This window comes from Hordeum vulgare, chromosome 2H, assembly GCF_904849725.1.
Source record: "Hordeum vulgare subsp. vulgare chromosome 2H, MorexV3_pseudomolecules_assembly, whole genome shotgun sequence".
Lineage (NCBI taxonomy): Eukaryota > Viridiplantae > Streptophyta > Magnoliopsida > Poales > Poaceae > Hordeum > Hordeum vulgare.
The window spans coordinates 296,536,134-296,608,222 of NC_058519.1; positions in this window are offsets into that span (position 1 = coordinate 296,536,134).

The following is a 72,089-nucleotide window of genomic DNA, read 5'->3' on the forward strand; positions in this document are numbered from 1 at the left end:
ATGATGCGAGTCAGAAAGCTCGTGCACACACCCTAAATGCAGGTTTCGTCGGCTCATAAGGTCGCGACAGGATGAGGCGAGTCAGAAAGCTCAACCACACCCCCTAAATGCAGGTTTCGTCGGCTCATAAGGTCGCGACAGGATGAGGCGAGTCAGAAAGCTCGACCACACACCCTAAATGCAGGTTTCGTCGGCTCATAAGGTCGCGACAGGATGAGGCGAGTCAGAAAGCTCGAGCACACACCCTAAATGCAGGTTTCGTCGGCTCATAAGGTCGCGACAGGATGAGGCGAGTCAGAAAGCTCGTGCACACACCCTAAATGCAGGTTTCGTCGGCTCATAAGGTCGCGACAGGATGAGGCGAGTCAGAAAGCTCGACCACACACCCTAAATGCAGGTTTCGTCGGCTCATAAGGTCACGACAGGATGAGGCGAGTCAGAAAGCTCGACCACACACCCTAAATGCAGGTTTCGTCGGCTCATAAGGTCGCAACAGGATGAGGCGAGCGAGAAAGCTCGTGCACACACCCTAAATGCAGGTTTCGTCGGCTCATAAGGTCGCGACAGGATGAGGCGAGTCAGAAAGCTCGACCACACACCCTAAATGCAGGTTTTTTCGGCTCATAAGGTCGCGACAGGATGAGGCGAGTCAGAAAGCTCGAGCACACACCCTAAATGATGACTCTGTCGACTCATAAGGTCGCAACAGGATGACACAATTGCTCTTTAATGAAGAAGCCCCCAAGCCAGGGAGTATTTGTAACTTTATTACTTCATAATGAAACTGAAAAACTTACAAAATGTAGAGCTTAAGAGCTCAAGTGTAATAAGGCCGCAGGTGGGCAATATTCCAGGGGCGAGTTGACTCAGCCTCCGTGGTTGGCCGGTTAGGCCGGAGATCCACCAAATAATAAGAGCCATTGCGGAGGTTCTTGCTGACGACGAACGGCCCTTCCCAAGGTGGTGACAACTTGTGCATGCCTGCACGATCTTGTATCAACTGAAGAACTAAGTCGCCTTCCTGAAAGGTCCGACTTTTAACCCGGCGGTTGTGATAACGCCGCAGATCCTGCTGGTAGATGGCTGAACGGGCCACAGCCAGGTCACGCGCCTCCTCCAAGGCGTCCAAAGAGTTTTGACACACCAGCTCATTGTCTTGTTCCACATACGCGGCGACTCTCAATGAGTCATGTCTTATGTCAGTAGGGAGAACAGCCTCTGCTCCGTAGACCAGAAAGAAAGGGGTGAAACCCGTGGATCGGTTCGGGGTGGTCCGAATACTCCACAACACTGAAGGTAGTTCTTCAACCCAACACCCTAGGGTTTTTTCCAGGGGAACCATGAGTCGGGGTTTAATCCCTCGCAACACCTCCTGATTCGCCTGCTCTGCCTGCCCATTAGATTGTGGGTGAGCGACTGCAGAAACGTCAAGTCGGATATGTTCTCGACGACAAAACTCCTGCATCGCCCCTTGGGGCAAGTTAGTACCATTATCAGTAAGGATACCGTGCGGATATCCAAACCGGAAAATCAACTTCTTCAAGAATTTGACCGCTGTTTCCGCATCGCAAGCTCCAACAGGTTCCGCCTCAACCCACTTGGTGAACTTGTCAACTGCCACCAGCAGATGTGTCTTCTTGTTAGAGGACATTTTAAAGGGGCCGACCATGTCTAGCCCCCAGACCGCAAAAGGCCAAGTGATGGGGATCATTCTTAATTCTTGAGCCGGCACATGAGCCTGCCGCCCATAACGCTGGCACCCTTTGCACCGACGAACTATATCTTCTGCATCTGCATGAGCTGTCAGCCAAAAGAAACCATGACGGAAAGCCTTTGATACCAAAGAACGTGACCCGGCGTGATGCCCACAGTCTCTGGAACGAATGTCATTTAAGATTATGCATCCTTCTTCGGAGGAAACACATCGCTGAAAAACTCCAGAGGCGCTCCTCTTATATAACTCGCCATTGATGATGACCATGGATTTGCTGCGCCGAATGATTTGACGAGCCAAAACTTCATCTGCCGGTAACTCGCCCCGAGCCAGATAAGCCAGATAAGGAAGAACCCAATCCGGTGTGACATGGAGAGCCGCCACAAGCTGAGACTCAGGATCTGGTATTGCTAATTCCTCCTCCGATGGTAGAGTCACTGATGGTTTATGTAAGATATCTAGAAAAACATTAGGAGGAACCGGTTTTCTCTGGGAGCCAAGTCGTGAAAGAGCGTCAGCTGCCTCGTTGAGGCGCCGATCAATATGATCCACCTGATAACCATGAAAATGACCCACCACATCAGACACAGCTCGCTTGTAAGCCGCCATCATGGGGTCACGAGAATCCCAGGTACCCGAAACCTGCTCTGCCACCAAATCAAAGTCGCCAAAGCATCTGACTCGTTTTAGATTCATCTCCTTAGCGAGTCGCAAACCGTGAAGCAGAGCTTCGTATTCCGCCGCATTGTTAGTGCACGGAAACCTGAGTCGGAGAACGTAACAGAACTTATCTCCTTGAGGGGATACCAACACCACTCCAACCCCCGAGCCCTCCAGCTGCCTAGACCCATCAAAATAAATGGTCCAGTAAGTGAGATCAGGCCGCTCTTCCGGAGTCTGTAACTCCGTCCAGTCGTTGACGAAATCAACTAAGGCCTGGGACTTAATGGCTGTGCGGGGAGTATACTGTATGTGATGGGGCCCAAGTTCTATTGCCCACTTGGCGATTCGTCCTATTGCCTCCCGATTCTGGATGATGTCCCCAAGGGGGGGCAGAGCTAACCATTGTGATAGGGTGTTCTTGGAAATAATGCTTAAGTTTTCGACTCGCCATAAACACCCCATATACCAATTTCTGCCAATGTGGGTACCGCTGCTTGGAAAGAGTTAGCACCTCGCTGATAAAATATACCGGACGTTGCACTGGGTATTCCTTCCCTTCCTCCTTTCTCTCAACAACAACCGCCACACTTACTGCTTTGGAATTTGCCACGAAATACAGAAGCATGGGCTCCTTTTCAGTTGGGGCAGCCAGGACCAGTGGGTTAACCAAATGGCGTTTCAAGGCTTCGAGCGCCTCGTCCGCCTCATTTGTCCAAACAAACCGATCGGATTTCCTCAATAACTGATAAAGAGGGATCGCCTTCTCCCCCAGGTGACTCACAAAACGATAGGGCCGCAATGCGACCCGCCAGTCGTTGAACTTGATTAACGTTCGCCGGCTTTCCAAGGGATGTAACCGCTTCGATCTTGTCCGGGTTAGCTTCAATGCCGCGCTCCGATACCAGGAAACCCAGTAACTTCCCTGCAGGTACACCAAAAACACACTTGGTGGGATTTAGCTTCATCTGATATACCCGTAGATTACCGAACGTTTCTTTGAGATCCTCCAGTAGCGTCTCCCCCTGGCGGGTCTTGATCACAATATCGTCGCCCCCGCACTCTTGAGTCCAAAGGGCATGGACACATAACAAAAGGCCCCGAAGGGGGTTATAAAGGCTGTCTTCTCTTGATCCTCCACGGCCATCTTGATTTGATGATATCCTGAATAGGCGTCCAGAAAGCACAATCGTTCGCATCCCGTAACCGAGTCAATGATTTGGTCGATGCGGGGAAGAGCGAAGGGATCTTTTGGACAAGCTTTGTTGAGGTCTGTGTAGTCGATACACATACGAAAAGTACCATTCTTCTTGAGTACCAAAACCGGGTTAGCCAGCCATTTGGGGGTGAAAAACTTCCACGATGAACCCGGCGGCTAAAAGGCGGGCGACTTCTTCCCCAATCGCCTTGCGTCGCTCCTCGTTAAATCAGCGAAGGTACTGCTGGATGGGTTTGCACTTTGGGTCAACATTAAGATGGTGCTCAACGAATTCTCTCGGCACACCAGGCATGTCAGAAGGTTTCCATGCAAAGATGTCCTGATTCTCACGGATGAATTCAATGAACGCGCTTTCTTATTTGGGGTCCAGACCCGTCCCAATGGTGAACTACTTGGATGAATCGCCAGGCACGAAATCAATTGTCTTAGTGTCATCCGTTGGTTTGAACTTGAGGGGCGACTCAGAATATGTAGTCGGTTTCTTCAAGGGTGACATATCCGTCGGGTCAACGTTGGCCCGATGGTGTTCGAGCTCTTCCGCAGCACAGGCGACTTCCGCATAGGCCGCGTCCCCTTCTTCACATTCCTTTGCAATCCTTCTATCTCCATCAACCATGATGGTTCCTTTGGGACCAGGCGTTTTGAGCTTGAGATAGACATAGCACGGGCGAGCCATGAAGCGGGCGTAAGCCGGCCGCCCAAACAGCGCATGGTAGGGGCTTTTCAATTTGACCACCTCGAAGATCAGTGACTCCGACCTATAATTCTGCGCAGTTCCAAATGCCACTGTGAGCCTGACCCGGCCTATGGGATAAGCCGACTTGCCTAGGACAATTCCATGGAAAACCGTGGTTGAAGGCATTAGATCTTTTTCCAATAGGTTCATCCTTTGGAAAGTGTCAAAGTATAGGATATTGATGCTGCTGCCACCATCCATTAGCACTTTTGATAGGGTGTAACCCCCGACTTGGGGAGCCACGACCAACGCCAGATCGCCCGGGTTATCAACTTTTGGCGGGTGATCCTCCCTGCTCCACGTTATGGTTTGCTCAGACCAATGGAGGTATCTGGGAAGCGCTGGTTCAGATACAGTGTACGCCCGGTGACTCACCTTCTTATCACGCCTGCAAGCATTAGTGGTGAAAACATGATACTGCCCATTACTTAACTGTTTGGGGTTGCTACGGAAGCCCCCATTATCGTCCTGACCCTGCGGAGCCCCCTGTGGGGGTGGCTACTGGAAAACTCCTGGCGGGTTATACCGCCGCTGGTGGTGCACCGGGTATTGGCTGCCACCTGGCTGTGGGCCTCCCTGAGCCCCCTATTCGGGAAAGCCGCCGAAAGGGTTCTGTCTTTGGTTGGGTGCGGCGAATTGCTCCTGATGCTGGTCCGGGTCATCATTTTGGCTCTTCTTGATCGCCTCCGCCCGAAACTCTCGCATCACGAAGCAGTTTTCCCAAGAGTGAGTCGTCGGACCGTCTGCCGTGGCATGGTGCGGGCAAGGGCCTTTGAGTAGCTCTTCGTAGTTACGCGGCCTCTTCCCGCTGAACCCCCGATTCTTCTTCTTGTCGTTGTTGGCGTTGGTGTTGGCGACTAAGTCCGAGGACTCCTCCTGCGGTATCCGCTTGCCATTGGTCCCTTGATTGTGACGGTTACGCCCCTGGAACCGGGTATGATTTTTGGATGACTCGCCCTTCTTAGGCGAGTTAGCCTTACCATCCTCGTCAGGATCTTTGGTACCATCGGCCTCAGCGTATCTAGTGAGGGTGTCCATCAGTTCTCCCATGTCTTGGACCTTTCGCTTGAGTCGCCCCAATTTTTGCACCAAGGGTTCGTAATGGCAATTATGCTCGAGGATGAGCAAAGCTTGAGCCGCCGTAATACCATATGATGAATGGATAATTTCTGCAACCCGCCGTGACCAATGGTGGGCCGACTCATCCGGGCGCTGAACACAGTGTTGTAGATCGACGATCGTCATCGGACGTTTGCAAGTTCATCGGAAGTTTTTGATGAAACGTTCTTTCAACTCGGCCCAGGCCTGGATGGAATTGGGAGGTAAGTTTTTCAACCAAGTGCGTGCCGACCCCTCGAGCATCATCGTGAAGTATCTGGCGCAAACCGCCTCGTTCACGTCGAGCATGTCCATGGCGATTTCATAACTTTCGATCCATGATGCCGGCTCGAGGTCCGGGGTATAATTAGGCACTTTCCTTGGCCCTTTGAAATCCTTGGGCATCTTTTCATTACGAAGGGCGGGGGACAAGCATGGTACCCCAACTCGCCCTCCGCCCCCGACGAGGGGGGCCGGGGCGTCTTGGGTGTTTGGGAGATCCCGGCCCGGCGGGTTCCGTTCAGGCGGGTTGTCCTATGGGACATGTCGCGGCCCGCTGTTTACGACGGGCTGGTCCTCTGGCCGGCTCCTGGTGTAACTTGCCTAGGGGGTGGAATGCAATCTCTCGAGGCTATGTGAGAACTGGGCGTTTTGAACCACCGCCGTCTTCAACATCTCGATGGCGTTCCTTGCTTCTATCTCGGCAGGGGTGTTGCCGTGAATCAGAAGAGACTCTAGATGGCGAGTTGCGGGAAGCACGTTATCCACCGGGTTGGAAAAGTGGCCTTGAGGCGTCCGGAATCGGGGAATGTGATCCTCAACCGGCTGAGCCGGCGGGTTAGGCGGGCGGCCCGGTCCTCCCCCGGGGCGGCTCCCGCCCCAGGGGTTCGTGGAGTGTCGAACAGGCGGGTCGGGTTGAGATCATGGGGCAGGCGACCCTGGTGTCTCCGCTGATGGACGGCGTCGGAAGCGCGCTGCTGTCTCTCGAGCCGCCAGTTGTCAGTGTTTAAACACATCCTTTCGGCCGTAATTTGAGCTTGCCGAGTCTCGATCCTGGCGGACTCCATCTCGGCGTCCCGATGAGCCTTTGCCACTGCCTCTCTGAATTTCGCCAGCTCCGTGTTTATCTCCTCTTGGTTCTCTGGTGTGAGGGGAGTCGCCATTAGACTTGTGATCTCCGCCGCTAAATCCACTAGGACTGCGGCCGGGCTCCTGGACGTCTCGCCGGTTCCATCGCCTCCAGTAGGGTTTTGTGTGGGCTGAGTCACCCCAGCCATGTAGATGGCGATCTGGCGGCGAGTTCGGTCAAGGATTTCTGGGTCCATGGCCAGCGACAAGCTCCCAAGACAATCCCCATGCAGAGAGCGGATTGAATCTGAGTCACCCATGGATGATTCGTCATCAGAGTTGACCGGTGTAGTTTCCTGAGTCGCCGAGCGTTCTGGCTCCTCCGATCCCTGCGTGAACCCCACAAAGACCGGGCGAGTCAGATTTGGCGTTATGACTTGGCGGACGTACCTGGCCGGCTCGACGATGTCGGTGGAGATGTCCGGCTCAGGCGCGGATGATCCGATCATGCCGATGAAGATGTTGATCTTGCCGAAGGGGACCCTGTAACCAGATTTAATCAAATCCGCTTCAGGTCCCCATTGCTGGTTGTCGATGTAGGTTATCCCGCGGCGGCTCCGAGTCATGAGCCCTGTCGCGTAACTCCCAAACCCTGGTAGGGCTCCCTTTGAGAACTCAACTCCACCGTGCGTAGGCCCCACGGTGGGCGCCAACTGTCGTGGTTTTTTCACGGCAGATGTCCTCGTGAAAGGACTTTGTACTGGAGCCATCGCACCTTGGTGGCGACTCAAAGGGGTTAAGCGGGAGAGACACGGCGATTTACCCATGTTCGGCCCCTCGTGAGGAGGTAAAGGCCTACGTCCCGCTTTGGTTTGTATTGATGTGGTTTCGATTACAAGGAGGGCGTAACTCGCCAGACCTAGCACTCGATGATTCTAACCTGCCCTTTCCTCCCCTGGGACTCGCCTTTATATACAGGTCGAACCCCTAGGGTTTACAAGGATACTTTCCTTCCTGTAAGTCGTGACCCCTATGGTCTCTAAGTCGCCATCTTCCGAAGCTTGGAGACCTCCCAGGAATCATAAACCGTCACCCGACCTTGATCCGGCCAGGACAAGGCCCAAATAACTGTTTGGGTGAATCGCCTAATTGGTAACCCGGCCCAACTAGGGCGGGTCATTCACAGGTAATATCCGCAACAGATATGGTAATATTAGAGTCATGTTACTAGGGTGTTGTGAATCTAGAAATACTTGTGTTGAAGTTAGTGATTCCCGTAACATGCACGTATGGTGAACTGCTATGTTAGGAAGTCGGAGCACAATTGATTTATTGATTGTCATCCTTTGTGTGGCGGTCGGGATCGCGCCATGGTTAACACCTACCAACCCTTCCCCTAGGAGTATGCGTTTAGCACTTTGTTTCGATTACTAATAAAACTTTCGCAATAAGTATATGAGTTCTTCATGAACAATTTGAGTCCATGGCATAGATGCACTTTCACCTTCCACCGTTGCTAGCCTCTCTAGTGCCGCGCAACTTTCGCCGGTGCACAAAACCACCATATACCTTCCGCAAAACAGCCACCATACCTACCTATCATGGCCTTTTCATAGCCATTCCGAGATATATTGCCATGCAAATCCCACCGTTCCGTCTCATGACTTGTGCCGTCACTTTCATATTGCCATTGCATGATCGTAAGATAGCTAGCGAGATGTTTCAACATCATACGCTAAGCTAGATCGTTGCACATCCCGGTACACTGCTGGAGGCATTTCCTATAGATTCATCATTGCTCTAAGTATTGAGTTGTGAGTAAATAAAAGTGTGATGATCATCATTATTAGAGCATTGTCCCATGTGAGGAAATAAAAAAAAGAGGCCAAAGATGCCCACATAAAAAAATGAAAAGAGGCCAAAGTGCCCAATTAAAAAAAGAGAGAAAAAGAGAGATGGGACAATGCTACTATCTTTTTCCACACTTGTGCTTCAAAATAGCACCATGTTCTTCATGATTGAGAGTCTCTTATTTTGTTACCACCATATACTAGTGGGAATCTTCATTATATAACTTGGCTTGTATATTCCAATGATGGGCTTCCTCAAAATTGCTCTAGGTCTTCGTGAGCAAGCAAGTTGTATGCACACCCACTAGTTCTCCTTTTTAGCTTTCACACACTTATAGCTCTAAGTGCATCCGTTGCATGGTAATCCCTACTCATTCACATTGATATCTATTGATGGGCATCTCCATAGCCCTTTGATACGCCGAGTCGATGTGACCATCTCCTCCTTTTTGCCTCACAACCTCCACCACCCTCTATTCCACCTAAAGTGCTATATCCATGGCACACGCTCATGTATTGCGTGAGAGTTGAAAAGGTTTGAGGAAGTAAGAGTGTGAAAACAATTACTTGGCCAATACCGGGGTTGTGCATGATTTAAATTCGTTGTGTGGGGATGATGGAGCATAGACAGACTATATGATTTTGTAGGGATAAGTTTCTTTGGCCTTGTTATTTCAAAAGTTCATGATTACCTTGCTAGTTTGCTTGAAGTATTATTGTTTTCATTTCAATGGCAAACTATTTTTCTGAATCTTACGGATCTGAACATTCATGTCACATGAAAAGAAGTTACAACGAAAAAATATGTTAGGTAGCATTCCACATCAAAAATCCAGTCTTTATCACTTCCCTACTCGAGGACGAGCAGGAGTTAAGCTCGGGGATCCTTGATACGTCTCCAACATATCGATAATTTTTGATGGTTCCATGCTATTATCTTGTCAACTTTGGATGTTTTATATGCATTTTATATCTTTTTTGGGACTAACTTATTAACTCAGTGCCAAGTGCCAGTTCCTATTTTTTTCTGTGTTTTTGACCTTCTTTAGAGGAGAATATCAAATGGAGTCCAAACGGAATAAAACGTCCGAAAAGATTTTTTCCGGAACAGAAGATACGCAGGGAGCTTGAGAACCAAGGCAAAGGGTCCTGGGGGAGGCCACAAGCCCCCTAGACGCGCCCTGGGGGGGGTGGCACCTAGCAGGCTTGTGGGCCCCCTGTGTCTCCTTTGCCCTACCTCTTCCGCCTATAAATTCCCTAAAAATATGAAACAACGGGAGAGAGCCACGAAAATACTTTTCCGCCGCCGCAAGCTTCTATCTCCGCAAGATCCCATCTGGGGACCGTTCAGGTGTCCTGCCGGAGGGGGTATTCGAATACGGAGGGTTTCTTCATCAACACCATTGCCTCTCCGATGATGCGGGAGTAGTTCACCATAGACCTTCGGGTCCATAGCTAGTAGCTAGATGGCTTCTTCTCTCTCTTGGATCTTCAATACAAAGTTCTCCATGATCTTCATGGAGATCTATCCGATGTAATCCTCTTTTGCGGTGTGTTTGTCGAGATCCGATGAATTGTGGATTTATGATCAGATTATCTATGAATGTTATTTGAGTTTCCTCTGATCTCTTATATGCATGATTTCGTATCCTTGTAATTCTCTTCGAGTTGTGGGTTTCCTTTGGCCAACTTGATCTATAATTCTTGCAATGGGAGAAGTGCTTGGTTTTGGGTTCATACCGTGCGGTGATCTCACCCAGTGACAGAAGGGGTAGCGAGGCACGCATTGTGTTGTTGCCATCAAGGGTAAAAAGATGGGGTTTATATGTATTGCATGAATTTATCCCTCTACATCATGTCAGCTTAAGGCGTTACTCTGTTTGTTATGAACTCAATACACTAGATACATGCTGGATAGCGGTCGATGTGTGGATTAATAGTAGTAGATGCAGAAATTATCGGCCTACTTGTCTCAGACGTGATGCCTATATGTATGATCATTGCCTTAGATATCGTAATGACTTTGCGCGGCTCTATCAATTGCTCGACAGTAATTTGTTCACCCACCGTAATATTTGCTATCATGAGAGAAGCCTCTCCTACTGGAATCCAGAAATTTGCCGTCAGCCAGTTCTTTACCGTCTGCTGGCTGACGGCAAAGAACCTCTTTGCCATCAGTTGACACAATACAGACGGCAAAGAACTGACACATGGCAAAAATACGGCCCTTTGCCGTCTGCCATACGGCCCTTTGCCGTTGGGGGGCGGACGGCAAAGGGGCAGCCCTATAACGGCCGTTACCCCCCTCGCTCACTGTCTCTCTCTCTCTCACCCCGACCACTCTCTCTCTCCACGGCGGCGACCCCCTCCCCGCGAGATCCCCTCCCCGCGGCGAGCCCACCCCCCCCCCCCCCGGCGACCCCCTCCCCGTGGGATCCCCTCCCCGTGGGATCCCCTCCCCGAGAGGGCACCTCCCCTGCGGCGCGCCCCCTGCCGCCGCCCCCTGCCGCCGCCGCCCCCTGCCGCACGCCCGCGCCACCTGCATTGCGCCCCTGCCGTCGCCGCCCCCTGCCGCCGCCGCCCCCTGCTGCGCGCCACCTGCATTGCGCCCCCTGCCGTCGCCGCCCCCTGCCGCCGACGCCCCCTGCGGCGAGCCCCCAGCCGCGCGCCCCCTGCCGCCGCCGCCCCCTGCCGCCGCCCCCTGCCGGTGAGTTTTTCCTGTTTTTATTTTTAATAAAGTTAATTACTTTAGTTAGTTTATTAGGTTAGTTTTTTTATTATATATAGGGTAATTTAGTTAGTTTATTTGGTTAGATTATTATGCTAATTAGGTTAGTTAGTTAGGTTAGAAGAAAAAAAGCAGAAGGAAAAAAAGCAGGAGAAGAAGAAGAAGAAGAAGAAGAAGAAGAAGAAGAGGAGGAGGAGGAGGAGAAAGAAGAAGAAGAAGAAGAAGAAGAAGAAGAAGAAGAAGAGGAGAGGAGGAGGAGGAGAAAGAGGAGGAGAAAGAAGAAGAAGAAGAAGAAGAAGAAGAAGAAGAAGAAAAAGAATAGAAGGAGAAAAAGAGGAGGGGGAGTAGGAGGAGAAAAAAGAAGAAGAAGAAGAAGAAGAAGAAGAAGAAGAAAAAGAGGAGAGAGGAGAAGAAGAAAGAAGAGGAAAAGGGAACCCCGGCACCCCGAAACTGACCCTCGACCCCCGACCCCTGACGCCCGACGCCACTGACCCCCGACCATCGACCTCCGACGCCACTGACCCCCGACCCCCGACCCCCGACGCCACTGACCCCCGACGCCACTAACCCTCGACCCCCGACGCCACTGCCCCCGACCCAGACCCTCGGCCCACGAATCCCGACCCCCGACGCTCGACGCCACCAACCCCCGACCCCCGACGCCACTAACACCCGACGTCACTGACCCTGGACCCCCGACGCCACTGACCCTGGACCCCCGACGCCACTGACCCCCCACAACCGACGCCACTAACTCGCCGACCCCCGATGCCACCGACCCTCGACGGCACTGACTCCCGACGCCACTAAGCCCCGACCCCCGACACCTCTTCTGCCTTCTTTTGAACGAGAAGGTGCTTTTCGGCCTTCCAGAGGCCCACGGGGTCATAGTTTTGTAAATTATGAGTTAGGTCACATATTTTCCGATCATGTTAATTATAAAAACATCGTATTTGTGTTGATCGGGTGAATTTCAATGTGCAGTTGTTCGACGACCTCCACGTGCGTTGGACGAGCTCCGCCCTTGCGTTTGTTGGTGAGCACAAATGACTTCTCCTCCTACCCCCTTAATTTGCTCTGTCCCGGTCTTCGTGCCGATGAAACTTGCTAGCTATAGGTTTCTTCAATCATGAGTATGCGTGACCAGTATGCGTCTCCCGTTCGAAAGGGCGACATCTATAAATATGCATTTCTTTGCATATTTATAACCGCCATCCTTTCGAATTGTCCAACATTATCCATGGACAGCCCGAGTATGTGTAGATTGGGTTTGTTTTCCCGTATGCTGTGCTCCGGATCCGATGAGGAATTTTGTCAGTGCCTCCCCTGTTGTTCTCCGGGTACACATCCTCTCTGCGTATTGCCGAGATGTGTATCAGGAGAACAGTGGGGAGGTGCTGCCGAAATTCTGCGTCGCATCTGGAGCAGAGCATGGGAAAACGAACCCAGTCTACACATACTCGGGTGGGATTAGGACCTATCTTTACCTATTAACGTGTAGGTTGCATGGACGTAATAAAACTGACAAACTTGATTAGCGTATGAATATAGATGATGAATTATGTATTTATTTCTTGTGCCCCCATAGGTAGCTAGGCAAGATGAGTGATCGTGCTTGGATGTACACTGGTCACCCTAGTCAGAAAGACATGACCCATGAATGGTTAACAAAAACCAGGGGGTTTGTGAGAGCCGCATTTGCAAATGGCCAGCAAAAAACATGGTGCCCCTGTCCCAACTGCGGCAACTGGAAAAAGCAGACAGAGTTTGAAATGGGTAAACACTTGCAGAAGTGGGGTTTTACGCCTAATTATACGGTGTGGACTTTTCATGGTGAGTCTGACCAACGTGCCAGAGCTGAGGTGATTCGTCGTCGCACCGACGAGCATGGTACCGGGATTGAAGACATGGTGCAAGACTTTGGTGATGCTCGGGATTCGGACGATGAGATGGAGGAATCTGCAAAGGCCTTCTATGAAATGCTGGAGTCTTCAAAACGTCCTCTCCACGAGCAGACTGAGCTTTGTCAGCTGGATGCCATCGCGCAAGTAATGGCTCTGAAGGCTCAGTTCAACCTAGGCAGAGAATGCTACGACGCGATGATGATGATATTTGGACGCTTTCTACCCAAAGGCAATGTACTGCCTGCAAACCTGTACCAGTCAGAGAAAATCCTCCGTGTACTTAAGATGCCCTATGAGAAGATACATGCCTGTGAGAATGGATGTGCCTTATTTAGGCTTGAGTATGCGGCCTTGAACTATTGCCCCATTTGCAATTCTTCCAGGTATATTGTGGTAGACAACGGCATGGGTGAGAAGAATCAAACCAAAATCCCCATTAGTGTTCTTCGATATCTGCCAATCGTACCAATACTTCAACGCCTTTTCATGGTCGAAGAGACGGCCAAACAGATGACATGGCACAAATTGGGCTAAAGAACCGAACTAGATGCGGATGGGAACAAGATGCTGGTACACACTTCAGATGGTTTTGCGTGGAGGCACTTCGATGCATTACATAAGGATAAATCGGAAGATCCAAGGCAACCTAGAGTTGCCATAGGACGGATGGGTTCAATGTGTATGGTATGACGGCAGCACAATACAGTTGTTGGCCTGTATTTGTCATTCCACTAAATTTGCCACCCGGAGAGATTATGAAAAGAAAGAACATTTTCCTGACGTTGATAATTCCAGGGCCCAACTATCCGGGGAAGAATATGAATGTGTACATGCAGCCGCTTAAGGATGAGTTGCAAGAAGCCTGGGATAATGGGATCAAGACCTACGACGCGGCTACAAAAACAAATTTCAAAATGCATGTGTGGTACATGTACTCGACGCATGATTATCCGGCGTTTGCGCTATTCGCTGGCTGGTGTGTGCATGGAAGGTTCCCGTGCACCACATGCAAGGCAGCTCTTCAGTTCCGTTGGCTGCAGGCTGGTCGCAAGTATTCTTGCTTCGACATGCATAGACAATTCCTGGATCCTGACCATAAGTTCAGAAAAGACAAGAAGAATTTCATCAAAGGTAGAGTTGTCAAAAACACTGCACCAGCTGCGTTGACAGGCCAACAGACCCTTGATCCAGTTAAACGCTCTCGAGCCCGATCCTTTGCGTCCAGGATACTTCAAAGGGTATAATACGGAACACGCCTGGACTCACAAGTCATGCTTATGGGATCTCCCTTACTTCAAAGACCTCCTTTGCCCACACAACATTGACGTGATGCACACTGAAAAGAATAGTGCGGAGGCCATTTTTGGTACATTGTTCGGCATAGAGGGGAAGTCAAAAGATAATCCTAAGGCTAGAATCGACCTGGAGGCTATATGTGATAGACCGTTGCAAAACTTGCGACAACGGAAAGGAAAGAAAAGCATAGCGAAGCCAAAGGCATGGTTCAATCTTGAAAGGCCAGCTATGAGGGAAATGCTATTGTGGGTGAAAATGCGGTTGATGTTCCCCGATGGGTATGCTGCGAATCTAAAGAGGGGAGCGAGTCTTGAGAAATTGAAAATATTTGGGCTCAAGAGTCATGATTGGCACATATGGATTGAGCGGGTAATGCCGGTGATGTTGCGTGGCTTTATCCCTGAGGATGAATGGCTAGTACTGGTAGAGCTGAGCTATTTCTTCCGTTCTCTTTGTGCGAAAGAACTATCGCCTGGCGTGCTAGATGAAATGGAAGAGTTGGCGCCGGAGTTGGTCTGCAAATTAGAAAAGATCTTTCCACCGGGCTTCTTTAATCCAATGCAACATTTGATTTTGCATCTCCCGACCGAGGCAAGAATGGGGGGGCCCGTTCAAAATCGATGGTGCTACTCAACTGAGAGGATGCAGAAGACGCTTCGAGCTAAGTGTAAAAATAAACGTAGAATTGAAGCATCGATGGCCGAGGCATTCATTACTGAGGAGGCGGCAAACTTCGTGACAGCACACTACGAAGCCAAAAATTATCATTTGCATAACCCGAAGCCTCGGTACAATGATGGCGATCGAGAAAAAGTTCGATCCAACCTCAGCCTATTCAAAGGTAAGCTCGCACCATCCGGTGCTTCGAAAGGGAAATCGTTGGATGTCGAAGAATGGCGGACCATTTCATTGTATATCTTCACCAACCTAACAGAAGTGCGGCCGTACATCGAGTAAGTTCTCGGTAATTTATTGTTCCGCAACTTCTAATTGCTTTGAACCACTCTTATTCCCGGATATTTGATATAGTCGATACGTCGCCGAATTCTCGGATGGAGCGGTCATCGAAAAGGATTCCGTCGAAGAGTATGAGCTTCTCGCAAAGCATGGAGGCGACTATCCTCGTTTCATCTCTTGGTTCAAACAAAGGGTAATTAATTACCATTAAGGGCCCATTTGACTTATTGGTCTAATTTGCGGCTAATGCATCCATTCTTTCGTATTAAACTTGTAGGCTGATGCAGAGTCTATGGACGCCGAGTTGAGACAAGTCGCTAATGGTTTTGACTATAAGGTCCGTTCATTTGACAAATACAACATCAACGGGTATCACTTTCGTACCTTTGGCAAAGAGCTATCTATGCCCGACCTAAACACTACAAATTGTTCTGTCTCTGCTATCGGCGAAGGAGACACCGAGTATTATGGAAGGGTTGAAGCAATTTATGAACTTCTATTCTATGGTGAAAACCCACCGATCGTCGTAGTCTTCAAATGTTATTGGTTTGAGCCGAGGGAGACTAGAAGGACTCATGAACATATAGGACTAGTCGAAATCAACCGAAACACCCACTTAGATGTTCCCGATGTCTATATTACGGCTCAACAGGCGACACAAGTTTTCTATCTACCGTGGGCCTGCCAAACTGATCCAAATCTCAAAGGTTGGGATGTCGTTTATGAAGTGCCACCACATTTTAGACCACCTACCCTCAATGAAGAGGATTACGAACCTCACATTAACCCAGACACATATGAAGGAGAATTCTTCCAAGAAACACGTATGTCCAAGAAACGTTTCAAGAACCGCTCTACTTCACCCCAGAACATTGAAGTAGACAGCGACAGTGAATCCGTCTTAACCCCTGAGCCCGAAGAGGAAGAGCTGGAAGAAGAAGAGGTTACTGCTGCGGATGACCTGTCACTTCTTGACCGATTACATAATGGTGGCCTTCCACATGTTCTTCTAGATAGTGATGATGATGATGCATTTATTGATGATAGTGATGATCATGATGCATTTATTAACCCCGAAGCATATATAGACGAGGACGATTGTTATTAGTTCATGTCAGGTATTCAACTATTATACTATATATAAATTTTGAGTTCATGTTAGGTATTCAATTTTTATTAGTCATGTTGGTATTTATGTTGTACTAATTTCATTTACTCTTTGTCATGACAGGTGTTGAAAGATGGTGGGAAAGGGTCGAAAGCATGCCGCGGCTGCTTCTTCGTCGGCGGGTGATGGGATGGGTACTTCCATTCCTGCCTCGCCTCTTCGGAGAGTGTTGCTCTCTACTATGCAAGGAGCGGCCCCCGTGAGAGGAGGTCGACCACCCGCGAAGCCGAGAGGCACTAAAGGTACACGTTGTATTCATGTTGGTATTTATGTTGTACTCATGTTGTATGCATATTGGTATTTATATACATTTTATTACTCATGTTGGTATTTATGTTGTACTAAAGGTACACGTGGCCGCGGGAGAGGTAGGGCTACACGGTCTCCGCCACCACCCCAAGCTGATTCACCTGAGCACAGGAGGACTTCTAGGGTGGATTCGTCTGAGGTGGAGGCTACACGGTCTCCGGTTCACGAGCCTCGGGTCGACGAGCCTTTGACCCACGAGACTCGTGTTCCAGAGGCTTCCTTCCACACGACTGCGGAGCACAGCAGGGATGAGGGTACGTCCCAAGAGACCCAGTGGGATCCCTGGCCAGAGCCAACTAGCCATGCTGGTAGCGACGAGGAGCTCGGTGAGGGGGATACCGTCTACCAGCGTGGTAGTTCGGGGCTCCCGCTCGTGCCAGCGACCCCCGAGCAGAGGTGCTCGATTAGGCCAAATGGGGACAAGTAAGTTAATTTACTCTTATTTAACCTGTTGCCTTCGCGTTTCCTCAAATATCTAATGTTTTGGCTTTAATTTGTCATACTGTAGGGGTTGGATTGTTGCCAAGGGTGTCCGCAAGCCCAACAGCGTCCTCGGTGTTCTTTGCCGTCAAAACTTCCCATGGTTTGTTACGTTGCCCGGTCGGGAGCGAGAGGTAGGGATGACCTGGGAGCACTACTTGGGTGCCCCGGCCCCGCCGGAGGTGGAGATCGACGGTGTTTTGTGTGACACGAGGGCAGACATGGTGATCCGAAAGTTCTGGGTAATTTCTCTTTCACACAATTATAAATTAACCATAGCTATTTATTGTACTAATCGGTGTTGTCTCGTTTGCAGACCTTCTACAGGTGTGAGGAGGGATACGAGGACGACGCGGCAAAGGTTATCGAAACCGAATGTCGCCGCCTACTTCAAAACTTCCGGCACGAGGCTCGGGTGCAGGCTGTTCGAGACTACTATGCCACGCGGCGTATTAGGATTGATAAGGCGAAGTGCCATGATGCTAAGATGGAGAAGGAGCATTACATGAAGGTAATTACATATTATTAAGGCTTTGTAGTTAGTTTCCTTGATTTGGTTCTTACGCACTCAAATTTCTCTTTATTAACTTAGGTGCCCCCTAGATGGTGTGTGGATAAGATGGATTGTTGGGAGGCCTTGGTGGACCAGTGGTGCTCCAAAACATGGGAGACCAGCCACAACAACGCCAAGGAGAGGCGTGGCAAAATGGTTGGCGTGCCACACCATCAAGGGAGCGTCAACTTAATCCAATTTGGCGAGAACTGGGTATTTGGTTTGCTTCATGCCTCATGCAATTCATTCTTAATGCTATCTTGAGCCCTTTACCAATACAATTTTCTGCTCTCTCTCTTTTAGGCGCGTCACAATAAGACGGAGGCGCAACAGATGTACGACCTGTATGCGATGGCCCATACTGCCTCGTACAAGAAGGTCAAGGCATTCTGTGAGTCCGACCTCGAGCATCCAGAAAACTTCACCAACATCTCCTCCCACGACAAGCTCGTGAAGTACAGAGATCACGGGAAGGCGAGGAAAGGGGAGGACTTTAACCCGAGCGAGGGGCCTATTGATCCAGAGCTGGTGATGATAGCTGGCAACGGGAGGCCCCATGGCTCGATCGCCATTGGAGACGGCCTTATACGTTGTCCTAGCACTCTCCGACAGATAAAGGCACGCCAAACGAGCTCTTGTCCGGAGATAACACGTCGTCCACGGCCAGTCGAGCTCGCCATCGAGGTTAGTTTAATGGACTCAACTATCTTTCCGCATTATGTTGTGCGTTGGAACCAATATGATTACATTGCTAACAATGAGTTGTGTTGCAGGCTGCTATTCAGAAAGAGAGAGCGGCAATGCAGGCGGCTATGGCGGAGAAGGACAAGGAAATTAGGGAGCTGGAGGAGAGGACGACTGCATTGGTGGAGGCGAAGAGGGCACGGAATGAAGCGTCTACCAGGGCCATATACGAGCTCTTCGTGGTAAGTTTCTTCTTCATGTTATTTCAAATCTTGCATTTGAATGTCCGTTTCATTAATAAATAAAAAGTTTGACTTGTCGAAACCAAATGTACAGTCTATGTGCGAGAAGAACGGCCAAGTCCCTCCGCCGATGCTAGTCTTTAACGTGGCGGGGACGGTGAGTTTCATTTCAGTGGAGTGATCTTAAGAGTGTCCTCATGCTAACTACACATTGCAAACGATGTTTGGTGCAGAATATGTCCCAAAACGCATCGCACGACCCTTCTACAGTCGAGCCTTCTCCAGGGCAGCCTTCTCCAGGTGAAACAAGCCAGAGCCACGGTGCTTCACCCTAACTTAGGTATGTTATTTCTAGTGTTTTAATAAAAAATAGGTAGACTTCCATCTAATGACATAATTAGCTTAGTTAGCTCCAAAATAGCTAGACTTCCATCTAATGACATAATTAGCTTAGTTAGCTCCAAAATGGCCTATTTAATAAAAAATGACCTATACTTAGCTAATTATCCTCGAAATGACATAATTAGCTCCAAAAAGGCATTCTTAGCCAATTTAGCCCGAACAAGGGGACAAGAAGAGAAAAAGAGGAAAAATGAAAGGAGGGAAGAGGAAAAATGAGGAGAAGAAGGAGGAGAGGGAGGAGGAGAAGAAGAAGGAGAAGAAGGAGAAGAAGGAGGAGAAGGAGAAGGAGCTACTCCTACTCCTTCTTCTTCCTCCTTTTCCTTCTCCTTCTTCTTCTCCTTCTCCTTCTTCTTTTCTTCTTCTTCTCCTCTACCTTCTTCTTCTCCTCCTCCTCCTTATTTTACTTCTTCTTCTCTATCTCTTCTTCTACATAGCTTAGACTCATCCAAGAAAGGCTAAATTAGCCAATTGTCCTACGAAATGACATAATTAGCTTAGTTAGCTCCAAAATGTCCTATTTAATAAAAAATGACCTATACTTAGCTAATTATCCTCGAAATGACATAATTAGCTCCAAAAAGGCATTCTTAGCCAATTTAGCCCGAAGAAGGGGACCAGAAGAGAAAAAAGAGGAAAAATGAAAGGAAGGAAGAGGAAAAATGAGGAGAAGAAGGAGGAGAGGGAGCAGGAGAAGAAGAAGGAGAAGAAGGAGGAGAAGGAGAAGGAGCTCCTCCTTCCCCTTCTTCTTCCTCCTTCTTCCTCCTTCTCCTTCTCCTTCTTCTTCTCCTTCTCCTTCTTCTTTTCTTCTTTTTCTCCTCTTCCTTCTTCTCCTCCTCCTCCTCCTCCTCCTCCTTATTTTACTTCTTCTTCTCTATTTCTTCTTCTACGTAGCTTAGACTTATCCAAGAAAGGCTAAATTGGCTAATTATCCTACGAAATGACATAATTAGCTTAGTTAGCTCCAAAATGTCCTATTTAAAAAAAATGACCTATACTTAGCTAATTATCCTCGAAATGACATAATTAGCTCCAAAAAGGCATTCTTAGCCTATTTAGCCCGAAGAAGGGGACAAGAAGAGAAAAAGAGGAAAATGAAAGGAAGGAAGAGGAAAAAGGAGAAGAAGAAGGAGGAGAGGGAGGAGGAGAAGAAGATGGAGAAGAAGGAGGAGAAGGAGAAGGAGCTCCTCCTTCCCCTTCTTCTTCCTCCTTCTTCCTCCTTCTCCTTCTCCTTCTTCTTGTCCTTCTGCTTCTTCTTTTCTTCTTCTTCTCCTCTTCCTTCTTCTTCTCCTCCTCCTCCTCATCCTCCTCCTTATTTTACTTCTTCTTCTCTATCTCTTCTTCTACGTAGCTTAGACTTATCCAAGAAATGCTAAATTGGCTAATTATCCTACGAAATGACATAATTATCTTAGTTAGCTCCAAAATGTCCTATTTAATAAAAAATGACCTATACTTAGCTAATTATCCTCGAAATGACATAATTAGCTCCAAAAAGGCATTCTTAGCCAATTTAGCCCGAAGAAGGGGACAAGAAGAGAAAAATAGGAAAATGAAAGGAAGGAAGAGGAAAAAGGAGAAGAAGAAGGAGGAGAGGGAGGAGGAGAAGAAGAAGGAGAAGAAGGAGGAGAAGGAGAAGGAGCTCCTCCTTCCCCTTCTTCTTCCTCCTTCTTTCTCCTTCTCCTTCTCCTTCTTCTTCTCCTTCTCCTTCTTCTTTTCTTCTTCTTCTCCTCTTCCTTCTTCTTCTCCTCCTCCTCCTCCTCCTCCTCCTTATTTTACTTCTTCTTCTCTATCTCTTCTTCTACGTAGCTTAGACTTATCCAAGAAATGCTAAATTGGCTAATTATCCTACGAAATGACATAATTAGCTTAGTTAGCTCCAAAATGGCCTATTTAATAAAAAATGACCTATACTTAGCTAATTATCCTCGAAATGACATAATTAGCTCCAAAAAGGCATTCTTAGCCAATTTAGCCCGAAGAAGGGGACAAGAAGAGAAAAAGAGGAAAATGAAAGGAAGGAAGAGGAAAAAGGAGCAGAAGAAGGAGGAGAGGGAGGAGGAGAAGAAGAAGGAGAAGAAGGAGGAGAAGGAGAAGGAGCTCCTCCTTCCCCTTCTTCTTCCTCCTTCTTCCTCCTTCTCCTTCTCCTTCTTCTTCTCCTTCTCCTTCTTCTTTTCTTCTTCTTCTCCTCTTCCTTCTTCTTCTCCTCCTCCTCCTCCTACTCCTCCTTATTTTACTGCTTCTTCTCTATCTCTTCTTCTACGTAGCTTAGACTTATCCAAGAAAGGCTAAATTGGCTAATTATCCTACGAAATGACATAATTAGCTTAGTTAGCTCCAAAATGGCCTATTTAATAAAAAATGACCTATACTTAGCTAATTATCCTCGAAATGACATAATTAGCTCCAAAAAGGCATTCTTAGCCAATTTAGCCCGAAGAAGGGGACAAGAAGAGAAAAAGAGGAAAATGAAAGGAAGGAAGAGGAAAAAAGAGAAGAAGAAGGAGGAGAGGGAGGAGGAGAAGAAGAAGGAGAAGAAGGAGGAGAAGGAGAAGGAGCTCCTCCTTCCCCTTCTTCTTCCTCCTTCTTCCTCCTTCTCCTTCTCCTTCTCCTTCTCCTTCTCCTTCTTCTTTTCTTCTTCTTCTCCTCTTCCTTCTTCTTCTCCTCCTCCTCCTCCTACTCCTCCTTATTTTACTTCTTCTTCTCTATCTCTTCTTCTACGTAGCTTAGACTTATCCAAGAAAGGCTAAATTGGCTAATTATCCTACGAAATGACATAATTAGCTTAGTTACCTCCAAAATGGCCTATTTAATAAAAAATGACCTATACTTAGCTAATTATCCTTGAAATGACATAATTAGCTCCAAAAAGGCATTCTTAGCCAATTTAGCCCGAAGAAGGGGACCAGAAGAGAAAAAGAGGAAAATGAAAGGAAGGAAGAGGAAAAAGGAGAAGAAGAAGGAGGAGAGGGAGGAGGAGAAGAAGAAGGAGAAGAAGGAGGAGAAGGAGAAGGAGCTGCTCCTTCCCCTTCTTCTTCCTCCTTCTTCCTCCTTCTCCTTCTCCTTCTTCTTCTCCTTCTCCTTCTTCTTTTCTTCTTCTTCTCCTCTTCCTTCTTCTTCTCCTCCTCCTCCTCCTCCTCCTCCTTATTTTACTTCTTCTTCTCTATCTCTTCTTCTACGTAGCTTAGACTTATCCAAGAAAGGCTAAATTGGCTAATTATCCTACGAAATGACATAATTAGCTTAGTTAGCTCCAAAATGGCCTATTTAATAAAAAATGACCTATACTTAGCTAATTATCCTCGAAATGACATAATTAGCTCCAAAAAGGCATTCTTAGCCAATTTATCCCGAAGAAGGGGACAAGAAGAGAAAAAGAGGAAAATGAAAGGAAGGAAGAGGAAAAAGGAGAAGAAGAAGGAGGAGAGGGAGGAGGAGAAGAAGGGGACAAAGGGATAAGAAGAAGAAGGAGAAGAAGGAGAAGAAGAAGGAGAAGAAGGAGAAGAAGAAGGAGAAGAAGGAGAAGAAGAAGGAGAAGGAGCTCCCGCTCCTTCTCCTTCTTCTTCTCCTTCTTCTCCTTCTTCTTCTCCTTCTTCTCCTTCTTCTTCTTCTCCTCTTCCTTCTCCATAGAACTAAGGCTATCTTATACATTTCTTCCTTCTTCTCCTCTTCCTTCTCCATAGTAAAACTTCGTTCATGACATTTCTCTTTTATCTTATAGAACTAAGGCTAGATTTAAAGATGATCTCCTCAGGTGGCTGTCCTTTTTACCTCCCCGAGGTTTGTATACCTAGACCCCCCTTCTATATTCTTGTCCTATCTTGTACATAAACCTCTTGTGAGTTGAAATAAAGGAAATGACCCTGGGGTGTTTACCCTACACTAGTTGGTTAAAAAATATACATCATGATTTTGTGCGTAACCGTGACTGTCTCTTTCGCGAGCTCCTACTCCGATTGAGGACATGGTTGGTGTTATGACTGACGTAAGTAGGTGTTTAGGATCACTTAGTGATCATTATGTAGTTCACAACCATCATGCGTAGACCACTCACTTTACATTCTTAGGTCGTAAGTTAGCCACCATATATGCTTAGTACTGTTGCAACCTCAACACTTAACCTTACATACCCAACAACTTGATTAGTCCCGGTATCATGGTTACAAGATTGCTGAGTACCAATGGCTCAGAGATTACTACAACACCATAGGTCCAGGTACTGCAGATCTAGTGGCATTTGACGGTACACAACTTCACTGGGAGTTCGATGAATGCAATAGCCACATGTACGTGATGTACCCCAATGAATAGAGGACCTCGGGTGTCTCCTGGGCTAGCGAGTCAGAGTCATTGCATTTTGTCTTTTATCTTTTCCATAGCTGGACCATGTTTTATGGATGATTGAAATAATGTTATGTGACTTGTAACTAAACCTGTGGCGAGTGTAAGCCATTCCATATACTCATCTCTTCATGTATGTATTGCGATGATTTTTGTACTTGCAAAATACTAAGATGCGCCTCTATCCATATTAAGGCCTCGTCCCCAAATATGGATAGTGCCGCATCTTGCACGTTACAACATTCCTCCGAGATAACTTGGAGAAACTAAGCTATGGTCATGTTCTGCGCTGGAGGTGGTGGCGGGGAATGTCGCCTTGTGGCTGCTCCTGGTGAACTCCAGCTTGAGTAGACCCACCAGCCCCTGCTACTGGCTAGAGTTGTCGGCACTCGGGTTGGCATAGGAGTTCTTGCAGGATTTAGTCACCATCCTGTTTGGAGCACCCAACTCAAATAACTCGATAGATGAGAGGCAAAAGCAACAATAGAAGAAGCGCGCCTAAGGTGATTGGTATGGTACATGAGTGATCAAACATGGGTCGAAACACCAAACATATAATATTAAGATAGAATAGATTATTTAGTCGTTTACTTCTCACCTAAGGCAGAAGTGCGACTAGCATCGAGACACAAGCAAAAAAACTAACAACAAGCACACATGGTTACATATGAACCATTACACGGACTCGACTTCGCATGGGCAATACATGACTTGTCCTACCCTACGGATTCTTGGACTAAAGTGGAGGAATTCTCGGTATCGTACTCATGCTCGTCTAGGTATTCCTCCTTATCATCATCCGTACGGGTGTCGTCTCTGGTCGAGGGGGTCGGAGAACGAGGAGGTCCGTCCTGACGATGCTTCATCGGTGGGTCGGTGAAGAGCGCACGATACTCCTTCACACTCAAGCGACAACGCTGAGATATTCCCAGAGTGGGTGCATCTCTAGCTGGGGGTACTCCTCCTCTGTAAGAGATAGCTGGTCATCCCTTGGGTGTTCTATCCTTTTTAATCTTATCTAGCTTCATCTTTGCTTGACAAAGTAGATATCGGGTGCCGTGAAGTTCCTTGTGGAGCTTCATGAACTCCTTATGGAGCTGAAGTTGGTCTGGAACCTAAGTGGTGTTCCATCCTCCTTTGATGGGACCAACATGCAATTCTCGCTAACATCATCCTCCCTCAAAGGTAGGCGGCGAGTGGTCGGCTCGTCAACCATCTCTAGGATTATGTCTCAAAGGTGGATGAGTGCCTTTCGTGCATCCCTCTCGACTGCGATCACCAAGGTGTCCATATGTGGTCCTTCAAAGAACGAACTTCTTGGGGACTCGTTTGCCTTCATGACCACATCAACGTGGTACTATTTCATGGTGGCATCGATCGAGTGCTCATGGTAGAGGAAAACGGGAGGTCAACGAATCTGGCACTTCTCCAAGCTATCCTCAAGGAGGAGCAGAAAGCCGGATGCTAGGAAGTCCTCGAGGACCACGACCATCTACAAAGATTTTAAGGGGAGGCGAGTGAGAAAAGTTTTGGAAGTAGACTAGAAAAGATAAGAAATATAGAAATTCCTAGGTATAGGTACTAGGTGTGGTTTTCGAAAATGGTTTTATCACAATTAATGTTAATGCTAACTAAGGCTTCCTACAATTAGGATGGCTCTGATACCAGGTTTGTGGGGACCCCCACTCATAAGACGTGATCACCGAATACACGTGTACAATGATCCCGTAAATTATTCCACACAGAACACACATAAGCTGAATAGCAAGAGTCTTAAATCCGTACATATCGTCTTACACAAATTATGACCATTATCGTCAAGTCTTACATTGATAAGACCACAAAGGCAAAACATCAAAAACAAACTCGACGCGAAAATCTTGACCAACAATGAAGCCCCATGCCAATGACCTTAACCCTAAAGGCATCCAGACTGTGAAGCATCATAATTCGCATGGTCATCACCAAGGTACTCTTAACCATATTCCAATTCTTCCATGCCTGGACAATTAAATAACCAACGGAAAGCCAATGAGTAGTTTGAATGTACTCGCAAGAAACCCATGTTTGTAACAAGGTACAACAATGCATGATATAGCAATAGGTAGGTAATTTTGCAGAGAGCTCATTTTTAGCGCAATAACATGTTCTATCAACTTGTAAAAGAATGCGTTATGAGGTCATGAGTGTCCGAATGAACATGTTACAAATATCAATATTAATTGAGTTTGGAACAACTCCAATTTAATCATCACATTGAGTCATCCGGCTCAACTCATTTATGTCCTTTCCCCCCGCCCCCACCCACACCAAGTTTTGTGAAACACTGGATGTAGCCCAAGAAGAGTCATTGTCCTTGACTGTGGACACAGATATGCTAATAGTTTTACACTCTTCACAGGTTGCACACTTTATCCACAAGACTCGGGAAACTATGGTGTCAAGCCACAAGTCGCGGTATAATGCACACGTGAGGTAAGTACTCAAACAATACCTTTTCCCTAGATCGATACTAATAAAGACTCCACTCGTTGGCACCCGGACTTATGATGTACATCACAAGTACCATCCATGAGGAGACCAACGGTGTGCCCGGTGTTAGTGAAAATAGCCATAATCGTCCTTTCCGGCACGACCCCATATCGAGAAGTGACCACACCACTCCTGCCACTAATAATGAGGGATCTCTTCTAGTATCGACCAGGGTAATCAACAAAGCCCCTTCCCAAAGGGGTAACATGGTTGTACATGTAGTGTTGGAGTAATGGTCGCAACTTAAATCAATCCATTTTCGAAAACAATACACTCACTTCCTTCGGTACACCACCTCTTTATCAAGTGTTTACTGTTGGGTAACGTAGCATAAATTCAAAAAATTTCCTACGCATATTCAGATCTTCCTATGGAGAGACCAGCAACGAGAGAGGGGGTGAGTGCATCTTCATACCTTTGAAGATCGCTAGGCGGAAGCGTTACTAGAACGCGGTTGATGGAGTCGTACTCGCGGTGATTCAGATCGCGGTGTGATTCCGATCTAGTGCTGAACCACGGCACCTCCGAGTTCAACACACGTGCAGCCCGGTGACGTCTCCTGCACCTTGATCCAGCAAGGAGGAGGGAGAGGTTGGGGAAGATCTCCGGCAGCACGACGGCGTGGTGTCGATGGAGAGACGAGGTCTCCTGGCAGGGCTTCGCCAAGCACCGGCAGAGAGGAGGAGAAAGAAGAGCAGGGCTGCGCCGAGGGAGATGGAAAATTGTGTGTCAAACAGCCCCGAAACCCCCACTATATATAGGAGGAGGGGAGGGGGGTGCCACCCCTACGGTTCCCATCCTAGGTGGTGCGGCAGCCCTCCAGATGGGAGGTGCGGCGGTCAGGGCAAGCGGGAGGGGTGGCGCACCCCTAGGTGGGTCTTAGGCCCACCAGCGCCTAGGGTTTCCCCACCTCTCGACCTCCTGCGCCTTGGGCTGAGTGTGGGGGGCGCACCAGCCCACCTAGGGGCTGGTTCCCTCCCGCACTTGGCACATCTAGCCTCCCAGAGTCGTTGCCCCCTTCCGATGGACCCCCGGGGCCACCTCCGATGGTCCCGGTGGTCCCGATACGTTACCGGTAACGCCCGAAACACTTTCGGTGTCCGAAACCATCCGTCCTATATATCAATCTTCACCTTCGGACCATTCCGGAGCTCCTCGTGATGTCCGGGATCCCATCTGGGACTCCGAACAACTTTCGATAACCTCGTATAACAATTCCCTAAAACCCTAGCATCATCGAACCTTAAGTGTGTAGACCCTACGGGTTCGGGAGACAGGTAGACATGACCGAGACACCTCTCTGGCCAATAACCATTAGCGGCGTCTGGATACCCATGGTGGCTCACACTTTCTCCACGGTGAACTCATCGGATGAACCACGATGTCAAGGATTCAGTTAATCCCGTATACAATTCCCTTTGTCTGTCGGTATAGAACTTGCCCGAGATTCGATCGTCGGTATACCTATACCTTGTTCAATCTCGTTACTGGTAAGTCTCTTTACTCGTTCCGTAGCACTTCATCGTGTGACTAAATCCTTTAGTCACATTGAGCTCATGATGATGTTCTACTGAGTGGGCCCAGAGATACCTCTTCGTCACACGGAGTGAAAAATCCCGATCTCGATTCGAACCAACCCAACAGACACTTTCAGAGGTACCCGTAGTGCACCTTTATAGTCACCCAGTTACGTTGTGACGTTTGATACACCCAAAGCACTCCTACGGTATCCGGGAGTTGCACAATCTCACGGTCGAAGGAAAAGACACTTGACATTAGAAAAGCTTTAGCATACGAACAATACGATCTAGTGCTACGCTTAGGATTGGGTCTTGTCCATCACATCATTCTCCCATTGATGTGATCCTCTTATCAATGACATGTAATGCCCATGACCAGGAAACCATGACCATCTATTGACTAACGAGCTAGCCAACTAGAGGCTTGCTAGGGACACATTGTGATCTATTTATTCACACATGTATTACTGTTTCCTGTTAATACAATTATAGCATGAACAATAGACGATTATCATGAACAAGGAAATATGATAATAACCATTTTATTATTGCCTCTGGGGCATATTTCCAACAGTCTCCCACTTGCACTAGAGTCAATAATCTAGTTACATTGTGATGTATCGAACACCCATAGCATTATGGTGTTGATCATGTTTTTCTCGTGGAAGAGGTTTAGTCAACGGGTCTGCAACATTTAGATCCGTATGTACTTTACAAATCTCTATCACTCCACTCTGGACATGGTCCTGGATGGAGTTGTAGCGGCGTTTGATGTGCTTCGTCTTCCGGTGAAACCTGGGCTCCTTGGCTATGGCAATGGCCCCAGTGTTATCACAGAAGAGTGTCATTGGACTCGACGCGCTTGGAACCACTCCAAGGTCGGTGATGAGCTCCTTCATCCAAATTCCTTCATGAGCCGCTTCTGAGGCCGCTATGTACTCCGCTTCACATGTAGATGCTGCCACGACTTCTTGCTTGCTGCTGCACCAGCTCACTGCCCCACCATTCAAAACATATACGTATCCGGTCTGTGACTTGGAGTCATCCGGATCTGTGTCAAAGCTAGCGTCGACGTAACCCTTTACGACAAGCTCTTCGTCACCTCCATAAACGAGAAACAATTCCTTAGTCCTTTTCAAGTACTTAAGGATATTCTTGACCACTGTCCAGTGTTCCATACCGGGATCACTTTGGTACCTCCCTACCAAACTTATGGTAAGGTTTATATCAGGTCTGGTACACAGCATGGCATACATAAGGGAGCCTACGGCTGAAGCACAGGGGACAGAACTCATCTTCTCTCTATCTGCTGCCGTGGTCGGCGACTGAGTCTTACTCAATCTCATACCTTGCAAAACTGGCAAGAACCCTTTCTTTGAGTTTTCCATATTGAACTTCTTCAATATCTTGTCAAGGTATGTACTTTGCGAAAGACCTATGAGGCGTCTCAATCTATCTCTATAGATCTTGATGCCTAATATGTATGCAGCTTCTCCAAGGTCCTTCATTGAAAAGCTCTTGTTCAAATAGGCCTTTATGCTGTCCAACATCTCTATATTATTCCCCATCAATAATATGTCATCCACATATAGTATGAGTAAAGCTACAGAGCTCCCACTCACTTTCTTGTACAGACAGGCTTCTCCGTAAACCTGTATGAACCCAAACGCTTTAATCACCTCATTAAAGCGAATGTTCCAACTCCGAGATGCTTGCAACAGCCCATAGAAGGAGCGCTGGAGCTTGCACACTTTGTTAGCACCCTTAGGGTCGACAAAACCTTCTGGTTGTATCATATACAACTCTTCCTTAAGGTTCCCGTTAAGGAACGCTGTTTGGACGTCCATTTGCCAAATTTCATAATCATAAAAGGCGGCAATTGCTAACATGATTCGGACTGATTTCAGCTTCGCTACGGGAGAGAAAGTCTCTTCGTTGTCAATTCCTTGAATTTGTTGAAAACCCTTTGCGACAAGTCGAGCTTTATAAACGGTTACATTACCATTTGCATCAGTCTTCTTCTTGAAGATTGATTTATTTTCTATGGCTCGCCGGTCATCGGGCAAGTCCACCAAAGTCCATACTTTGTTCTCATACATGGATCCTATCTCGGATTTCCTAGCTTCAAGCCATTTGTTGGAATCTGGGCCCGCCATCGCTTCTTCATAGTTCGAAGGTTCACCGTTGTCTAACAACATGATTCCCATTACAGGGTTCCCGTACCACTCTGGTGCGGAGCGTACCCTTGTGGACCTTCGCGGTTCAGTAGAAACTTGATCCAAAGCTTCATGATCATTATCATTAACATCCTCTTCACTTGGTGTAGGCGCCACAGGAACAACTTCTCGTGCTGCGCTGCTATCCTGTTCGAGAGGGGGTGTAATTACCTCATCAAGTTCTACCTTCCTCCCAGTTACTTCTTTCGAGATAAACTCTTTCTCTAGAAAGTATCCGTTCTTGGCAACAAAGGTTTTACCTTCGGATCTAAGATAGAAGGTAGACCCAATAGTTTCCTTAGGGTACCCTATGAATACGCATTTCTCCGCTTTGGGTTCGAGCTTTTGTGGTTGAAGTTTCTTCACATAAGCATCGCAGCCTCAAACTTTAAGAAACGACAACTTAGGTTTCTTGCCAAACCATAGTTCATACGATGTCGTCTCAACTGATTTAGAGGGTGCCCTATTTAAAGTGAATGCTGCAGTTTCTAATGCGTATCCCCAAAATGATAGCGGTAAGTCGGTAAGAGACATCATAGATCGTACCATCCGTAATAAAGTGCGATTACGACATTCATACACTCCATTGCGTTGTGGTGTGCCAGGCGGCGTCAGTTGTGAAACGATTCCACACTTCCTTAGGTGTGTGCCAAACTCGTGACTCAAATATTCTCCTCCACGATCAGATCGTAGACACTTAATTTTTCTGTCATGTTGATTCTCGACCTCACTCTGAAATTCCTTGAACTTTTCAAATGTCTTAGATTTGTGCTTCATCAAGTAGATATACCCATACCTACTCAAATCATCGGTGAGAGTGAGAACATAACGATAGCCACCGCGAGCTTCAACGTTCATTGGACCACACACATCAATATGTATTATTTCCAATAAGTCGATTGCTCTCTCCATTATTCCTGAGAATGGAGTCTTAGTCATCTTACCCATGAGGCACGGTTCGCATGTGTCAGATGATTCAAAGTCAAGATACTCTAATAGTCCATCAGTATGGAGCTTCTTCATGCGCTTAACGCTGCTATGACCACGGCGGCAGTGCCACAAGTATGTGGGACTATCATTGTCAACTTTACATCTTTTGGTACTCACACTATGAATATGCGTAACATCACGATCGAGATTCATCAAGAATAAACCATTCACCAGCGGAACATGACCATAAAACATATCACTCATATAAATAGAACAACCATTATTCTGTGACTTAAATGAGTAGCCGTCTCGCATTAAGCAAGACCCTGATACAATATTCATGCTCAAAGCTGGTACTAAATAACAATTATTAATGTTTAGAACTAATCCCGACGGTAGATGTAGAGGTAGCGTGCCGACGGCGATGACATCGACCTTGGAGCCATTCCAGACGTGCATCGTCACCTCGTCCTTGGCCAGTCTCTGCTTATTCCGCAGGTCCTGCTTTGAGTTGCAAATGTGAGCAACAACACCGGTATCAAATACCCAGGAGCTACTACGAGCGCTGGTAAGGTACACATCAATAACATGTATATCACATATACCTTTAACGTTGCCGGCCTTCCTCTCCGCTAAGTATTTGGGGCACTTCCGCTTCCAGTGACCCTTTCCTTTGCAATAGAAGCACTCAGTCTCAAGCTTGGGTCCATTTTTCTTCTTCTTCCCGGCATCTGGCTTACCGGGTGCGACAATGGCTTTGCCGTCTTTCTTGAAGTTCTTCTTATCCTTGCCCTTCTTGAAACTAGTGGTCTTGTTGACCATCAACACTTGATGCTCTTTCTTGATTTCTACTTCTGCAGACTTGAGCATCGAGTACAACTCGGGAATGGTCTTCTCCATCCCTTGCATGTTGTAGTTCAGCACAAAACCTTTGTAGCTTGGTGGGAGAGATTGGAGAATTCTATCAATTATAGCATCATCCGGAAGTTCGACTCCAAGTGAAGTCAGACGACCGTGTAACCCAGACATTTTGAGTATGTGCTCACTGACACAACTGTTCTCCTCCATCTTACAGCTTAAGAACTTGTCAGAGACTTCATATTTCTCGACACGGGCATGAGCTTGAAAAACTAGCTTCAGCTCTTGGAACATCTCATATGCACCGTGTTGCTCAAAACGCCTTTGGAGCCCCGTTTCCAAACTGTATAACATGCCACACCTAACCAGAGAGTAGTCATCACTTCGCGTTTGCCATATGTTCAGAATGTCCTGGGCTGCTGCGGGAGCGGGAGGGTCACCTAGCGGCGCATCAAGGACATAAGCCTTTTTTGCTGCTTCAAGGATGAGCTTCAAGTTGCGAACCCAATCCGCATAGTTGCTACCATCATCTTTCAGCTTGTTTTTCTCTAGGAATGCGTTGAAATTGAGGTTGACGTTGGCCATCTACAATATTTATAAAGACAACTTTTAGACTAAGTTCATGACAATTAAGTTCATTTAATCAAATTAAGTATGAACTCCCACTTAAATTGACATCCCTCTAGTCATCTAAGTGATACATGATCCATGTTGACTAACCCGTGTCCGATCATCACGTGAGACGGACTATAGTCACCCTGGTGAGCAACTTCATGCTGATCGTATTCAACCATACGACTCATGTTCGACCTTTCGGTCTCTTGTATTCGAGGTTATGTCTGTACATGCTAAGCTTGTCGAGTCAACCTAGGTGTTTCGCGTGTGTAAATCTGGCTTACACCCGTTGTATGCGAACGTTAGAATCTATCACACCCGATCATCACATGGTTCTTCGAGACAACGATCCTTTGCAATGGTGCACACTTAGGGGAATACTTTCGCGAAATTTTAAGAGGGATCATCTTATTATGCTAGCGTCGTTCTAAGCAATAAGATGAAAAGATGATAAACATCACAATGCAATCATATAGTGACATGATATGGCCATTATCATCTTTGCTCTTTCGATCTCCATCTTCACACATCGCATGATCATCATCGTCACTGGCGTGACACCATGATCTCCATCATCATGATCTCCATCATCGTGTCTCCGTGAAGTCGTCATGCCAACTACTACTATCACTACTACTATAGCTAACCGTTAGCAATGAAGTAAAAGTAGTAAGCACATGGCGTTGCATCTCATACAATAAATTAAGACAACTCCTATGGCTCCTGCCGGTTGTCATACTCATCGACATGCAAGTCGTGAAACCTATTACAATAACATGATCATCTCATACATCATACATGCAACATCACAACTTTTTCCATATCACATCACATGTCAAACCCTGCAAAAACAAGTTAGACGTCCTCTAATTGTTGTTGCAGGTTTTACGTGGGTGATTTCGGTTTCTAGAAAGAACTCTTTCTTACCTACGTGACAGACACAATGATGTTATGCCAAAGCTATTTACCCTTCATAAGGACCCTTTTCATCAAATCCAATCCGACTAGAGTAGGAGAGACAAACAGCCGCTCGCCACCTTTATGCACGTAGTGCATGTTTGTCGGTGGAGCCAGTCTCATGTATGCGTATGTGTAATGTCGGTCCAGGCCGCTTCATCCCACAATATCGCCAGAAAAGAATAAGACTAGCAGCGGCAAGCAATTAACAAATCATCGCCCACAACCTTTTGTGATCTACTCGTGCATAGAATCTACGCATAGAAAACTTGGCTCAGATGCCACAGTTGGGTAACGTAGCATAAATTCAAAAAATTTCCTACGCGTATTCAGATCTTCCTATGGAGAGACCAGCAACGAGAGAGGGGGTGAGTGCATCTTCATACCTTTGAAGATTGCTAAGCGGAAGCTTTACTAGAACGCGGTTGATGGAGTCGTACTCGCGGTGATTCCGAACTAGTGCCGAACCACAGCACCTCCGCGTTCAACACACGTGCAACCCGGTGACGTCTCCTGCACCTTGATCCAGTAAGGAGGACGGAGAGGTTGGGGAAGAGCTCCGGAAGCATGACGGCGTGGTGTCGATGGAGAGACGAGGTCTCCCGGCAGGGCTTCGCCAAGCACCGACAGAGAGGAGGAGAAAGAAGAGCACGACTGCGCCGAGGGAGATGGAAAACTGTCTCTCCAAAAGCCCAAAAGTGCCCACTATATAAAGGAGGAGGGGGGGTGCCACCCCTAGGGTTCCCACCCTAGGTGGTGCGGCAGCCCCCCCAGATGGGAGGTGCGGCGGCCAGGGCAAGGGGGAGGGGTGGCGCACCCCTAGGTGGGCCTTAGGCCCACCAGCGCCTAGGGTTTTCCCCCTCTCCAACTCCTGCGCCTTGGGCTGAGTGTGGGGGCGCACCAGCCCACCTAGGGGCTGGTTCCCTCCCGCACTTGGCCCATCTAGCCTCCCGGGGTCATTGCCCCCTTCCGGTGGACCCCCGGGGACACCTCCGGTGGTCCCGGTGGTCCCGGTACGTTACCGGTGATGCCCGAAACACTTCCGGTGTCCAAAACCATCCGTCCTATACATCAATCTTTACCTCCGGACCATTCTGGAGCTTCTCGTGACGTCTGGGATCTCATCCAGGACTCCGAACAACTTTAGATAACCTCGTATAACAATTCCCTATAACCCTAGCGTCATCGAACCTTAAGTGTGTAGACCCTACGGGTTCGGGAGACAGGTAGACATGACCGAGACACCTCTCTGGCCAATAACCATCAGCGGGGTCTGGATACCCATGGTGGCTCCCACTTGCTCCACCATGATCTCATCGGATGAACCATGATGTCAAGGATTCAATTAATCCCGTATACAATTCCCTTTGTCTGTCGGTACAGAACTTCCCCGAGAATCGATCGTCGGTATACCTATACCATGTTCAATCTCGTTACCTGTAAGTCTCTTTACTCGTTCCGTAGCACTTCATCGTGTGACTAAATCCTTTAGTCACATTGAGCTTCTGATGATGTTCTACCGAGTGGGCCCAGAGATACCTCTCCATCACACGGAGTGACAAATCCCGATCTCGATTCGTACCAACCCAACACACACTTTCAGAGGTACCCGTAGTGCACCTTTATAGTCACCCAGTTACGTTGTGACGTTTGATACACCCAAAGCACTCCTACGGTATACGGGAGTTGCACAATCTCACGGTCGAAGGAAAAGATACTTGACATTAGAAAAGCTTTAGCATACGAACAATACGATCTAGTGCTACGCTTTTGATTGGGTCTTGTCCATCACATCATTCTCCCAATGATGTGATCCCGTTATCAATGACATCTAATGCCCATGACCAGGAAACTGTTGGAATTATGCCCTAGAGGCAATAATAAATATAGTTGTTAATATAATTCCTGTATCAAGATAATTGTTTATTATCCATGCTATAATTGTATTGAATGAAGACTCATTTACATGTGTGGATACATAGACAAAACACTGTCCCTAGCAAGTCTCTAGTTGGCTAGCCAGTTGATCAAAGATAGTCAGTGTCTTCTGATTATGAACAAGGTGTTGTTGCTTGATAACTGGATCACGTCATTAGGAGAATCACGTGATGGACTAGACCCAAACTAATAGACGTAGCATGTTGATCGTGTCATTTTGTTGCTACTGTTTTCTGCGTGTCAAGTATTTGTTCCTATGACCATGAGATCATATAACTCACTAACACCGGAGGAATACTTTGTGTGTATCAAACATCGCAACGTAACTGGGTGACTATAAAGATGCTCTACAGGTATCTCTAAAGGTGTTCGTTGAGTTAGTATGGATCAAGATTGGGATTTGTCACTCCGTGTGACGGAGAGGTATCTCGGGGGCCACTCGGTAATACAACATCACACACAAGCCTTGCAAGCAATGTAACTTAGTGTATGTTGCGGGATCTTGTATTACAGAACGAGTAAAGAGACTTGCCAGTAAACGAGATTGAAATAGGTATGCGGATACTGACGATCGAATCTCGGGCAAGTAACATATCGAAGGACAAAGGGAATGACATACGAGATTATATGAATCCTTGGCACTGAGGTTCAAACGATAAGATTTTCATAGAATATGTAGGATCCAATATGGGCATCCAGGTCCCGCTATTGGATATTGACCGAGGAGTCTCTCGGGTCATGTCTACGTAGTTCTTGAACCCGCAGGGTCTGCACACTTAAGGTTCGACGTTGTTTTATGCGTATTTGAGTTATATGGTTGGTTACCGAATGTTGTTCGGAGTCCCGGATGAGATCACGGACGTCACGAGGGTTTCCGGAATGGTCCGAAAATGAAGATAGGTATATAGGATGACCTCATTTGATTACCGGAAGGTTTTCGGAGTTACCGGGAATGACGAATGGGTTCCGGGAGTTCACCGGGGGGGGGGGGAAACCCACCCCGGGGAAGCCCATAGGCCTTGAGGGTGGCGCATCAGCCCTTAGTGGGCTGGTGGGACAGCCCAAAAGGTCCCTATGCGCATTGGAAGGAAAATCAAAGAGAAAAGAAAAAAAGAGAGGAGGAGGTGGGAAAGGAAAGGACTCAACCCACCAAACCAAATAGGACTCTGTTTGGGGGGGAGTCCTTCCCCCCTTTGGCTCGGCCGACCCCCTTGGGGATCCTTGAGCCCCAAGGCAAGGTCCCCCCTCTCCCACCTATACATACGGAGGTTTTAGGGCTGATTTGAGACGACTTTTCCACGGCAGCCCGACCACATACCTCCACGGTTTTTCCTCTAGATCGCGTTTCTACGGAGCTCGGGCGGAGCCCTGCGGAGACGAGATCATCACCAACCTCCGGAGCGCCGTCACGCTGCTGGATCATCTCGAGCTGTACGTGTCCTGAACGCGGAGGTGCCATCCGTTCGGCACTAGATCGTGGGACTAATCGCGGGATAGTTCGCGGGGCGGATCGAGGGACGTGAGGACGTTCCACTACATCAACCGCGTTCACTAACGCTTCTGCTGTACGGTCTACAAGGGTACGTAGATCACTCATCCCCTCTCGTAGATGGACATCACCATGATAGGTCTTCCTGCGCATAGGAAAATTTTTGTTTCCCATGCGACGTTCCCCAACAGTGGCATCATGAGCTAGGTTCATGCGTAGATGTCTTCTCGAGTAGAACACAAAAGTTTTTGTGGGCGGTGATGTGCGTTTTGCTGCCCTCCTTAGTCTTTTCTTGATTCCGTGGTATTGTTGGATTGAAGCGGCTTGGACCGACATTACTCGTACGCTTACGAGAGACTGGTTTCATCGCTACGAGTAACCCCGTTGCTCAAAGATGACTGGCAAGTGTCGGTTTCTCCAACTTTAGTTGAATCGGATTTGACCGAGGAGGTCCTTGGATGAGGTTAAATAGCAACTGATATATCTTCGTTGTGGTGTTTGCGTAAGTAAGATGCGATCCTACTAGATACCCATGGTCACCACGTAAAACATGCAACAACAAAATTAGAGGACGTCTAACTTGTTTTTGCAGGGTATGCTTGTGATGTGATATGGCCAACGATGTGATGTGATATATTGGATGTATGAGATGATCATGTTGTAATAGATAATATCGAGTTGCACGTCGATGGTACGGCAACCGGTAGGAGCCATAGGGTTGTCTTTATACTAATGTTTGTGCTTGCAGATGCGTTTACTATTTTGCTAGGATGTAGCTTTAGTAGTAAGAGCATGAGTAGCACGACAACCCCGATGGCGACACGTTGATGGAGATCATGGTGTGGCGCCGGTGACAAGAAGATCGTGCCGGTGCTTTGGTGATGGAGATCAAGAAGCACGTGATGACGGCCATATCATGTCACTTATGAATTGCATGTGATGTTAATCCTTTTATGCACCTTATTTTGCATAGAACGACGGTAGCATTATCAGGTGATCTCTCACTAAAATTTCAAGACAAAATTGTGTTCTCCCCGACTGTGCACCGTTGCTACAGTTCGTCGTTTTGAGACACCACGTGATGATCGGGTGTGATAGACTCAACGTTCACATACAACGGGTGCAAAACAGTTGCGCACGCGGAACACTCGGGTTAAGCTTGACGAGCCTAGCATGTGGAGACATGGCCTCGGAACACATGAGACCGAAAAGTCGATCATGAATCATATAGATGATATGATTAGCATAGGGATGCTTACCACTGAAACTATACTCAACTCACGTGATGATCGGACTTGAGCTAGTGTAAGTGGATCATGAACCACTCAAATGACTAGAGAGATGTAGTTTTTGAGTGGGAGTTTAGCGAATAATTTGATTAAGTTAAACTCTAATTATCTTGAACATAGTCTAAGTCCACTTTGAATATATTTGTGTTGTAGATCATGGTTCACGCGAGAGTCACCCTGAATTTTAATACGTTCCTAGAGAAAGCTAAGTTGAAAGATGATGGAAGCAACTTTGTAGACTGGGCTCGTAATCTTAAGCTAATCTCACAAGCTAGGAAGAAGGATTATGTCCTTAATGCTGCGCTAGGAGATGAACCACCCGCTACGGCTGATCAGGATGTTAAGAACGCTTGGTTAGCACATAAGGAGGACTACTCAGTAGTTCAATGTACAGTCTTGTATGGCTTAGAACCGGGACTTCAACGTCGCTTTGAGCGTCATGGAGCATTTGAGATGTTTCAGGAGTTGAAGTTTATCTTTTAGAAGAACGCCCGGATCGAGAGGTATGAGACCTCCGATAAATTCTATACTTGCAAGATGGAGGAGAACTCGTCTGTCAGTGAACATGTGCTCAAAATGTCTGGGTACTCAAAACGTCTAGCTGAGCTGGGGATTGAACTCCCGCAAGAGGCTATCACTGACAGAATCCTTCAATCACTGCCGCCAACCTATAAAGGCTTTGTGTTGAACTACAACATGCAAGGGATGAACAAGTCACCCGGCGAGTTGTTTGCGATGCTGAAAGTCGCAGAGTCTGAACTCCGTAAAGAGCATCAAGTGTTGATGGTGAATAAAACCACTAGTTTCAAGAGAAACGACAAAGGCAAGAAGGGAAATTCAAAGAAGAGCGGCAAGCCTGTTGCCAATCCAACGAAGAAACCCAAAGCTTGACCTAAGCCTGAAACAGAGTGTTACTATTGCAAGGGTATGGGTCACTGGAAGCGCAATTGCCCCAAGTATCTGGCAGATAAGAAGGCGGCGAAAGAAAAATCAGGTATATTTGATATACATGTTATTGATGTGTACTTAACCGGCTCTCGTAGTAGTGCCTGGGTATTCGATACCGGTTCTGTTGCTCATATTTGCAACTCGAAACAGGAACTGCGGAATAGACGAAGGCTGGCGAAAGATGAAGTGACGATGCGCGTAGGAAATGGTTCCAAGGTTGATGCAATCACCGGTGGCACAGTTTCACTTCAGTTACCATCAGGATTAGTTATGAACTTGAATCATTGTTGTTTAGTGCCTGCGTTGAGCATGAACATTATATCTGGATCTAGTTTATTGCGAGACGGTTACTATTTTTAGTCAGAGAATAATGGTTGTTCTATTTCTATGAGTAACATCTTTTATGGTCATGCACCCAATGTGAGAGGATTGTTCATATTGAATCTTGATAGCGATACACACATACATAACATTGAGACCAAAAGAGTTAGACTTAACAATGATAGCGCCATATTTTTGTGGCACTGCCGCTTAGGTCATATTGGTGTAAAGCGCATCAAGAAACTCCATGCCGATGGACTTTTGGAGTCACTTGACTTTGATTCACTTGACACGTGCGAACCATGCCTCATGGGCAAGATGACTAAAACTCCGTTCTCCGAAACAATGGAGCATGCAAGTGACTTGTTGGAAATCATACATACCGATGTGTGTGGTCTGATGAGCGTAGAGGCACGCGGCGGATATCGTTATTTTCTCACCTTCACTAACGATTTGAGTAAATATGGTTATGTCTACTTAATGAAGCACAAGTCTTAAACATTTGAAAAGTTCAAGCAATTTCAGAGTGAAGTTGAAAATCATCGTAACAAGAAGATCAAGTTCCTACGGTCTGATCGTGGTGGTGAATATCTGAGTTTCGAGTTTGGTGCTCACTTAAGACAATGTGGAATTGTTTCACAGTTGACACCGCCTAGAACACCACAGTGTAATGGTGTGTCCGAACGTCGTAATCGTACTTTATTAGAGATGGTGCAATCTATGATGTCTCTTACCGATTTGCCGTTATCGTTTTGGGGTTATGCATTAGAAACAGCTCCATTCACTTTAAATAGGGCACCATCAAATCCGTTGAGACCACACCATACGAACTGTGGTATGGCAAAAGGCCAAAGTTGTCGTTTCTTAAAGTTTGGGGATGTGATGCTTATGTCAAAAAGCTTCAGCCTGAAAAGCTGGAACCCAAAGCGGAAAAGTGCATCTTCATAGGTTACCCGTAAGAGACAGTTGGGTACACCTTCTATCTCAAATCCGAGGGCAAAGTGTTTGTTGCTAAAAACGGAGCTTTTCTCGAGAAGGAGTTTCTCTCGAGAGAATTGAGTGGGAGGAAGATAGAACTTGACGAGGTTGTCGAACCTCTCATCCCTCTGGATGGTGGCGCAGGGCAAGGGGAAACCTCTGTCGTTGCGACGCCGGTTGAGGAGGAAGTTAATGATGATGATCATGAAACTCCGGTTCAAGTTTCTGTCGAACCACGCAGGTCGACGAGACCACGTGCTGCTCCAGAGTGGTACGGTAATCCCGTCTTGTCAATCATGTTGTTGGACAACAATGAACCTGCAAATTATGAAGAAGCAATGGTGGGCCCAGATTCCAACAAATGGCTAGAAGCCATGAAGTCTGAGATAGGATCCATGTATGAGAACAAAGTGTGGACTTTGGAGGTACTGCCTGAGGGCCGCAAGGCTATTCAGAACAAATGGATCTTTAAGAGGAAGACGGACGCTGACGGCAATGTGACCGTTTATAAAGCTCGACTTGTGGCAAAGGGTTTTTCACAAGTTCAAGGAGTTGACTACGATGAGACATTCTCACCCGTAGCGATGCTTAAGTCCGTCAGAATCATGTTAGCAATAGCTGCATTTTTCGATTATGAAATCTGGCAGATGGATGTCAAAACGGCGTTCCTTAATGGTTTCCTTAAGGAAGAATTGTATATGATGCAACCTGAAGCTTCTGTCGATCGTAAGAATTCTAACAAGGTGTGCAAGCTCCAGCGATCCATTTATGGACTGGTGCAAGCATCTCGGAGTTGGAACAAACGCTTTCATGAGGTGATCAAAGCATTTGGGTTTATACAAGTGGTTGGAGAATCTTGTATTTACAAGAAAGTGAGTGGGAGCTCTGTGGCGTTTCTAATATTATATGTGGATGACATATTGCTAATTGGAAACAACGTAGAGTTTTTGGAGAGCATAAAGGATTACTTGAATAAAAGTTTCTCTATGAAGGACCTAGGAGAAGCTGCTTACATTCTAGGCATTAAAATCTATAGGGATAGATCAAAACGCCTGATAGGACTTTCACAAAGCACATACCTTGATAAAGTTTTGAAGAGGTTCAAAATGGAACAGTCCAAGAAGGGGTTCTTGCCAGTTTTACAAGGTACGAGATTGAGTAAGACTCAGTGCCCAGCAACTGATGAAGATAGAGAGCATATGCGCTCTGTCCCCTAGGCTTCAGCCATAGGTTCTATCATGTATGCAATGCTGTGCACTAGACCGGACGTTAGCCTGGCCATAAGTATGGCACGTAGGTTCCAGAGTAATCCACGAGTGGATCACTGGACAGCGGTCAAGAATATCCTGAAGTACCTGAAAAGGACTAAGGAGATGTTTCTCGTGTATGGAGGTGACGAAGAGCTCGCCGTAAAAGGTTACGTCGATGCAAGCTTTGACACAGATCCGGACGACTCTATGTCACAAACCGGATACGTATTTATTCTTAATGGCGGTGCGGTAAGCTGGTGCAGTTCCAAGCAAAGCGTCGTAGCAGATTCTACATGTGAAGCTGAGTACATGGCTGCCTCGGAGGCGGCTAAGGACGGTGTCTGGATGAAGCAGTTCATGACGGATCTTGGAGTGGTGCCAGGCGCACTGAATCCAATAACCTTGTTCTGTGACAACACGGGTGCCATTGCCTTAGCAAAGGAACCACGGTTTCACAAGAAGTCCAGACACATCAAACGACGCTTCAACCTCATCCGCGACTACGTCGAAGGAGAGGACGTAAATATATGCAAAGTGCACACGGATGTGAATGTAGCAGACCCGCTGACTAAACCTCTTCCACGGCCAAAGCATGATCAACACCAGAACTGTATGGGTGTTAGATTTATTACAATGTAATTCGCATGATGATGTGAGGGCTAGATTATTGACTCTAGTGAAGGGGGAGACTGTTGGAATTATGCCCTAGAGGCAATAATAAATATAGTTGTTATTATAATTCCTATATCAAGATAATCGTTTATTATCCATGCTATAATTGTATTGAATGAAGACTCATTTACATGTGTGGATACCTAGATAAAACACTGTCCCTAGCAAGCCTCTAGTTGGCTAGCCAGTTGATCAAAGATAGTCAGTGTCTTCTGATTATGAACAAGGTGTTGTTGCTTGATAACTAGATCACGTCATTAGGAGAATCACGTGATGGACTAGACCCAAACTAATAGACGTAGCATGTTGATCGTGTCATTTTGTTGCTACTGTTTTCTGCGTGTCAAGTATTTGTTCCTATGACCATGAGATCATATAACTCACTAACACCGGAGGAATACTTTGTGTGTATCGAACGTCGCAACGTAACTGGGTGACTATAAAGATGCTCTACAGGTATCTCCGAAGGTGTTCGTTGAGTTAGTATGGATCAAGACTGGGATTTGTCACTCGGTGTGACGGAGAGGTATCTCGGGGCCCACTCGGTAATACAACATCACACACAAGCCTTGCAAGCAATGTAACTTAGTGTAAGTTGCGGGCTCTTGTATTACGGAACGAGTAAAGAGACTTGCCGGTAAAGGACATTGAAATAGGTATGCGGATACTGACGATCGAATCACGGGCAAGTAACATACCGAAGGACAAAGGGAATGACATACGGGATTATATGAATCCTTGGCACTGAGGTTCAAACGATAAGATTTTCGTAGAATATGTAGGATCCAATATGGGCATCCAGGTCCCGCTATTGTATATTGACCGAGGAGTCTCTCGGGTCATGTCTACATAGTTCTCGAACCCGTAGGGTCTGCACACTTAAGGTTCGACGTTGTTTTATGCATATTTGAGTTATATGGTTGGTTACCGAATGTTGTTCGGAGTCCCGGATGTGATCACGGACGTCACGAGGGTTTCCGGAATGGTCCGGAAACGAAGATTGATATATAGGATGACCTCATTTGATTACCGGGAATGTACCGGGAATGACGAATGGGTTCCGGGAGTTCACCGGGGGGGGGGGGGGGCAACCCACCCCGTGGAAGCCCGTAGGCCTTCAGGGTGGCGCATCATCCCTTAGTGGGCTGGTGGGACAGCCCAAAAGGGCCCTATGCACATTGGAAGAAAAATCAAAGAGAAAAGAAAAAGAGAGGAGGAGGTGGGAAAGGAAAGAAGGACTCCACCCACCAAACCAAGTAGGACTCAGTTTGGGGGGAGTCCTTCCCCCCTTTGGCTCGGCCGACCCCCTTGGGGCTCCTTGAGCCCCAAGGCAAGGTCCTCACTCTCCCACCTATATATATGGAGGTTTTAGGGCTGATTTGAGACGACTTCTCCACGGCAGCCCGACCACATACCTCCACGGTTTTTCCTTTAGATCGCGTTTCTGCGGAGCTCGGGTGGAGCCCTGCTGAGACGAGATCATCACCAACCTCCGGAGCGCCGTCACGCTGCCGGAGAACTCTTCTACCTCTCCGTCTCTCTTGCTGGATCAAGAAGGCCGAGATCATCGTCGAGCTGTACGTGTGCTGAACGCGGAGGTGCCGTCCGTTCGGCACTAGATCGTGGGACTGATCGCGGGATAGTTCGCGGGGCGGATCGAGGGACATGAGCACGTTCCACTACATCAACCGCGCTCACTAACGCTTCTGCTGTACGGTCTACAAGGGTACGTAGATCACTCATCCCCTCTCGTAGATGGACATCACCATGATAGGTCTTCGTGCGCGTAGGAATTTTGTTGTTTCCCATGCGACATTCCCCAACAGAAACCATGATCATCTATTGACTAACGAGCTAGCCAACTAGAGGCTTGCTAGGAACACATTGTGATCTATTTATTCACACATGTATTACTGTTTCCCGTTAATACAATTATAGCATGAACAATAGACGATTACCATGAACAAGGAAATATTATAATAACCATTTTATTATTGCCTCTAGGGCATATTTCCAACATTTACCTAGGTCAACATCTCCCTCGGGCATTAGTGGCACTCGATGAGGTTTTTGAGAAGTCTTTGAAAACACTTCTCTCTCCAACACCATGCATATTTGTGACAGCCCGACACCGACGCTCCAGAAGATTCCCCTTTTAATTCTTGTCGCAGTGTGTTTTATTTATTGTTTGTTGCATCATCATTTAGTTTGCATCATGCGTCATGCATCATCTCCATCATCTCTGGTGTGATTGCTTCCCTTGTTGCGTTCATTTGTTTTTCCCTCTTCTTCTAGCCACTCCTTGATCCTTTCCTTTTTCCATTCTCAACTTATTTCAAACCACTGGAATCTTCGGTGTCATTCCAACTTCACTCGTTAACTCATTCGCACTGCCTTTGACATTCTTCCCATGATATCCCTTGCCCTCTCTTTTTCCCTTTTCTTTCATCTATTTGAGCTGCAGATGAGTAGGCTCAAATAAATGTTTCTGTGGAGCCCACAAATAACATCTATTGTATAGGGTCTCCATCTTAAATATCAGTCCAATTGGGGGTGGTTTGGTTATGGTTTATAATTTAGGAAAGTTTTATATAAATTCAAAACTTGTCCGAATTTAAATACTGTAAAAATCCCCAAACTAATTTTATTAAATCCTCCTTATTTTTCTGGCTCTGGGAAAATTTCTCTCTTGTTGGAATTCCAACTTCTTCCCTTGTTTTATTTCTTTGCAAGTTGCTGTAAAAGAAAAGATTTTAAAAGAAAACAAGAAAGAGGGGAGAAGAGAGAGGCCCAGCCTGTGCCAAGCCGGCCCAAGTGCCCAGCCGGGCTCCCCCCAACCCAAGCGATACGAGAGGTCCCTCCTCCCGATCCTATCTCCCTCGCTCGCGCGTGTAGCGTTCCCCTGCGCCGTCGTCCTCCCCCCTCTCGTTCCTCCCCCGTTCCCTCCTCCCGTTCCCTAGCCCGATGCCCCTCCCCCTCGCTCGCGAGGGAGCAGCTCCCGCCCGTGAACCCGGTCGCCGCCCAGCCCCGCCGTTGCCCTCGTTCACCTAGGGAGGAGCTCCCCTGCCGGTGCCCGTCCGTCGTCCTGCGCCGGTGCCCGACCTCGCCTCCCGCGCCGCATCGCCGTGCTCGCCTCCCGTGCCAGGGCCCCTCGACCTCACCACCTCGTCCCGAGCTCGCCGCCCCGCCGGCCGTTCTCCTCTCGCCGTTTTGCCGCTGCCGCATCCCTGCGATGTCGAGCTCGCCGTCGCCGCTATGCCTCCGTCTCCGCGCCGCCGCCCTTGGCCTCTCCCCGCCGTCGGCTTACCATGCCCAGCCACCGAGGCCTCTTCATCTTGCTGCCGTCTTGACACTATATTGCTGCCGCCACTATAGCCTGAAGCTGTTGCTTGCTGCTGAAACTGTTAGCTGCTGTCGCTGCCTTGCTGCTGCCGCTTGCTTGCCTACTTGCGTTGCTTGCTGCTGAAGTTGCTGCCGGCTGCTGCTAGCCGATGCTGCTGATGCTGTTGCTTGCTATGGCTAGCTGTTGCTGTTGTGCTTGCATGCCCGTTGCTACTAGTTGCTGTTGTAGCTTGCTTGCTGCTTGCGTTGCCTATTGTTGCCGATGTTGTTGCTTGCTGCTTCCCGCCACCTGCTTGCTTGTTGCTGATGCGTGCCATGCCTGCTGCTTGCTGTTGCATTGCCTTGCCCTGTTGCCTTTTGGGAACGTCGCGGAAGACCGCGTGCACCATCCCTGCCGCCGTGGACCCGACAAGTTCGCCGAGTACCACGACGTCCTCGATGACCCCAAACGTCTACTGAGTAGTGTACGTCTACTGTCGACGAGACCCGTGTACAACGACTTCCACGAGGACCACGACGACCTATGTTCACACCGCAATGACCCGATCCACCCGAACGCACGCTTCGAAGGTATACGTTGGAACGTTGTCGTGAACCGTGTGCATGTGATGTATGAGATCTAACCGTATGCTAGCGCCTTATATGTTTGCTCGTTGCACGTTGTTCCTCTTTCGTTGTGCCCCGACACATGGGAACCCGGTAACCGGGATCACCCCATCATTATTTGGCTTGACCCGCACACGCTCCCAATTCGTTGGCACCGATATCTCGTTGATTTATCGGGATAGGAACGTTGCCGTGGCACCGTTTCTGTTTTCCCGCCATGGTTCCCTTTCGCTCGCCATGGCGACACAAGCTTCTTTCTCTTCTTGCCCGTGATGTTATGAACTCACATGCATGTCGCATTCATGACATAATATCTTGTGTTGCATGTCTCTTGTAACCATAGCTCCGTTCTATGTTCCACGTGTTAACCGTCTAGGATGACTTGTAGAATAGCCTGCTTCACCCTTGCCATGTGAAACAACATTTAATATTGCGTATAAATAAATGGGAGTGAACTAAATGATTAAATGTGGAGTTTCGTCGATATGCAACTCGTTACACATCGAGCTTCACTTAATGTGTAATGTTTGCGTGAGGTGAATTGCCATGCCATCCCTTGCATTATTGAACTGATCATGCATCATATTAGGTTGTGCTTCATGTCGTGCATTTGCCGTGGTGAATATCTGTGTTGATGCTTGTTTTCGGTTTGCTCCTTCTCGGTAGAGTTCCGCAAGCGTGTCGGAATGTGAGGATCCGTTCGACTACGTTGGTTCGCCGACTTCACGGAGTCATTCTTCTTCCGAGCGGGATCTCAGGCAAGATGACCATTTCCCCAGATACCATTACTATCATTGCCATGCTAGTTTTATCGCTTCTATCGATTATGTCTCGTTGCCTACCACATGTTAAATATCAGCCTCTCAACAATGCCGTGAAAACCTTCAACCTGTTCACCCTAGCAAACCACTGATTGGCTATGTTACTGCTTGCTTTACCATGTGTTAGCGTTGCTAGTTGCAGGTGTAGTTGCTTCCATGTGATAACATGGGTTCCTTGTAATATCACCATATTTAAATGCTATTTAATTTAATGCACCTATATACTTGGTAAAAGGTGGAAGGTTCGGCCTTTCTAGCCTGGTGTTTTGTTCCACCTTTGCCCCCTTAGTTTCGGCTACCGGTGTTATGTTCCATATTGAGCGCTCCTAACACGATCGGGGTTGTTATGGGGACCCCCTTGATAATTCGTTTTAGATTAAAGCTGGTCTGGCAAGGCTCAACTTTGGTACTACATTTGCCTAATAACTAATGAACCGCATAGGGAGGAATTAACCCGAGGAAATTTAATCAACCCCCGGGCCAGTGCTCCTCATGAGTGTTGGTCCAAACTGGCAGACTATGGGGCCACCACGGGGCAACCCGAGGTTTGGTTTCTCCTAGTGTGACCCATCCGTCGTGTCCTGAGAACGAGATATGCGGCTCCTATCGGGATCGTCGACACGTCGGGCGGCCTTGCTGGATTAGTTTTACCTTTGACGAGATATCTTGTGCATCGGGATTCCGGTGATGCTTTTGGTAATCTTAAAGTTGAGGTTTTCCACTAAGGAATCCGACGAGATCGCGAGTGTCGTGATCGAGGATTTCTATGCGGCTTGTGGTAATTTGTGATGGACTAGTTGGAGCACCCCTGCAGGGTTAAATATTTTCAGAAAGTCGTGCCCGCGGTTATGTGGCAACGTGGAAACTTTGTTTAACACTGGTTCTAGATAACTTGAAGTTGACTTAATTAAAATATGCCAACTCTCTGCGTAACCGTGATTGTCTCTTTCGTGAGTTCCTTCTCCGATCGAGGACACGGTGGGGTTATGTCTGACGTAGGTAGGTGTTCAGGATCATTTATTTGATCAACCGTAGTTCAAATATTTCCCCTCTTATTTCTTGTATTCGTAAGTATAGCCACCAAATATTTGCTTAGCCGCAGCTGCAACCTCACCACTTAACCTTGCCTCACCTAATAAGCTTTGCTAGTCTTGATACCTTTGGAAATGAGATTGCTGAGTCCCCTGTGGCTCATAGGTTACTACAACACCAGTTGCAGGTACATGTAAAGGTCACTTGACGCGAGCGCGTTGATTGTTCATTTGGAGTTGCTTCTTCTTCTTCTTCATCGATCTAGGATGGGTTCCAGGCTGGCAGCCTGGGATAGCAAGTATGGACCTCGTTCTTCTTTTCTCGTTTGTTTTCGTCCGTAGTCAGACCCTGCTCTTATTCATGATGACTATGTATTGTACTGATGTGACTCTGATGTAGCTTGTGGCGAGTGTACGCCAATTCTATATATATATCTCTTCTTTTCAGTACACGTACTTGTAACGATATCCATTCTTGTGACACGACGAGATGCGCTTCTATCCCTGATGAGGCCCTCATGCCAAATTGAGGATAGGGTCCCATCTTGGGCGTAACAATATTCCCGTCCCACTTGTGTAGGATCTACTTGTTGGGGAACGTGGCATGGGAAACAATTTTTTTCCTACGCACACGTAATACCTATCCATGGTGATGATCATCTACGAGAGGGAAGAGTGAATCTACATACCCTTGTAGATCACTAGGCGGAAGCGTATATAACGTAGTTGATGTAGTGGAACATCTTTGCGAATCAAATCGCAGCCCGTCCCACGATCTCATCACGATCCGTCCCGCGATCCCATCACGATCCATCTCGATCTAGTGCCGAACGGACGACACCTTCGCGTTGAGCACACGTACAACTGAAATGACGATCCCCGCCTTCTTGATCCAGCAAGAGGGGCGGAGAGGTACATGGCTTCTCCAGCATGGCGGCATGGTGGTGGATCTATTCCAGCAGGGCTTCGCCTAAGCACTGGTGAAAAACCGATCGAGGGGAAGAACAGATCTAGAGAGAAGTAGATGGAGCACATTGCAATTAGGAATCTAGCCCTCAGCTCTAAAACCTCTAGTATATATAGGAGGGAGGGAGGGGAGGAGGCAGCCTCAAACCCTCAAGGTTTGGCCGAAATTGGAGGTGGAGGAGTCCTACTCCAATCTACAAGTGCTTCTAGTGCCCCTTAGTGATTTTGGTGGTTTGAAGACTTATAGGTTAAGTATCTAATGTGTTCATGAGTGTACACAGGATCTATAAGTCACTCAGGAGTTTGAAATATTTGATGAATATCGACCCCTAAAAATTTATATCTTCGGTTGAAGAAATTGGTCTGAAGCTGAAGAATTGAATCGGGAAGAATCTGCGATGAAATTGAAATTGAGGAATTCGGTGTATCCTGAAGAAAATCATTCTGAAGACTTTGAAGCATGAAGATTTACTCTTTCTGTTTTGGTTTCTTCACACTTGAGTAATAGGATCACCGTACTGTTAAAGGGGTCGAAGTTACACATTGGAATGAATTTCCTCATGATGCTCAACCCAAGCCTAATCGTACCAAAAGCCTCGAGTGAGGAATATGAGTGACATGAGGACTCTCATAGTTGAGTAGGGATGGCACCCGTAGGGTATGGGTATGGGTGAAACCTCCCCATACCCTTACCCGTCCTACCTAAGCGTACCCATCACCCTTACCCATACCCGTCAACGGGTACAATTTTTTTCCATACCCGTTACCCGACAGGGTAGACGGTTACCCGCGGGTAAAATTACCCATGTTTGCAAAGTATCAATTTCAGTTCACAAATACTTATAAATAATATCATATAGTCATAGACAACAACAAATAGGCATACACTTTCAGTTCACAAATTCTTGACATAATGTAGATTATAGAGATAATTTTCAGTTTACGTAGCTTTTATATGGGTCCATGGGTATGTGGGTATGGGTTATATGATCCCATACCCGTACCCGCTCTACCCGATGGGTTTCAGATTTTCCTATTCATATGCCCATGGATAAATTTTGTCCCATAGCCTTACCTAATAGGGTTTTTACCCGCAGGGTACGTGGGTAATGGGTACCCATTGCCATCCCTACAGTTGAGGGTTCCGACCGTTTCTATAGCCACGCCACATCATTGGTCTTATCCACACCAACGGTCATATTATTTAAGGGCATTAGTGTCAAATCATGTTGGGATGCTCCCAGGCTATAAATAGCCGCCCCCGCAACCTTTAGCTGGTTGGCTGCTCCATTAGAAACTGACACTTGTCATAAGAGCAACCCAATTCTTCAGAGTCTTCGAGAGTAATTCATCAGTGAGGAAATACCCCAAACACCAAACCACAAACCTAGAACCAAGTGATTGAGCATCACAGAAGAAGTTGTTCCTATGTGGGACTGAAGCCTTTTACCTTTGAGGACTGTGCATCCTCCAGACGGTGAGGCGTCATGGTCAAGAGCAATCCAGCAGTCAATTGTGGATCGCCGGGTGACCAAGTTTGTGAGGGTTTGGAAGTCTGCCCTCAAGACTTACCACGAGTGTTGGGCGAGGACGGTGTGTTCTTAGCCCAAGGAGAATACGGTAGGGACTTTGTGTCCCGGGACTGTGTGTCTTTTGGTTTCAATACCAAGCCGCTCCAAACCAGATGTACAACTGTCACAACAGTTGGAACTAGGTCATCAACTACTGTCTTCGCTGTGAAACGGGTTCTAATTCCTCAACTCTTTATATTCCTCAGATTATGTGTTGATGACTTTCACTGTCACTATTCGAAGAATTTGCTGAAGACTTTCCCTAAAATTCCTCAACCCCAAATTCTTCACGCAAGTTAATCCTCAGCTATTTTCTGCGTGCGTGCTTACTGTGCAATCTGTTTTCACATTCCTCATACTGAAAAACTGCTGTAGTGAAACTTTGCACTCCTGACCCTTTACTCTTTCCGCTGTAAGTTAGTCATCAGTGAGGAATTTACTCAAAAGGAATTTCCGCAGTGATGAAATTCTAAAATTCTCCTATTCAGCCCCCTCTAGTCGATATAACGCACTTTCAATTGGTATCAGAGCAAGGTACTCCCTTGTTTTGTGTGATTTTGGTTTAACCACGTGGAGTTTTAGTTATGTCGACTACTGGCATGATTAAGGTTACTCCAGCATGTCCTACTTTTGAAGGAAAGTACTTTCCCTTCTGGAAGACCAAGATGCAGATGCATCTACAAGCTATTTACAATGATTTCTGGTATATTGTGGAACATGGCGTCCCATCATCTCTGCTAGTGTCTCTGCTGCTGATGTGAAGAAATTCAAGCAACTTGATTCTCAAGCAAAGAATATCATCTGTGGCCATCTGAGCCCAGGCCAGTTTGGAAGAGTGAGTGCTTTGGGCTCATCAACACTTATCTGGGAGAGACTGTGCAAAGTAAATGAAGGAGTATAAACCCAGCGTGATTCTCGAGTTGATGTTCTTCGCAATCTCTTCAATCGATTCAAGAGGCTTAACAATGAAAGCTGCCAAGATACCTTTGATCACCTCACTGACATATCAAATGAACTTCAAGCACTGGGAGCTCGAGACATTACTGATCACGAAGTTGTGAAGAAACTGCTAAGATCTTTGGATTCTTCATTTGATAGTTTTGTCCTCATGATTCAAGAAAGACCAGACTACAAGATGCTTGATCCAGCTGATATACTCGAAAGACTCAATAGTCATGAATTCCAGCAAGAAGAAAAGAAAGATCTATATGGACCAGCTAGCTATTCTAGACCATGAGCACTGAAGGCTAGAGCAATATCCTCATCTGAAGAAGAAGACTCGGATGATAGCATTGGTGACCCTGAAGAATTTGGACAGGAGCTTGCAATGCTCGTAAGGAAATTCCAGAGGTTTACACGATGTGGCCAGTTCGGTAAATCTTCAAGAAGTGATATGAGGAAATCAGAATCTTCATCTGAGGACTACAAGAAAAGAACCTGCCACAAATGCAAGAAATCAGGTCACTACATTGCTGATTGTCCCCGTTGGGGAAAGGAATCAAAGAAGAAGAAATACAAGGATGACAGTTCTAAAGACTCGAAGAAGAAGAAGAAATCTTCAAAATCCTCATCTTCAAAGCCCTCATCTCACCAGAAGACTAGTTTCAGAATGGCTAGGGCACTTATTGGCAAGGAAATGGATTCCGAGGCAGAATCATATGAATGTGATGAAGATGAGGGTTCTGATGAAGACTCAGAATCCAGACAGGCCAGTCTTGCACTTGTAACCACTTTCGTCACCAAGTCAATCTTCAACCTTGAAGAAGATGAAAACACCATCCAAACTGATGACTATGCTGATGACTTCGCTCCAACCTATTGCTTCATGGCAAAAGGTTCAAAGGTACCGAATGATGCTTCCTTCTCTGATTCAAGTGACTGTGAACCTGATGATTATAAAAAACCCAGTTACAGTAAACTTGCTATCATTGCCACTAAAGAACAAACTGCCGTGGAAAAGCTTCAGAAACTGCTAGATAGAAGTGATGATCTGTTGAATGATGAAATGAATCTTACCCAAATCCTCACTGAAGATGTGATAAGTCTTCAGTCTAGATTTGATAATCTTCAAGATCGTTGTGATACACTCCTCGCTGATCATGAGAAACTTTCCTATGAATTTCTTCAAAGGAAGCTTGATCTAGAGAAGCTGAGGATTTCTCATGATGATCTTCGTATGGAAAATGATTCATTACTAGCTCAACAAATCAGCGTTGCTCAAGCTGAATTCATTCCTCCATGTCTTAAATGCATTGAACGCGAAACTGCTAATTCTTCACCAGAATCATCAAATGCTTCAATTGCTACAAATTCTTCAACTACTCGTGTAGTGTCAAATTCCTCACTTGAGGAAAACACAAATGTCAGTGATGAAAATGCAGGGCTGAAGGAATTGTATGTGATAGGCATATACAAAAGCCTCAAAGGACATCAAACCTTTTGTGATGTGCTCAAAAAGCAGATCTTGAAGAGGAACCCGAGAAAAGAAGGAATTGCCTTTGAGAGGAAATTGAATGCTGATGGATCTTATTGGAAACCTGAGCAGTATCCCAAAACCTCATGGGTTGCTGCTACTGGGCCTCCTTTTGATCCATCCAATCTAACTGGCTTTTCATGTGAATTATCCTATTCCTCAGATGAGTCATTTGACTCCAACTATAAACTGTTCAAAAATCAATCTGGTGAAGTATTTGCTCGATATGTTGGAACTAAGTGCAGGAATGGCCCTCCCTTGAGGAAAATCTGGGTTCCCAAAAGTTGTCTTGAAAATCTTCAGGTGAATGTCCTCATGACACCACCATTGAAGAATCTGAACCCCAGATCAAATTCCTGAGGAGGACCAAAGTCTTCAAGAGGATCAAAATCCTCAACTCGTCAAAACTATGCTCGTACTCATGCTAATGCTTCTAACATGCAGGGAAACTACAAGGAATATGAATATGAGCGTTACTCTTCAAATCATTATGTTCATAAATCCTCAAACCAGTTATGTGCATATTCATATGAGTACTTTAACCCCCCTACTGCTAAGAGAAGTGCATTAGCTTCAATGCCGCCTTTCTCATATGGTGCTCGGAGGATGATGAATGCTTTACCACCCCTTCAGATATGGGTGGTGAAGAAATTGAACTAATCACTTCTGCGGGACAGGTATCCAAATGAAAATCATCATCTGAAGAATTTGCTGGAGACCTGAGGAAATACTTGATAGGACGCAAGCTAATATTGATGAAATAGAAATATTTCACACGTCCTTATAATTCTGTTATGATTAAATTCTTATCTGATGAAATTGATATCATATTCTTCAAGTTTGAAGCATATGAGATGGTAAGTTGTACTAATTCATCTGTAGGATGACAAACCCAAGAGTACTGAGTGGGTTCTAGATAGTGGCTGCACACATCACATGACTGGTGATAAAAGCCTGCTAATGAATATGCCACTAATTCCATCACCTCTAAAGCAAATCACATATGCTGGCAAAGGTAAAGGCAAGGTATTGGGACTTGGCAAAGTGGCTATTTCCAAGGATAGGCATATGGAAAAAGTGATGCCTGTTGAATCCCTTGGATTTAACCTCATGTCAGTCTTAATGCTTTGTGATCTTGCTATGATTGTTATCTTTGGTAGATATAGATGTGTTGTGATCATGGAACCTGATAAATCCAAAGTCTTCGAAGGTGTAAGAAGAGGGGATTTGTACATTGTTGATTTCTCTACAGGTCCTCAACCAGCCACTTGCTTACTACCAAAAACCTCAGAAGGATGGCTGTGGCACCGAAGACTAGGTCATGCAGGCATGAGGAATTTGCACACACTCGCAAAGAAGAAGCATGTCATCGACATCGAATCAGTCAAATTCCTGAAGGATCATCTCTGCGGTGCATGTGAATCTGGGAAAATGACCAGATCCAGGCATCCCTCGAAGACTATCATGACCACTACTCATCCCTTCGAATTGCTTCATATGGATCTATTTGGACCTACTCACTATGCCACACTAACCAATGCAGCATCTTTATATGGCTTCGTCATAGTTGATGGTTATTCCACATATACATGGGTGCATATCACCTTATATAGAACTGAAGTGCAGGAAATCTTCAAACGATTTTCTTCAAGGGCCTCGACGAACTTCGGCATCAAGATCAAATATATCAGGAGTGATAATGCAACAAAGTTCAAAAACACTCGTCTTGATGATTATCTTGATGAACTTGGTATTACTCACGAATTATCTGCTCCTTATACTCCTCAACAGAACGGTGTCGTCGAAAGAAAGAACAGGACTCTGGTTGAGATGGCTAGAACCATGCTTGAAGAATATCAGACTCCTCGTCGCTTTTGGCCTGAAGCAATCAACACTGCATGCCATATCATCAATAGGGTATATCTTCACAAATTCCTCAAGAAAACCTCATATGAACTCCTCACTGATAAGAAACCCAATGCACATGAGGGTTTTATGCTCGGTTATGGAAAGGACTCGCACACCTACAGAGTCTTCAACAACTATCACAACAAAGTTGTTGGGACTGTAGATGTGCGGTTCGATGAAACTAATGGCTCGCAAAGAGAGCAATTGCCTTCTGATCCAGATAAGTTGTCTCCTGAGGAAGCAATAAAGCTCAAACCTACTAAAGACATTGTTCCCATTGAGGAAATTGATGAAGAAACCATCCCCATCACTGATGAAAATCAAGAAGGTGCTCCTGAGGAAATTGCTCCAGAACCACTTCCTCAGCCCAGAGGAAATCCTCAACCAGCTCATCCGAGGATTGCTAATGAAGTAGAAATTGACAAAATCCTCAATGACATCAACGCGCCAGGTCCTCTCACTCGCTCAAAAGCTTCACACTTAGTTAACTTTTGTGGGCATTTCTATTTTGTATCTATCACAGAACCCTCAAAAGTTGTTGAGGCTTTCCTGGAACCGGAGTGGATCCAAGCTATGCAAGTCGAACTTCTTCAATTCAAGACGAATGACGTATGGGATCTCGTCAAACGACCAGATCCTCGCAAGCACAACATCATCGGAACCAAGTGGATTTTCCGAAACAAGCAAGATGAGGATGGTCAAGTGGTGAAGAATAAGGCATGACTTGTAGCCCAAGGCTACACCCAGGTTGAAGGAATAGATTTCGATGAAACATTTGCACCTGTTGCTAGACTTGAAGCTATTCGAATACTACTCACTTATGCTAATAATCATAACATCATATTATATCAAATGGATGTGAAAAGTGCATTCCTCAATGGTAAGCTTGAGGAAGAAGTATATGTTGCTCAGCCACTAGGTTTTGAGGATCCAAAGAATCCAGACAAAGTCTTCAGACTAAAAAAGGGGCTCTATGGTCTCAAGCCAGCCCCTCGGGCATGGTATGATACATTGAAGGAATTCCTCATGAAGAAAGGCTTCAAACCTGGTTCACTCGATCCAACTCTTTTCACTAAATCCTATGATAATGAGCTATTTGTGTGCCAGATATATGTCGATGATATTATATTTGGCTGTATTGACAAACGATACAGTGATGAATTTGTTTACATGATGAGTGAAGAATATCAGATGTCTATGATGGGGGAGCTAAAATTCTTCTTAGGTCTTCAAATTCGTCAACAACGCAATGGAATCTTCATATCACAGGACAAATACCTCAAGGATGTTTTGAGAAAATTTGACTTGCATGAATGCAAAGGTGCCAAGACTCCAATGCCTACCAACGGCCACCTCGGCACTGGCAAAAATGGTAAAGAATTCGATAAACAGGTATATCGCTCTATGATTGGCTCTTTATTGTATGTATGTGCATCTAGGCTAGATATAATGCTTAGTGTTTGCATGTGTGCACGTTTTCAAGCAAAACCGAAGGAATCACACCATAAGGCTGTGAAGCATATTCTTCGATACTTAGCTCACACACCAACACTAGGATTATGGTATCCCAAGGGCTCAAATCTTCATCTGTTAGCGTATTCGGATTCTGACTATGCTGGTGACCGTGTGGATCGCAAGTCAACATCTGGCACATGCCATTTCCTCGGAAGATCACTAGTTTGCTTGTCCTCAGAGGAGCAGAACTGCATATCACTCTCCACTACCTAAGCTGAGTACATTGCTGCTGGTCCATGCTGTGCTCAATTTCTATGGATGAAGCAAACCCTCAAGGACTACGACATCAACATGAAGAATGTGCCTCTCTACTGCGACAATGAGAGTGCAATCAAGATTGCATACAACCGAGTACAGCACTCACAGACCATGCACATCCAGATTCGTCATCATTTTCTTCGGGACATTGTCCTCAAGGGCAATATCCTCATCGACCATGTGAAGACTGATGATCAACTGGCAGATATCTTTACTAAACCCTTGGATGAGAAAAGGTTTTGCAAGTTGCGGTGTGAGCTAAATATCTTAGAATCTTCAAATGTTTTGTAAAAACATGCACACATCCTAACACTTATGCAAAATTGATGACTTAGATGTGCAACACACGATGAATCGATTTTCTTCAGCTAATGAAGAATATCACTCTGAGTGTGAAGAAATCAACGAAGAAATTGATTCTTAGGGCCCTACGACAATTGTACGCGGCGTCTGTAATCAACATTCTTATATGGTAGGTCACGCCACCGCCCAACATGAAATTCCTGAAGTTGATTTTCTTCAAAGTTCCATTTCCTCAAAATTTGATTTTCTTCAAAAACACTTGATCATTTTCGTTTACCTAGATAGACTATGATTTCAAGTCCTCAACAACATTCACTTATAGCTATTTCTTCAAGTTGATATTTCATCTAATTGAATGTGATCGGACCCTACTTTCCCTCTATGCTATTCTTATCCAGTCTATTCAATTCTTCATATGCGTTCTACTTGAAACCTTGTTCGAAATCCTCACTGCGTCCTTGTCAGCTGATGATTTTGTAACAAAATCCTCAAATCTTTAAAAATATTTTTTTTAAATGAACAGTAACTGAACCCCACCTTCCTCGTTCGGATAACCATGATCTCCACGATCTCCACCGCTTTGCCCGTAAGCTACATGTGTCCTGCGGAGACGTAGAGGCAGGGGCTGTTTGGTCCGATTTCTTCGCACCAACAGTAACTCCCTGGCTATAAATATGTCCCCACCCCCCTCGGTAAACACTTCTTTGCTCCATCGCTCTCCTGGTACAGCAAAAGCCCCGAACCCTAGCGCCACCGCTGGAACTCTCCTCGCCGGTGAAGAAGAGCTTCACTGCCTCGACTTTTCCGTCGCCGAAACCATGCCGGAGTCGGACCATCCTCGTCCGCCACCGCCGTAGACGTCCTCTGCTGCCAGGTTAGGGCGCATTGGAGATGCACTGAAAGAGCTTCTACGTGCTACTCTTCTCTGTTCTTCGTGCGCGCCATCTAGGGTAAATAAAAACCCTATTTTTACACCAAGTTTGATCTACTATTTTACCTCTGAGATGTGAAATCTGTTTTTCCTCAAGAATCCATATGCATCTTTTCCTCAAACACTGCCTATCACCACACTATTGATGAACTTCACTAAGCATCTAAGATTTTCACGAGATTCCTCAATTGTGCGAATTTTCGGATCTGTACAACTCTGGAACCCAAGAACAGTATGCTTAGGCAAATTCCGCAACCACTGGTCAAATTCCTCAACTGTCAAATTTTTTCATTTTCTTCAAATCTGAGAACGCATATGACCACTCCAAATTCCTCGCAACTATACTCTGTTCACAGGTACACACATGTCAGCTGATGAATCTCTCGGTTCTCATCAAATTAACTCATTTGCAGCATTTCTTGAAGAAAATATTCAAGTCTCATCAGAGTCCTCAAGAGTTCAATCTCTTCAGCAAAATTCTCAGCTGAAGAAAATGGAGGGTGACAAGAAGCAAAAGGGAGGCAAGAAACTTGAGCAGAATACATCCTTAGACATCCCTGAGGATATCTACCTGGATTACTGCCCCCTGATGAACATGAAACGATGGCCAAGAGAAAGATTCGGCTTCAGAAGATAGAACGCCGATGGGCCAAGGAGTGGAAGGAGTACATATTCGTTACTCCCAAATATGCGAAGAAATTCGCTCTGAAGCCTCCTGGCAAATGGGCTCCACTTGAGGATTATAAAGAAGCACATCCCTCAAGCATCAAGACCCTTGATGACTATCCTGATGAAAAGGAAAAGCACTTGGCAAAGCTCAAGAAGCAGGCAGATGCTGTTGTGAGGAAATTCAATGAATCATCCGCTGCTGCTTCAACTGCCGCTACTTCCTCTGCTGCTGAGACTTCTGGCTCGGAAATTCCTCAACAAAAGTTTGTGCCATCAAAACCAAAGGCTTCAAAGCCTCAAGAGAAATCAGCTCTAGCATCAGCTACAAAACCATCTTCGCCAAAACCCTCAGCTCCAAAATCCTCAGCACCACCACAGGCTTCAAAACCTGAACAGAAGCCGATAATGAAGCCACTGCCAGCTACCTCCAGCTCCTCACTCCCAGCTGCAACCAGCTCGGAGACAAAGTCTTCACCAACTCCTCCGAAGACTAAGGTGACTGCTGGGAGAGGAACAAGACCCAGCCCAAGAAAAATCATCACGGTCCCTTCTGCATCAGAGGGTAGTGATGAATATGATGATGAAACTTTGCAAGCAATGATCAGAAACAAGCAGGAGAGGGTAGATCAAGCTTCTGGGAGCTCCATTCCTTTGGCCATGGACCCAAAAGTCCTCCTAGACTACATCAATATCTTGTATGAGGACCCCAAAACTCCGCTTGATGATTTGAAACTTCCCCCTGGCATCAGCCACATGGTGGCCACATTCATCAACGAGGCCAAGTGGAAGGAGCAGCAAGCTAAACAGGCCAAGGTGGCTAAGCTCAAGAAGGAGAAATTCCTCAAGCAGAATCTCCTCAATCTGACGCCTGATGATATTGTATCAACACGGGCAATGTTGAAGACTTTTACAGATAAGTACTCCTAGCTTTCTGACCGTCAAAGTCTCAAAAGCAATTTCATCAAACTTGCTACTGAAGCTGTTAATGACTACAACAAGAAAGCTGCCCCTCCAGTACCAACTCCTCAGTCTCTGATTGAAGAACCAGCTGATGAAACTCCTCAAGCTGAGGAAGTCCCTCAAGAAAGCCATGTGGATGAACTGGCAATTGAGGAAATCACGACTAACAATCCAGCTGATGAATCTGCTACAACTGGTGAGACAGACCCTGCTCCAGCTGCTGCTTCCAAGCCAGCTGATGAATCTGTTCCAGCTGCTGCTTCAAAGCCAGCTGATGACTCTGCTCCAGCTGATTCCTCAAAGCCAGCTGATGAATCTGCTGAGAAAACACCTTCACCAAAAGCTTCAAAGGTGAAGAAGATGACTCCGCCTGCATCAGACGTGAAGAAAGGGCTGCTGAAAAGGAAGCCAAGAAGAGAAAGGCTTCTTCAGCAGAAGAACACACTGAGGCCAAGCGCCTCAAAGCACTTGAAGAAAATGCTCCACTGGATCCTGTGCCTCTTAACATCGCTCCATCTTATGAAATGGTCACCTTTGAAGACTAGGAGAAAGGGCAAGATGAGGAGATGAAGGATGCTGCATCTGAGGAACATACTAACGAAGAAATTCGCATTGACGACAATCCTCAGCCCTCCATTCCTCATGAAGAAACTGCACAAGGATCAGTTGCACCAGCTGATGAATCTGGCTCTGTCACCAAGCAAGCCGAGGAAGAACAAAGTGAAAATCCTCAAGCTGATGAAATTCAGAGCCCTGAGCAAAATCCTCACCCTGAGGATCAGGCTGCCCAACTCCTCATGAGCAAGATCCTCAAACTGAGGCTCAGGGTGAACCCATTCCTCCTCCGGAGCAAAAGCCTCAACAGGATGCTCCAGTTGACGACATTCCTCAGCCCGAGGCTCAGCCAGATCACATTCCTCAGCCTGAAGCACAACAAGAGCATGCTCCTCAGCCTGAATATCAAGATGATAAAATTCCTCACCCTAAGGATCATGCTGAGGAAAATGCACCAGATCAAGACAATGCTTTCGTTGTCCTCAACCCAGAATCTGCAATTGTTGTATCCCCTCAAGTCCCACAACAAAATCTTCAGCCAATGCAGCATCAACCGTTCTCCAAGCGGCCAAAGTTTCAAAAGGAGAATTCTTTGAAGAACGCATGTACTTCATCGGAGAAAATCCCTATGACAAGCCTCAAATCAGGCATTTGAAGTTTTGGACGAGGACACAGCTCAATTACTATGCCTCTGTGCTATGTGGAAGAAACAAGATTTTCCAGCACATGCATATTCCTCATGTTGAGCTTGAAGCAATACCATGCCTAGCTCCAGTCCTCAACGTCCTTCATGAAGCTGGACTTCTCCCAATGTGCTCTGATATCTGTGATTAGAATAGTGAGCTTATTCTTCAATTTTCTGCCACTCTTCACATATCTGGGGATCCAGCAGATATCAACACTTGGGTGTTTGACTGGATGACGCAAACAACACACCACAAGGCTCCTGCCATTGAGCTTCTGCGTGAACTACCAGTATCAATTCCTTCAGAACAAGCCGTGAAGCTTCATGATGAACGTGAGCTGCCCAACGACATGATGGAAGTTCTCATGAAGCCTTTGGATAAAGGAAAACCACCGAGAAAAACCTTCCTCATCCACGAGCTCAAATATGAACCAAGGACTGTTTATAGAATCCTATGCAGTGTCCTTATGCCAATCAAGGGACATGATGATGAAGAAGATGTTGTAGGCCTCATGAAGAATATCCTCTTCAACATCATTCATGGTATTCCTATCAACATCCATGATTTCTTCTTGAGGACTTTGGCCGACAATGCAATGTGTCCTTTTGACCACAAGATATATGCTCCATGGATCATGAGATTCATCCGGAAAAGGACATGCATCAACTTTCACGCTGATTGCAACAACGATATTGGTTACATGCCTCCTATCAGGGTCAACAAGAAGACTTTCGAGCCTGTTGAAGGAAAAGGCAAGTCTGTCATTGATGAAGGCATTAGGCCCCTTGATGGTCATTTCAGAGAGCCTGAGCCATATTCTTCATGGGATGATACTGAGACTCATCCTCCAAGCCCTGTTGCTCCTCGCGTGCTGAATACCAGAGAGCTTCTCCTCAGTCTTCACCAGAAGGTGGATCAGAATCACAAGTGGGTCAAACGCCAGTTCGGCGCCATTGTGAAAACCCTCACTGAAACAAAGAATTCTGTGAAGCTTAACCATCACTATCTTCATGAGCTTTTTGATCGCACCTGGGCTACACTTGCTCATCTCAAGACTCCGACAGAACTTGAAGAATTGGAGTTTGAGCGAGACTTTGACTGGTCGTGGCCACCCAAGAAGAAATTCAGACCAACTCCATTTCCAGACCTTGAGGATAGTTCTTTTTCTTCATTCCGCAGTGCTGAATCTGATGAAGAACAACAAGACACTGCCACTGGTCCAAGGAAGAAGACTACTCCCAAGAATCCTCACGCGTCTTCATCAACTGCCAAGGAGTGAAGTCTTCACGGACGTTAGTCCTCAATTTGTCCCTTTTTGTCACTTGATGACAAAGGGGGAAAATCTTGAGAGTTAGTCTTCAAGCGGGATATTTTGGGGCTTATGAACTATATTTAAGTTACAAACTCTTGGCTCTTCTGAAGTGTTTATGTGATGAGTTGTAACTTAAGCCCGATGGTACTCTGACGCTTTTGAACGTTTTTCTTCGCATGCTTATTCCTCAAATTTTTAATGCACGCATGATGGAATTCGTCAAATACCATTTGTCATCATGCATCTTCAATTTCTTCATACTATATGTCATATGTATGCATGATTTACAAGACTCAGGGGGAGATCTCCATGATATAAATCATCAATGTGCATTTGCTGTGAAAAGAAAAATCCTCAAGATACGCATATCTTCAGGGGTAGTCTCTCTGAATCTTGATTTCAAATTCCTCAAATGAGTATTTACACTTCATATTTTTATCCCTGTTGAAGACTTAACCTAATTGTCATCAACCACCAAAAAGGGGGAGATTGTAAGTGCATCTAGTGCCCCTTAGTGATTTTGGTGGTTTGAAGACTTATAGGTTAAGTATCTAATGTGTTCATGAGTGTACACAGGATCTATAATTCACTTAGGAGTTTGAAATATTTGATGAATATCGACCCTAAAAATGTATATCTTCGGTTGAAGAAACTGGTCTGAAGCTGACGAATTGAATCGCGAAGAATCTGCGATTAAATTGATATTCCTCATGAGGATATTGAAATTGAGGAATTCGGTGTATCTTGAAGAAAATCATTCTCAAGACTTTGAAGCATGAAGATTTACTCTTTCTGTTTTGTTTTCTTCACACTTGAGTAATAGGATCACCGTACTGTTAAAGGGGGTCGAAGTTACACTTTGGAATGAATTTCCTCATGATGCTCAACCCAAGCCTAATCCTACCAAAAACCTCAAGTGAGGAATATGAGTGACATGAGGACTCTCACAGTTGAGGGTTCCGACCATTTCGATGGCAACGCCACATCATTGGTATTATCCACACCAGCGGTCATATTATTTAAGGCCATTAGTGTCAAATAATGTCGGGATGCTCCCAGGCTATAAATAGCCGCCCCCACAACCATTAGCTGGTTGGCTACTCCGTTAGAAACTGACACTTGTCATAAGAGCAACCCAATTCCTCAGAGTCTTCGAGAGTAATTCATCAGTGAGGAAATACCCCAAACACGAAACCACAAACCTAGAACCAAGTGATTGAGCATCACTGAAGAAGTTGTTCCTGTGTGGGACTGAAGCCTTTTACCTATGAGGACTGTGCATCCTCCAAACGGTTAGGCGTCATGGTCTAGAGCAATCCAGCAGTCAACTGTGGATCGCGGGGTGACCAAGTTTGTGAGGGTTTGGAAGTCTGCCCTGAAGACTTACCACGAGTGTTGGGCGAGGACTGTGTGTTCTTAGCCCAAGGATATTACGGCAGGGACTGTGTGTCCCGAGACTGTGTCTCTTTTGGTTTCAATACCAAGCCGCTCCAAACCAGATGTACAACTGTCACAGCACTTGGAACTAGGCCATCAACTACTGTCTTCGCTGTGAAAAGGGTTTTAATTCCTCAACTCTTTATATTCCTCATATTATGTGTTGATAACTTTCACTGTCCCTGTTTGAAGAATTTGCTGAAGACTTTCTTTGAAATTCCTCAACCCCGAATTCTTCACGCAAGTTAATCCTCGTCTGTTTTCTACGTGACTGCTTACTGTGCAATCTGTTTTCACATTCCTCATAGTGAAAAATTGCTGTAGTGAAACTTTGCACTCCTGACCCTTTACTGTTTCCGCTGTAAGTTAGTCATCAGTGAGGAATTTCCCCAAAAGGATTTCCCTCAGCGATGAAATTCTAAAAATCTCCTATTCACCCCCCTCTAGTCGATATAACGCACTTTCACAATCCTACTAGGAGTATGATTCCGCCTCTCCACTTGGAAACCCTTTCCAGCTTTCCACCTTTAGGTTTCTTTCTTTCCCACCTCCAATCCTCCTTGGGCTTTAGTGGAGGCTTCGGCCATCCCACTAAGGGCTGCTACACGTCCTCCCACAACCCATGAGACCCTTTGGGGTGGGTGGGCCCACCTGGTGGACCCTCAGAACCCATTCGTCACTCCCGGTATACTACCGGAAATGTTTGAAACTTTTACGGAGTTCAAAAACCACTTTCCTATATATCAATCTTTACCTCCAGACCATTCCGGAGATCCGCGTGACATCCAGGATCTTATCCGGGACTCCGAACAACCTTCGGTTACCAACATCTATTACTCAACTAAACCGAAACGTCACCGAACCTTAAGTGTGCAGACCCTGCGAGTTTGATAATTATGCAGACATGACCTGAGACACTCCCCGGTCGATAACCAATAGCGGAAACTGGATGTCCATATTGGCTCCTACATATTCTACGAAGATCTCTATCGGTTGAACCTCTATGTCAAGGATTCAGTTAATCCCGTATGTTGTTCCCTTTGTCCTTTGGTATGTTACTTGCCCGAGATTCGATCGTCGGTATCTCCATACCTAGTTCAATCTCGTTACCGTCAAGTGTCTTTAGTCGTTCCGTAATACAAGATCCCGTAAGTAACTCCTTAGTCACATTGCTAGTTTGGGTGTTTTCCATCACATCATTCTCCTAATGATGTGATCCCGTCAACAAGTGACAACACTTGTCTATGACTAGGAAACATTAACCATCCTTGACCAACAAGCTAGTCAACTGGAGGCTCACTAGGGACATTGTTTTGTCTATATATCCACACATGTATTTATGTTTCCATTCAATACAATTATAGCATGGATAATAAACGATTATCATGAAAAAGGAAATATAATAATAACCAATTTATTATTGCCTCTAGGGCATATTTCCAACAGTCTCCCACTTGCACTAGAGTCAATAATCTAGTTCACATCACTATGTGATTGCAATGAATCTAACACCCATACAGTTCTGGGGTTCGATCATGTCTTACTTGTGAGAGAGGTTTTTAGTCAACGGATCTGTACCTTTCAGATCCGTGTGTGCTTTACATATCTCTATGTCATCCTATAGATGCTGCTACTACGCGCCAGTTGGAACTATTGCAAATGACTGCTCCACTATACGAATCCGGTTTACTACTCAGAGTTATTCGGATTAGTGTCAAATCTTGCATCAATGTAACCCTTTACGACGAACTCTGTAATCACCTCCATAATCGAGAAACAAATCCTTCGTCCACTAGTTACTAAGGATAAATTTGACCGTTGTTCAGTGATTCAATCCTGGATCACTCTTTGTACCCCTTGACAGACTTATGGCAAGGCACACATCAGGTGCGGTACACAGCATGGCATACTTTAGAGGCTATGACTAAGGCATAGGGGACGACATTCGTCCTTTCTCTTTCTCCTTCTGTGGTCGGGCTTTGAGTCTTACTAAAATTCACACCTTAGAAACAACCAGGAAATCCTTCTTTGCCGGTCTATTTTTAACTCCTTCAAAAACTTGTCAAGGGATGCATTTCATTGAAAGTTTTATCAAGCGTCTTGATCTATCTCTATAGATCTTGATGCTCAATGTTCAAGTAGCTCAATCCAGGTTTTCCTGTGAAAACACCTTTTCAAACGACCCTATATGCTTTCCAGAAATTCTACATCATTTTGGATCAACAATATGTCAACCACATATACTCATCAGAAAATCTATAGTGCTCCCACTCACTTCCTTGTAAATACAAGTTTCACACAAACTTTGTATAAACCCAAAAGCTTTGATCATCACATCAAAGCGCATATCCAACTCTGAGATGCTTACTCCAGTCCTTAGAAGGATCGCTAGAGCTTGCATATTTGTTAGCATCCTTAGGATCGACAAAACCTTCTGGTTGTATCACATACAACCTTTCCTCGAGGAAACCGTCGAGGAAACAATATTTTGACATCTGTGTGCAAGATGCAGCAACTACTAACATAATTCCAACAGAATTTTAGCATCGCTACGAGTGAGGTGGTCTCATCGCAGTCAACTCCTTGAACTTGTCAGAAACCTCTTTGCAACAAGTTGAGCTTCCTGAAATGGTGACTTTCACCATCATTGTTTGTCTTCTTTTAAAGATCCATTTGTACTTAATAGTCTTATGACCATCAAGTAGTTCTTCCAAAGTCCACACTTTGTTTTCATATGTGGATCGTCTCTCAGATTTCATGGCCTCCAGCCATTTGTCGGAATTCGAGCCCACCCTCTCTTCTCCATAGCTCGTAGGTTCATTGTTGTCCAGCAACATGACCTCCAAGATAGGATTACCGCACCATTTTGTAGTAGCGTGTATCCTTGTCAACCTACGAGGTTTGGTAGTAACTTCATCCGAAGCTTCATGATCACCATCACTGGCTTCCACTTCAACCGGTGTAGGTGCCACAGGAACAACTTCCTCCGCCCTACTACTCTCTCGTTGAAGTGTTGGTTCAATAACCTCATCAAGTTCCTCCTTCCGCCCACTCAATTCTTTCGAGAGAAACTCTTTCTCGAGAAAGGACCCATTTTCTGAAACAAACACTTTGCTTCTGGATCTGAGACAGGAGGTATACCCAACTATTTTGGGTATCTTATGAAGATGCATTTATCCGCTTTGGGTTCGATCTTATCAGGCCTAAGCCTTTGGACATAAGCATCGTAGCCCCAAACTTTTAAGAAACGACAGCTTAGGTTTCTCCAAACCATAGTTCACATGGTGTCATCTCAATGGAACTATGTGGTGCCCTATTAAAGTGAATGTTGTCATCTCCAATGCATAACCCCAAAACGATAGTGGTAGTTCGATAAGGGACATCATAATATGCACCATATCTAATATGGTGCGGCTACGACGTTCGGCCACACCATCACACTATGGTGTTTCACATGGAATTAGGTGTGAAACAATTTTCACATTGTCTTAAACGTATACAAAACTCGCAACTGAGATATTTACCTCCACGATCACATTGTAGACATATTATCCTCTTGTCATGACGATCTTCAACTTCACTCTAAAATTGCTTGAACCTTTCAATAATTCAGACTTGTGTTTCATCAAGTAAATATACGAGTATCTACTCAAATCATCTATGAAGTAAGAACATAATGATAACCACTGCGTGCCTCAGCACTCATTGGACTGCATACATCAAAAGGCATTACTTACAAAAAGTTACTTTCTTGTTCCATCTCAATGGAAAACGAGGCCTTGAGTCATCTTTCCCATGTGGCATGATTTGCATGTGTCAAGTGATTCAAAATCAAGTGAGTCCAAACGATCCATCTACATGGAGTTTCTTCATGCGTTTACACCAATATGGATGGTTCGTATGTCTCAAACGATTCAAAAACGAGTGAGTCCTAAAATCCATTAGCATGTAGCTTCTTCATGCGTTTTACACCAATATGACTCAAGTGTGAGTGCCACAAGTAAGTGGTACTATAATTAGTACTTTGCATCTTTTGTCATCAATATTATGAACATGTGTATCACTATGATTGAGATTCAATGAACCATTCATATTGGTGCATGACCATTGAAGGTATTATTCATGTAAACATAATAACTTTTATTCTCTAACTTAAATGAATAATCGTATTGCAATCAACACAATCCAATCATGTTCATGTTCAACGAAAACACCAAATAACACTTATTTAGGTTGAACACTAATCCCGATGGTAGAGGGAGCGTGTGATGTTTGATCATATCAATCTTGAAATTTCTTCCAACACATCATCACCTCAGTTTTAGCTAGTCTCCGTTTATTCCGTAGCTTTTATTAATACGCCGGTGCTACTAGGAGTACTAGTAAAGTACACATCAATATCATGTATATCCAATGTACTTTTGTCGACTTTGCCAGCCTTCTCATCTACCAAGTATCTAGGGTAGTTCCGCTTCAGTGACCATTCCCCTCATTACAGAATCACTTAGTCTCGAGTTTGGGTTCAACCTTGGGTTTCATTACTAGAGCAGCAACTGGTTTGCCGTTTCATGAAGTATCCCTTCTTGCCCTTGCCCTTCTCGAAACTAGTGGTTTTACTAACCATCAACAATTGATGCTCCTACTTGATTTCTACTTTCGCAGTGTCAAACATCGTGAATAGCTCAAGGATCATCATATCTATCCTTGATATGTTATAGTTCATCACGAAGCTCTAGTAGCTTGGTGGCAGTGACTTTGGAGAATCATCACTATCTCATCTGGAAGATCAACTCCCACTCGATTCAAGCGATTGTAGCACTCAGACAATCTGAGCACATGCTCAATGATTGAACTTTTCTCCCTTACTTTGCAGACAAAGAATCTTGTCGGAGGTCTCATACCTCTCAACAAAGGCATGAGCATGAAATCCCAATTTCATCTCTTGGAACATCTCCTATGTTCGGTGACGTTCAAAACGTCTTCGGCGCCTCAATTCTAAGACATTAAGCATTACACACTGAACTATCACGTAGTCATCAAAAACGTGTATGTTAGATGTTCGCAACATCAACAGACGACGCTCGAGGTTCAGCACACCGAGCGGTGCATTAAGGACATAAGCCTTCTGCGCAGAAATGAGGTCAATCCTCAGTTTACTGACCCAGTCCGCATAATTGCTAGTATCATCCTTCAACTAAATTTTCTCTAGGAACATATCAAAAAACAGTAGAGCTACTACGCAAGCTAACACATAATTTGTACAGACCTTTTGACTATGTTCATGATAATGAGTTCAATTAATCATATTACTTAAGAAGTCCCACTCAAATTGACACCCCTCTAGTCATTCGAGTTTTGCACGATCCAAATCCACTTAACTCAAGTCCGATCATCACGTGAGTTGAGTTTAGCTTCAATGGTGAACATCTCCATGTTGATCATATCAACTATATGATTCATGCTCAACCATTCGGTCTCTTGTGTTTCGAGGCCATGTATGTACATGCTAGGCTCGTCAAGTTTAACCCGAGTGATCCGCGTGTGCAATTGTTTTGCACCCGTTGTATGTGAACGTGGAGTCTATCACACCCAATCATCACGTGGTGTCTCGAAACGACGAACTGTTGCAACGGTGCACAGTCGGGGAGAACACAATTTTATCTTGAAATTTTAGTCAGGGATCACCTTATAATGCTACCGTCGTCCTAAGCAAAACAAGGTGCATAAAAGGATTAACATCAATTGCAAATCATAAGTGACATGATATGGCCATGAACTTGTGCTTCTTGATCTCCATGACCAAAGCACCTACAAGATTTCCATCGTCACCGGCGTCGCACCATGATCTCCATCATTGTGCCGCCATCGAGGTTGCCGTGCTATCTATGATATTACTACTAAAGCTACTACCTAGCAATATAGTAAATGCATCTGCAAGCACAAATTTTAGTTTAAAGACAACCCTATGGCTCCTGCCGGTTGCCGTAGCATCGACATGCACGTCGATATTTAATTATTACAACATGATCATCCCATACATCCAATATATCATATCATGTACTTGGCCATATCACATCACATGCATACCCTGCAAAAACAAGTTAGACATCCTCTAATTTGTTGTTGCATGTTTTACGTGGCTCCTATGGGTATCTAGTATGATCACATCTTACTTACGCAAAGCCACAACGGTGATGTGCAAATTGCTATTTAACCTTCTCCAAGGACCGCCTCGGTCAAATCCAATTCGACTAAAGTTGAAGAAATGGATACCCGCCAGTCATCTTTATGCAACAAGTTGCATTTCTGTCAATGAAAACGGTCTCTCGTAAGTGTACGAGTAAAGTTGGTCCGGGCTGCTTCAATCCAACAATACCGTCGAATCAAGAAAATACTAAGGAGGGCATTAAATTGAACATCAACGCCCACAAACTCTTTTGTTTTCTACTCGAGATATCATCTACGCATGAACCTAGCTCATGATGCCACTGTTGGGGAACGTCGCATGGGAAACAAATTTTTTCCTACGCACACGTAATACCTATCCATGGTGATGATCATCTATGAGAGGGGAGAGTGAATCTACATACCCTTGTCACTACTAGAAAAAAGGCTATTAGTGGTGCACCTATTTTGCCTATTAATGGCGCACTATAGGTGCGCCACTATTATCACGCCACTACTAATAAATAGTAATGGCACACCCCTGGTGCGCCACTGTTAATATACATAACAGTGGCGCACCACCCGGTGCGCCATTAGTAGGCCCAGAATTGCGCCACTGTTGTGGGTTTACTAATGGCACACTTGTAGATGGTGCGCCACTACTATGAATATTAGGATTTTTTTAGCACATTGTACCACATCATCATCATCATCATTGTAACCGGTGCACTTTTAGATGGTGCACATGTTACAAAATACATTGTAGCACATCATCATCATCATCAACTCTAACACATTGTAGCACATCATCACATCATCTCGGAAATAGCTAATAATCATCATAGTCATTACCACCAATACTATTTAATACATTGTAGCACATCATCACATCATCACATTGTAGCACATCATCACATTGTAGCACATCATCACATTGTAGCACATAATAATACATTGAACTTAGGACCTACTCCTCTGCTTAGGTAGAGTATTAAAACACAAGATAGGCTCTGACTCTCCATTATGGAGAATGGAGATCATCTTGTCTCCAATTCTTGGGCTACGCACAATGTTGCTTTCATACGTCTCCAACATATCTATAATTTTTGAAGGTTTCATGCTATTATCTTGTCAAACTTTGGATGTTTTGCATGCCTTTTATATATTTTTGGATCTAACTTATTAACCCAGTGCCAAGTGCCAGTTCCTGTTTTTTCCATGTTTTTGACCCCTTTCAGAGGAGATTTTGAAACGGATTCCAAACGAAATAAAATCCCCGAAAAGATTTTTTCCATAACAGAAGAAGATCATGGGACTTGAGAGCCAAGGCAGGGGTCCCCAGGGGCCCCACAAGCCCCCACCCCGCGACCACGGGGGGAGGTCGAGGCCCACAGGCTTGTTGGCCCCCTAGACCTCCTTTGTCCTAGGTTTTGCGCCTACATATCCCAAAAAATTCCACAAAAAATCAGGAGATCATCGAAAGTACTTTTCCGCCGCCGCAAGCTTATGTCTCCACAAGATCCCATCTGGGGCACGTTCTGGTGCGCTGCCGGCGGGGGGATTCGGATACGGAGCGCTTCTTCATCAACACCATGACCTCTCCGATGATGCGTGAGTAGTTCACCATTGACCTATGGGTCCATAGCTAGTAACTAGATGGCTTCTTCTCTCTCTTGGATCTTCAATACAAAGTTCTCCATGATCTTCATGGAGATCTATCCGATGTAATCTTCTTTCGCGGTGTGTTTGTCGAGATCCGATGAATTGTGGATTTATGATCAGATTATCTATGAATCTTATTTGAGTTTCTTCTGATGTCTCTTATGCATGATTTCATATCCTTGTAATTCTCTTCGAGTTGTGGGTTTTGTTTGGCCAACTAGATCTATGATTCTTGCAATGGGAGAAGTGCTTGGTTTTGGGTTCATACCGTGCGGTGACCTCACCGAGTGACAGAAGGGGCAGCAAGGCACGCATCGTGTTGTTTCCATTAAGGGTAAGAAGATGGGGTTTTCATCATTGGTTAGATATTATCTCTCTACATCATGTCATCTTGCTTAAGACGTGATTCTGTTCGTCATGAACTCAATACACTAAATGCATGCTGGATAGCGGTCGATGTGTGGAGTAATAGTAGTAGATGCAGAAAGTATTGGTCTACTTGTCTCGGACGTGATGCCTATATGTATGATCATTGCCTTAGATATCGTCATGACTTTGCGCAGTTCTATCAATTGCTCGACAGTAATTTGTTCACCCACCGTGATATTTGCTATTTTGAGAGAAGCCTCTAGTGAACACTATGGCCCCCGGGTCTACTCCACACCATATTTTCAGCCTTACACTTTTTACTTCGTTGCACTTTCCGCCTTCAGATCTCACTTTGCAAACAATCTTGAATGGATTGACAACCCCTTTGAAGCGTTGGGTGCAAGCTCGTTTGTGTTTGCGTAGATACTCTGGACTTGACGAGACCCTCCTATTGGATTGATACCTTGGTTCTCCAACTGAGGGAAATACTTACTACTCCTTTGCTGCATCACCCTTTCCTCTTCAAGGGAAAAACCAACGCAAGCAAGTCTCCGTCAAAGTGTCAATTTCTGGTGCTGTTGTTTGAGAAGTAGCAAGAAGAATTTCTGGTGCCGTTGCCGGGAAAGGACT